Genomic DNA, 72,089 nt, shown 5'->3' with positions numbered 1-72,089 from the left:
TCCTAGGCGGGGGCCAACGGTTACACACATAAGCTATTTTCAAAGACCCTCACACGCATACATTTTCCAGCTTCCTTTGTGCATTTTTGCACTGTGACATTAAATGACTGCCACAAAAACTGAACTGGAAACCCCAAGAAGCCAGACCCCCCGTGCCATGCAGCACTAGGGAAACAGAAACAGACATGCATTTCCTCCCGTACTGTGCCAACTACCAAGATATCAGAGAAGGACAAGTCTCAAAGCTGAAAAAGAAAATCAAAGGCTTCCCACTAAAGAATGAGCAGGAAAGGCTTGGAAATATCATGGGGTAAGAGGAGAAACAGCGCTATAGGGACAGAATAAACTCTTATCTTGCCACCAGGCCAGAAATGTAATCTGAATAAGGACAATATGGACCAGCGCCAGAACTCAAGGATGCTCTCTGTTTTTGTCCCTTGTCTACTCTGTAATTTTATTTACTGTTAGTATTGCTGTTATGGGTTGCTGTTATTTTTTTGGGAGGAGGGAGTGTCATTATTTTTTCTCTTATTTTGACCACTTTATCTATTACTGTGGTAATTCATGTGCAAATGTCATGCCAATAAAGTTTCCTCAATCTGAGTCTGATTGCGGTTCCACAGGAAGTGTGCGTGCGCGTGTGGCGGGGGCGACTGCGGGAGAAAGGATTCAGTGAGGGCCTGTGTGTGGGGCAGGGAGGAGCGAAAGGGAGGGAGTGGAAGTCAGGAGAGGTGAGGGAGGCAGAAAAGCAGCTTGCAAAGGAGAGAAAGGGATTATATCAGAAATACGAGAGAGAGAAACCGAGAAGAAGGCCTGTTTGGGGGAATGAGAGGTGACTATTAAGGAGAAAGACAAGCATTTCAAAGGAAAAAAAGATGAACGAAAGGACCAGAAATACAGACAAACGGAAGGCTGAAGAGACCAAAGGGAAAAAGTGTCAGGCACACAAAAAGCTGGAAACAAATGTTTACTGCCTCGGTCTCTGGCGTTGCAGTTTGCTATGCACTTTAAAATTCTAACTATACAACCGTTACTGAGCTATTTTGGGAGAAGGCATTGCTTCGGCGTGATCGTTTGGGAGTAGTGCAAGTTATCAAGTTATCAATAAGCGAAATGCAAAAGGGTGTCCGCCTTACTGAGGGAATTTGCGTTATTATGCCTGCCTTGGAATATTTCTGCTAGGGCTAGGCATGTTCCCGGGGGGAGGGGGGGGGGTTGTGTGATCTTGCCGAGTTAATCCGGTGCAAAATTGTAATCCGCTTTGAATCCTGAAGAAACGGCGGGCAATAAGATGGAGAAATAGATAAACAGGGACGGGCAGCAGCATGTTGGGCCCGCTGTAACGCTGGCAGTCCAGCACATAAAGTGACTACAACAATCCAGGTGCTCTAGGCCCACAACGATTGTGCTACTGTCTGAAATATATCCAAGCGGAATAGAAAAGATTTTAATATCTTCAATAATAAGAACTGGTCAGAGGATGGCCAGATCGTAGCCATAAGGTTCTCACAGGACCGTGGAACAGAAATGACTCTAATATTTAGTCACGGAGTCGTTGAAGGTGATCCTACACAAGCATATGGGCGCTGGGTGACACAAGTGTTGGAACCATTTTCAGTAATTGGAAGCATACAAACCTCAAAGTATCGCACGAGGGATTAGCAAACCCTGTGTGCCTTTATAGAGAGGTAATGCAGTGGTGAATGCTTTTTTTTTTTTTTCTTTTCAGTATTGAGAGCATAAGGAACCTCAGCATATACTGGAGTGAAAAAAAGGGGAAATCCAGTACACAATATAAATCCCCTAAGAGAAGGCACAGATCTTTCCTTTGGAAAAATTTGCAAAGTGTAACAAAAACCCTAGAGGTGCGTGGTTTCCTCTGCAGAAGCGATGAGTCAGAGACCCAGACGGGCCCAGTACAAAGTGCTCATCATGGATAATAACTCTCCCTCAAGCAGACCCATGCTGCGGTGGAAAACATGCACCAGGTGGAATGTCATGCCACCTGGTGGCATGACATTCCACCTGGTGGAAGAGCCAAAGAAGGAAACGGGAATTTCCGTGCCTTGCGAGAGCTGTCAGGCTGCTTCTTTGACTTGGGTGGCATCTGGTCCTTACCCCAGGCAGAAGACGTGACTCTGCAAGAGAATGAGATAACTCCCTAACCAGGAGTGAGTTCCCGTAAGGACATTACTACTCCTTGATAGCCTTCCAGAAAGGTAAGCCTGTGACATCTGTTTGCAGCCTAGAACTTCAGTCCAGCAGAGATCGAAAAAGAGAGCGGAAAGTGAAGACAAGCTTCACGGTGCAGGATGTCCTCAGGTTCATTCTGGGACAGTATTACAAGCTCAGCCTAACCCCAAGCATCACGGTAAATTCAGTTTCCAGAGTTCAGTGGAAGCTTAGCTGGCTTCCCACTGCTTTTCCAATAATTATAAATGAGATTTTTTTTTTTTTTCTGTTTCAGCCTTCAAGGTTCTTTTCATTTGTGTATTTTTTCAGTCTCTTCTGACCTGTCGTTTCCTATGGAAAGTGCTGACAGCTCTGACTATGCAGCAGGCACCAAAAAAAATGCCAACCCACCACAGTTTTACAGCTTGATGTCTTTGAAAATTCCTTCAACAGGTGCTACAAAACATTTTCCCACACATTGTACATGAAGGGCCTTATTCAAAAGTGACTTTTCCCCAGCGACTATGGAAACGAATTTTGGAAAACTAAGGGTGCTTCAAAACAAAAAAATGGTGCGTGGGGGGAGGGTTTGGGGGTCAGCATTGAATTAGCTTTCAATTTCAACCCTGTTATTGATGTTATTTTTTTTTCTTTGAAGGCCCCACCACATCCATCTATTCCAAATATGGGAGGAAATAATTGGTAGGAAGAGAAACAAGATAACATAATAGGTTATTTTTTATAGTTATACCCAGATAGGCCTGATTTTGACTGAAATGATTTCAGTTTTACTTTTTGTAAAGGAAGTAAACTATCTCAAACATATCTCCAAAGGAGAGAGACAAAGAAATCTCTCTATTACCAATCTCTCTCTCTATAGATCTAGATATAATTATGTAATTATGTATATGCATTAACCAGAATAAAGGTGTAGGCCTACACGTGTCTACATTTCTCCAAGCAGAGTAAATAGATATTTATTAAATAATATTACACCACCCCTAGCTATCTTTTTATTGCAAAAAAAAAAAGAAAATATGCTCTGTCCCATGAAGATTTACATTTTTGGAAAGCCTTGGCAAATTTATCTTCCCACTCAACTATTTTTGTCTTTTTATGGCAGGCAGTGTGTGTGTGAGGGAAGGGGGGGGGGGGGTGTGTGAAGAGAAGAAACTAGCATGACATGACCTGCTAGGGTCTGTGCCATGTCTGCTTTGTGAAAAGACTTGGAAATAGGGAGTCAGGGAAAAGAAGGGTGAAGGAGATAGTTTGGATTATAATGTTGGTGGGACGAGTTGGAAGTTTGGGTTGGGATGTGTCTGAAATATTAACTACCATAATACAGGTTTCAAATATTCTATATAATAGTGAGTGAATATAAAAACCTAAAAGAAGCACTGGGGAAGGGAAAAGAGCTTGGTGGAATGAAGGAGATTTCTACACTAATGCTACAATGAAATGAACCTATAAAATCTCATTTTGATACTGCTATGTCATGTCTTTGTACTTCCCCTGATACCCACCAGGGCTTGAACCTGTAGCTACCTAGGGGTCTATAGGTCTTGCTTGCATCTGTGTGTATGCCCTTTCCTGGCAACCACCCACCCACCAACTGGGTTCAGCTTGATTTCAGACAATTACTCTACCACAAAACTATTCCCTGAGGGTTTTTCTGGGGACATTGTGATTCCACAAACTTGGGGTCCCATAGTTCCCAGAGAAGTCCTCAAAGACTACATATTCGAAACACTAGGAATGTTGAGCTTCTCACTTAACTGGGATTTCAAATCAGTCTCAAGCACAGAGGTAATAAACTAATGAGTTTATTATTAATAAGGAGGAATAGTGAACAAAAATGGTAACACAAAGTCTGCATTGCAGCAAGCAAATTAACCCCTAGATTCATCATTCTGCTATAATTATAATTATATTTATAGCAGAATGATGAGGCATGAAAAAAAAAGTGGCAGCCACACCGCACACCTTCGCCCCCATAGCGCCACGGGAAAAGGTGTAGTTATTTCCCGCAGTGCTGCCAATGATAACGTGAAAAACATTATTGCTCGCAGTGCTACCGGGAGATAACTTCGCCCAAACCCCACCCACACTCCTCTCCTTCCCCTAATTAGAATAATACCGCCTCGATGCGGCCGGTATCGCGTGCAGTAGGGCCTTATCTCGTGCAATAATGCTGTACCGCACACGATACCGACACATCACAGAATAAAGAATGACCCTGTAAGTTCCTATTGAACTTAACTGTAGACTAAGCACTACTCTAACTTAAACAGTAGTAAATTTGGCAGTCTGATTCCAGCTCTATTTCTCTTTCTATCTTGCTTCCAGCTGCTGACAGTCAACTGTCGCTACAGACAGTTTCTGACACTTCTTATAGACTACACTGCAGCAGCAGTGACATCACCAGCTGGCTCTGGCTTAGGTTAACCCCTTCAGTGCCTGTCTCTGGTGACTGTGGAAAACTGTCACGCATGATGCAATAGAAGTTTTAAATGACAAACAAAAACATTTACAGTGAAACTTCTGTTTCACTACAGATACATTAAGATTAATAATAATATGGAAATATCAATGAATCTAGCACAAAAGTCTAGGACATTATTTTGCTTCACTGAGTGTTTACACTAACCCCCTTTACTGAGTGTTTACACTAACCCCCTTTAATATATGAAATTCGTCTTAAGTTACCAAAATCAGTTAAGACTTAAAGTTAGAAATCCAGTCATCTATTTTAGGAATGCTTTTGGATTTCCAATATTGAAAAACTAAACAAAAAAATTCCCTTAAACTTTTTCAACGTGTTCCGGCAAATGCAATTTTGGATCATGACCAAGATTCTTCAAGGCTGCTTAATGGTGAGGCTCAAGCTGGTACTGACTTCATACTCGCAGGGCTAAAATTCAACATCTCAACACCAGACTAAAATGTAAATCTTCAGTGAAAATTTACAGATATCAGAAGGGCTTCAAACTTTAGTGCCCTGTTACCTCTCACTGGCTGCACTCTTTATTGCATTTCAACAGTAGAATCCATTTCACTTTCACACCTAGAGGATAACTTTCAAACAAATGCACACGATAGCATATATGTGTGTGTATGGACATGAGTAGATCTATGCCAGTATTTTATAACCCACACATATGATTATAAGCGCGTTTTACAAAATACCCATATCTCTACCCCACAGCATATACGCGATTGTAGGCTCACGTGCGAATATATGTAATGCATGAAAGAGTATGTATCAATGCATATATTTTACACACAAAACTAAAGTAGGACTTGCATAAATCAGTGTGTTTTAAGATATGTGAAGGAAATCACCAGTTTAACCGATTATTCCAGCAGTTCACCCAGTCTTTCTCCAGGCCATCAAGTCCCTCCTGGTCCTTCAGCCAGATCTTCCCCCACACCTCCCATGCAGTCAGTCAATACTACACAATAAGCACATTTAATATCACTTACGCCAGATAATTAGCAGGTATAAAATTACACGAGAAAACCGGCAAATACATACCTTTTAAAATAGCAGCTTACACGTGTAAATGTTGGCGTCACCCCAGAATGCCCCTTTTTTATGTGCATATATGTGCACGCAAAAGTGAAAACACGTGTGTGTTTTTGCACTTTTATATATACAGAATACATGAGTAGAGGATACTTATGTGTGTATCTGCTAATTTTTCCCCGCATATCATTTTGAAAATTTACCCCTTAGGGATTTGCTAATTGCTATACTCTAGAGCACATCTTTGAAACAGCTAATTATTCCAATGGTGTCCTGCGTGCATCCATCTAGCATGTTCGCTCAGATTTCTAAAAAGTTAAGACTGATTTATTTTTCAGCTGCTTTGAATGAAGTTTGCAGGGAATTACCCATTGGCAGAAACCACTCAGCAAACTGATGTCTCGTGCTCTTTACAACACTGTAAAATGTTTCTTCAGGGACTTGAGTCATTTGGGATTACTTACAGCTAATTATGCTGAACAACTCATATTTAATCTTGGCTCTCAGTATCTTTTTTCACTGCAGATTGTTTCTTAAAGTAAAATTAGGTAAACTTTCACCTCTGTACCAATTACAGAACTTTTCTGGGAAATAAAGATCCTGTTTTGACCTGATGAAGATAATACAGCTCTTGAAATGTACTTAAGAAATGTGTTAAATTAGTCCAATTACAAGGTATCACCTAATATTTTTATAAAGCTGCAAAAAATGCGTTTGCACATCTGCTGCTACTCTTGTGCTGTAAACTGCTTTGGGTGAATTTTGTTTTCAAAAAAGGGGATTATAATTCCAAAGAAATGAAGAAAAGAATGTATTTGTTGACCTTTATTTTTGTGCAGTCACATGGATTAATGTGGCAACTGCACCATTTTATCCAGAATTTTTCTTCTTGATTTTAGTCCAGAATAACCTTTTTGTGTTTCAGTTTGCTATCTTCCTTTGACTTTATCTAAAACAGCCTTGGAGCAGAATTCTCCACAACTGGCAATGTATGGACACGAGGCCAAGCACCGAGCAGTACAGAGCTGTTTGTTATTGTATTAAGTTTGTATTCACGCGGTATCTGTGTCGAGCACAGACCCGGAGACCGAAAAGCTTCGTGCACCTGTGAAGGTTAATTAGACAACAATTCACGCACTGGAGTCTTTTTGAATTCCAATTTCAAGACAGATCTGTGTTTCCACAAATTTTTTTATATGCATTTCAGCAGCTCTGTGCTTTACAAATATTTTTGAAGGCTGTGTTCAGTTGTTGCACAAAGAAATCTGTGGATGAGCACTGTTGTAAAGTACTGTAACCAGTTTTCAGTAACGTGCATATATACTGTATATATGGATCACATAAAAGGAGTTGAATTACCACAAACTTGAAACTTGTCAGCAGTTGTAAAGGCTAGGGATGTGCAGAGCAAAATTTTATGTTCATATTTTTTATGTCCGAAAGGGGGTCCCACTTGCGGCCAATATGGACATAAAAAAAATCCAATGAGTTGGGTATATGTACATATGTGCAAAAAAAAAAATTAAACCCCCTCACCCTCCTTAATCCCCCCCCCCAGACTTACCACAACTCCCTGGTGATCGAGCGAGGAGTGAGGACGTCATTTCTGCAATCCTTGGCGAGAAGCATGTGACGTCGGTGGCACGTCGAGTGCCACCGACGTCACATGCTGCTTTTGGCCAGCTTGGGGGGGTCAGGAGGCCCCCCCAAGCTGGCCAAAAGTTCTTTTTGGGCCGAACGAGCCGTCCGGCGCGAACGAGCCGGGAATCACGTGACGCCGGCGTCACTCGACGTGCCGCCGACGTCTCATGCTTCTCGCCAAGGATTGCAGAAATGGCGTCCTCACTCCTCGCTCCATCACCAGGGAGTTGTGGTAAGTCGGGGGGGGGGATTAAGGAGGGTGAGGGGGTTTATATTTTTATTTTGGCTCAACAATCGCGATTTCCCACATATCGAACATATCTATGTTCGATATGTGGGAAATCCGATCGTTTATGTCGAATCAATTTTTTAAGTAAAAAAAAAATATGAGTTGCGTTTTACTAATGCGGTCAATCCGAATGCACACCCCTAGTAAAGGCTTCAACCCTACTTTGAAGAACTAATGCAACTTATGGCTACGCTCTCTGGGTGAGTTAAATGTGTGGCTTACTACTTTATTCACAGGCTGGAAATATCAGTTACTCTTTTGTAAGGCCGGGATTTTCCATGATATCCTCTTCCCCAAAACTAGGAAGACATGGAAAACAAGTGTGTGTTTTAAAAAAATCAGGAGATGGGTGCACAAGTTGGGCTTGCACATGCCCACCGAATTTTAAAAGCCACCCAGATGATTTCAAAAAGGGGTGCGGTGCAAATGTGGTCTGGGAGAGACTTGGGCTTTTCAGGGTGTGGCCAAGATATGGGCGCGTAAATACTTACGTGGCCTGGCATGCATCCGAGTCCACGGGCATGTAACTTTACTTCTGCTACAGAGGAGTGTAACTTAAAAATATAAAAGAAAGTAGCCATTTCTGCCAGGTCTGGGGTCATTGGGGGGTTTGGAGGACCTAGCTCTTAACTGGATGTAGTGGTGGATGAACTGGTGAAACTGGCAATGGCATTATAAAATGGTAGAGTCCGAATTATAAAATGGTAGAATCCGAATTTTTGCACCTTCATAAGAACATAAGACTTGCCATACTGGGTCAGACCAAGGGTCCATCAAGCCCAGTATCCTGTTTCCAACAGTGGCCAGTCCAAGCCGCAAGTACCCAAACATTAAATAGATCTCAAGCTATTATTTGCTACTAATTAATAGCAGTTTATGGATTTTTCCTCTAGGAACATATCAAACTTTTTTTAAACCCAGTTACACTAAATGCTGTAACCACATCCTCTGGCAATGAATTCCAGAGCTTAACTATGCACTGAATAAAAAATAATTTTCTTCAATTTGTTTTAAATGAGCTACTTGCTAACTTCATGGAGTGTCCCCTAGTCCTTCTATTATCTGAGAGAGTAAATAACCAATTTACATTAAACTGTTCAAATCCTTTCATGATTTTGTAGATCTCTATCATATCCCCCCTTAGTTGTCTCCTCTCCAAATTGAACAGCCCTAACCTCTTTAGCCTTTCCTCATAGGGTAGCCATTCCATGTCCCTTATCATTTTGGTTGTCCTTCTCTGTACCTTCTCCATCACAACTATATCTTTTTTGAGATGCGGTGACCAGAATTGCACACAGTATTCAAGGTGTGGTCTCACCATGGAGCGATACAGAGGCATTATGACATTTTCCGTTTTATTAACTATTCCCTTCCTAATAATTCCTAACATTATGTTTGCTTTTTTGACCGCCACAGTACACTGAGCCGACGACTTCAATGTATTATCCACTATTGTTATAATTAGTGAGGTTTGGGTGGACCCTTGGACACTGTGGCAGCTGGCCAAGTCCACGGGGGGAAGTCCCGTGAGGGGCCACAGGTCAAGCTCAGCTCTGGACACACAAACACAGATAGTTCTTTATTTAGACAGTTTGAGAAACCACCAGAGGTGGCAGTAGTGAGTAGATGTTGTAACCCACCTGGGCTAGTATTCCTCAGGGCGCTGGAACAGCAGTTTCTTTGGTAGCCATGCTGTAGTGGAGAGAACTGAAAAAGTGAGTACAAAAGAACATTCACAGAGTCCCAGATATGGAGAAGCCCTGAGACAGGGAGAGCTGGCCCTCGAGGAGCGAGTACCAGATCCCTGGAGGTAGAGAGACTCGTTGGCAAAGTACTCACACAGCAGTTCCACGTAGGAGATGGCACTGGCGCTGGAACGGAGGCAGACCCTCAAGGAGCGAGTACCTGGTTCCAGGGAGACAGCTCTGAGGCGTGGATGGTAGTAGTACTCACTGATGGTGTCTGTAGTGAATTCTTCCAAGTAGAAGAGGAGATAGATGCAGGCAGTAAGTCAGGGAACATGGGCCCTCGAGGAGCGAGTACCAGTTACCTGATAGCGACCTGAAAGAAGCAAAGAGGCCCCCGAGGAGCAGGTACCCCATTAGCAGAAAGAGTCCAATAGGAGTTGGAAGGCAGAGTAGTTGGGTACGGAGAGCGAATCCCATCCGTAAGAACACCCTTGCTACCTCAATGGCTAGCAATAAACAGTAGGCTTAAATATCCGGGCAGCGTGACGTCATCACAGGGGGACGCCCCTGAGGAATGTGCCAATGAGGAAATAAGAATGAGGGCCACGCGGCGCGGCGCGCGCGCCCTAAGGTACCTGAAGAGCATGGCGGGAGGCAGCGCCCAAGCCGGTCCGGGGACACCAGAGAGGACGGCAGATGGACGCCGCGGCAGCCAGACGTCCACAGGGAGCAGGAGGAGTCGCAAGAAAGGAAAGGTAGGCGGAGTGAAGCCGTCGGGCAGCAACGGTCGCAACAACTATGACCCCTAGATCTCTTTCCCGTGTGGTAGCTTCTAATATGGAACCTGATATCGTGTAACTACAGCAAGGGTTATTGTTCCCTGTATGCATCACCTTGCATTTGTCGTCATTACATTTCATCTGCCATTTATCATGAAGTACCCCCACCCAATTCAACTAGTTTCTCAGCAACTCGTGAGCATGCTTTCACCATCGCTGGCCCCATAATATGGAATTCCATACACACATATGCGTGTGGCCAGGCTATTATATAACATGCGCACATATGTCTGCGCATGTTATAAAATGACCGTGTATCTGGGCATGTGTGGACACACACGTGCCAATGTGCACCCGCACGCCAGGTTGAAAGCTACCATCCTCGTGTATTCTAGAGGAGAGAAGAATAAGGCGGAGGGTCGTGATGGGAGACGACAAAGACATTCAGCTACGTTAAAGGAATAAATAAGGCATAGGATGCAGGGCATTTTTCAGTGGATAGGAAGTATTAGACAGAGCAAGAGATAATGGCATGAACCTGAGAAGGAGTAAATATTTCTTTGAAGGAAAGGTAGAGAAAGCATGCAAAGGCTTCTATCTGACAGTGGCAGAGGCAAAAACAAGAAAGCATGGAATAAGCACAGAAGATCCTCCATGGTCCAAAAATGAGGGGAAAGAGAGCCATAGCTCAGATAGAACCTGCACTATGCATGACAGCATGAAAGCAAATGAAGCGACTAATTGAGCCCTTGTCGTCTTTATCTGTTGTCATAGTTTCTGTTTCTCTATGTAACTATTTTAAAGATGATCCCTAAGCCTGAAACAGCATGTGCACAGACTAGTTCTATTCATCTATTTATTTCTCGTGGGCAGACTGGTCTAGAATATTTTTATTCTTTGTGAGTCTGCAGCCAGGATACAATCACGTTGAGGTGGGCTGCCACTGCCCATGCAGGACAAGAGGGATGCAGCGGTGGCAGCGGCAATATCACTGGCCTGCGTGGGGCCAGATCAGACTCTCGGTGGAGGCATAATGATTATGCGGAGGGTGAAATCCTGATAGTCCCCTTCCCCCTAATCATTGTGCCTTTCCTGAGTCCGTTCTGGAAGAACGAGACACGTTGGCCAGCATTCTGCCAGTGGGAGAGGATCGCACGGAGGGGGTGGGAGGGAGGATGATATTGAGGGTGGAGAGGATCATACTGCTGGTGGGGGAGGGTGCTTCACACTAGCCGATTTGCCCCAGGCCCCGCTCTCCCCAAGGATGAGCCCTGAATCTGCTCCTCAGGATGTTTATTCTTGGATCACGTTCCATGTTAAAATTGGGACTTGGAGGTCAAACCTGAAGCAAAGAAATAATAGGATGCTTTATTTGCAGCAAAAAGCTGAGCTTCTGGGCCAAAGCATGCACAATACAGCCACATGCACAGCTCTACATTGCTTTATTTGATAAGTTCCAGGGTCTTTTGCAGGCGTTCTGGGGATGAGTGGATGTTTGCAGGTGGGGGGGGGGGGGGGGGGGGGGGGGGGGGGGAAGGGCTGAATGTCAAAAGGATTTAGTTTTCCCTTTGAGTATTATTATGTAGCATATGACAGAGAAGACTGATGAAAAGTCTGGAAAGAACAAAGTCTCACTCTGTTCCTCCAGGCTGACTATGCCACAAAGAAACTAACAGCACTGCAATGCTTGCAGGGTTAAATACGTTACCAGCAAACATTTCAAAGGCTTCTAGTTCTATTACCTCCATATTTCATACACGGGAATTTAGGAAGCAAGATGGGAGGCCGCAGAGATTCATTTACTCACCAACAAGCAAAGTGTGTTGTGGCTTGTGCACTTCTTTCTGTAACTGAATCAAAATTTCGAGAGGAAATAAGAATATCTTTCGGTGCAATGTCCATTTGTTAACGTCTTATTGCCATAAACCCTTGTTGTATCTCATTGGGTACATGAGTACAGTAACTCCTTGAATTAAGGCATTTCAAATTACAATGATTCACAATTATGTTTCTAAATTGACACCCATTATCCAACTTACAGCACTTCTTTTGACTTTAAGACCCTCCCCCCCCCCCCAGCCTCTTCCAACAGGCACACATTGGGTTGCAAGGTGACGTCAGAAGGAAGACTACCAGGGACTTCTCCTTAGAGCAGTGTCATGCTTGGCACGTTCCTCTTCAGACAAAAGAAATGCTTTTCACACTACTATATATTACTAAATTCTGGGTGATTCTTGATGAAACCAGAGCCCATTTATAACCCTTTCCTCATGGGACAATTGGTTTCAGCTTACAATGTTTCCACTTAAGACACGGTTTTGGGGAACCATTCTTGCCTTAAGCCTGAGGACTTTCTATGCTTTATTTGTGGCCAGAAAGGTATATTAGAGATTGGACCTGCAACCATCCCCAAGGACCAGACAGCATTCGGGAAAGTGTATATATGTTTAGAGAAATGTTGGCTTCAGCTAACCTGTCAGTACCCCCTTTAATCTTTTGGAGCTCAAAGAATGTTTCCTGCAGGTCAATCACATTTGAATGTTTCATTTTCTCATCTGCCTTTCCAGACCAGATCTGTCCCAGAATCTCTTCGTTTCTCATGTCTTTTGCTCCTTTCTCATTTTTCCCTCTTTTCTTTATTTTGTGTTTTTAATTTTATCTGAGACTATCTGATTAAGTTGTTTTTTTTTAATTTTTATTATTATGATGATGTCTATTTTATTTTGCATTTTAATTATTTAATATTATTTATTATGCATGTCATTGTAAATGTTGCGATCCTGCTCGCGGCAGGGCCTCAAGCAGGCTCTTACCTTGGCCCGGAGGCTGCACTTCAAGCCGGGACTTTGCCTGGGGCTGCTGATGCTGGGTGCTCCAGCGGTCTGGACGCCATCTTGCCGGCACAGCATGAGCCATGCCGGGCCTTCCCGATGCAGCAGGAAACCGCTGTCTGGCTCCACAGCCTGGAGGCCACATCCCCAGACTGTCCTTCACGGCTGGAGCTGCTCTCCCTCCTCCTTCAAGCGGTAGGAGAGCCGCCTTGTACGTTGGGGCCTGTTTCCTCGGCCCAGCCCTACTCCTTCTGCTCAGCGGCAGCATGGCCGCTGTCCAGGGTCCTGCCCCTTTCTCCTTAGGGGCGGGCCTGTGGCTTCTCCTCTGATTTAAAGAGCCAGCACAGGTGCGGCCCTTATGGAGCTCCTCCCAGGGAGTTGCCTCTTCAGCCTACAAAAGGACTCTTCACTGAGGCTGTCTTCACCTTGGCAAGGGATCAGTCCTCCCTAGGACTTTTCTGGCTTGTTCCTCCCTGGCTTCCTTGATGTCTTCGTATCCTGATCCTGATGATATCTGCAGTATCCTGATGTTCCACTCCTGATGACCCAGGTTCCGAGTACCCTTGCCTCTGGAGGTTCCTGTTTTTATTGTTGAGGCTCCGTCCCTCAAGTTCTCCTGTTCAGAGGATCCTGGGGGTTGCTAAACCCTTCCTTGTGTCTCATCCTGAGCATGCCTGCTCCCCTTGTGGTCTGTGACCAGCCTCCGGGCTGTGTAAGGCGCCTGAGGGACTGTGCTCACCTGTTCCAAGTTCCAAGACCCGTCTCGTCTGTTCCAAGCTCCAAGACCTCGTTTCGTCTGTCCTAAGTTCCAAGGTCTTGTCTGTTCCAAGGTCTTCAGCTAATCCTGACCTCTGTCCAGCCTGCCACCTCTGCTGCTCCCTGCGGCAGGTCCAAAAGGGCTGGGAAAGGTCGGAGGACCATTCAGGGACCACCATAGCGTTGGTGGTCTTTCCAGGGCATGCAGGTCCGGCGGAGGCTCCGGACCTCCAGATTCCTCGTCTCTACCCAGAGGGACTAGTCTCACTACAGGGGCACACATCTTGTCCCACGCTTAGGAGCGCCCCCTGGCGCTCCCGTGCACTGAGTGCAACATTAAACTGCCCTGAACTATGGAGGGTGTGGTATATAAGAACTTTTAAATAAATAAATACATAAATAAATAAATAAATAAATAAATCATGCTAATGAGAATCAACAAATGTATTAGCATTTATTGTCCGCATTTGTAACAAAAGAGAATTTGGAGTTGTAGGTGAAACTTTTTTATTGGCTTAACTTAATAGATATGTCACCACTGATTAATAGGGATGCACTTTCATTGGAAATGAAATTTCCTGTTTGATTTCCTTTCATTTTGAATACAAAATAAAAGACAAAATGAACACAAATTTATTCATAATTTTTGTTTCATTTAAAAAAAAACAAAAAACGACCCCCTCCACCTCTCCTCCACTCCCTTTGGCCCCCTCCAGTTTCCATCCCCAGCGTCTCGCTCCATCCATTGGCTCCAAATGGGGCAGGAGCGAGCCCCGGTCGCTCCAGTTCTGCCAATACCGTTTTTCAAAATGGCACCGACAGTGAGGCAGAAGCGACCGGGGCTCGCTCCTGCCCCATCTGGAGCTGACGGACAGGATGGGATGAGAAACTGGGGAGGGGGGTTGGAAGGGTGGGAAGAATTGGAGAGGAGCCTGAGATTTTTAAAAACTATTTTTGTTGGTGGGGGAAGGGAATAGAACTGTAGACACGACACCATTTTTTTATTTTGTTTTAGATTTTTTTTTTTTTGTTCCTTTCATTTTAAATAAATGAAATAAAAAAAAATGCACTTTTGACTATTTTAGCTGGTGGCAGTGGTAGAAAATGCCTCTGCCATCACCAGTGCATGCTGGATTGAGCTCCTTCTGCCATCGCTGCCAAGGGATGGATCAAATTTCATTTGTCTTCGCCGCTGGGGGCCAGATGAAATTCAGTCAAGAGCAACATCTGGCTCAACAGCCATAGTTTGGGGGACCTCTGACCTACAACTATTAGTTCATCTTTATTTCTGTTTATCCAAGTGGAGTAACACAGAATCTATCTACAGTACTTCATTCATTACACTAATCAATGATGAAAAAGAATAGCTCTATGTTCATGAGTTAGAACTGGACGTATATGTTGGTGTTTCAGATGCGTTAACCCTTTCATGGGACAATTTAGAACAATTTTCCTGCTAGATGTGGAACAAACTAAACATCATGGGATTGATTTTAGGATTTGAAAGTGTGGCCAGTCAGCAGCAGTTTCCACGTCACATGATGAAGAGTCCTGTAGGTGCCCAGCATAGATTGCTCAGGGGAATCTGTTCTGTGCTGTTTTCTTACTTCCCCTGGCGTGTGCTAAGAGAGGCAAAAAGATCCCAGGATGCTGAGCTCTATCAGAAAAAAAAAGAGAGAAAAAAATCTTATTCTTCAGTTTCCTCTATATGCTTAGAGATCTTTATGAGGACAGTTTTCAAAGACTCTATTTATTTATTATTACATTTCTATTCTACTATTACAGTGTAATTAGAAAGATAAACAGAAGTTACCATTGTAAACATTAACACACAACAATGCAAAATTAAATAACACCAAAATAGAAATAATGTGAAAGAAATAAATAAACACAATCGTTCTATAAGCAAACAGCTTATAATCAAATTTTAAAATACATAACAAAAATATGAGAAAGAATATCCACAAAAAGTCCAATAAAGGGCCAGAAATAATAAAATTGGCTCTGCCTCATGTAAAAATGACTTTTCAGAATTGCTTTCCTCCCCCAGTACGGGTAACAAAAATTCACATTGTTTCATGACCTGTTTACTTTTACCTGCAGGGCAAAATGTGGTGGGTGGGGTTAGGTTGGGGGCAGGAAAGTGCATGTGAAATCATTGCGTATACATTGCAGTATGCATGATGCACCTGCTGCAAAGCAGGTTCAAAGTCTTCTGGTCATTTTGTAGCCACGGTGGATGCAGGTGGATTTTCAAATGGAAACTCCTCGTTCCCTGGGAAAGGGAGCTTGCAGGTAAATGTGGACCTACAAGCAGCCCAATAAGTGTAAAAACTGTCCCATTAGAGGTATAAAATAAGAGGTGGAGTATGCGGAACAGCACACAGCATGAAACATGATGAGAATAGCACGTGTTAAATCTTTGTTCATTGCTATGTATGTTTATGTACATTTTATTTATTTTAATTATGAATGCAAACTATAGAATTCTCATTGAACAATGAGTTGGAAGGGGCAGAATATATATAAAAAATGAATAGAATATTGTAGTACAAAAAATTTATTTTAAAAATTGGTTATATATAATAAAGATATAAAGGTTCTGGTAAGACACTTGAATGAATGTGTGTGTGTGTGTGTGTATATCTTTGAAAACCATATACATTAAGAGTTTTGAAAGATTTACTATATCTCTAATTTTGCTAACATGATTTTCAGAAATACTTTTACATCACATTAGGATGTGTCGTTTTCAAAAACATTTTGCAGTGTCCGGTGACTGAGGATAACCTGCAAACTCTGTTCTTTCCTTACAGTCCCACCATGCTGCATGCACAGACTGTTTTGCTACTGTACCTGCAATCTGCACAGTTTAAGCTGTCATTCTACCTGCAGATGGCACATTGTCTGCACGGCCCGCTCCACTACCTGAGTTACGCATGGCATTCGTGAGCTCTTTTACCCTGCCCAGGCAGACTATGTTTTCTACAGGGCCCATTGTTTTACTCTCTAGGCATGCTGCCTTTGTGAACTGTCACTGAACTTTCACTGTGCAATGTTTTACCACGCTCGTATTCTGATTGCATGGCCATTTACTGACTAACACTGGTATTATGCAGAAATTGTTTTCAAATTCTATTACAAGAAAAAGGGAGAAAACATATCATATCGTATACCAGAAAATCAATTAAGAATGAATAATGCAGATATAAAACAGCCGATATGATCTAAAGTCTACCACCCAGTGAGGAGAACCAATCATACAGGAAAATGTAATGAAAATAGAATGAAATAGTGCCATATATATACCATACTGTAGTAACCTTAGCCATCTGTATAAGTGTTTATAAATTTTTGTTTTTTTTTAATTTCATTTCATTTTTTTCTTTTAAAATGGACTAAATTGTTTTAGTGTGTGCCAAATGGATTTAATGCATGCTAAAATTGTCATAGCCGATACTAAAACCATTTAGGGAATGCTGAAATGACAAAAATGAAATCAAACAAGCGCCTCCAATCATTGGACATCAGCAGTTCGGCAATTGTAAATTTTGCACACAAACAGTAGTAGGGTAGCGTGATGGTAACCATGTACCCCGGGAGGGATTGGGTGAGGAAAGCAGTAGGAGAATCTGGGCAAGAAGGAAAACCTGGGTGGAGCCATCAGAGCCAAGGAATCCACAGGTTTGGAGAAAACCTCCCTCACCTGGAAGACCTGGAGGTTTTGAGAGCAAAGAGGGAGTGACTTTCACAGTCGTCACATCATCAGGGAAGAGGAGACCACCAGGTGTACTGGGAGGAGGTGGCCTGAGAAAGGGACTGGACAGAAACAAGAAGGAGCCCTACAAGAGGCAGAAAGAGACATAGGGGAGATGGAGGTGGAGGTGTCGGAGGATCCTGAGCCAGCCCCAGAGCCAATGGATGTGGGAGAAGAATGGTGGAAACCCCTGCAAGGAGACCTGGACGCTAAAGCCGTACAGGTTAGAGTCTGGTAGGCGAAACTGTGGTGGGTGGAAGTAGCAAACGATAGGCAAATGGTACACGTTTCCCTCTACAAGCTACGGTGGGAGGTGGCAGTGGGCCTTGGTTTCCTCAAACCAAGCCCAAGGCACTAGAAACAGTGCTTGAAAAGGCATTTTGGTCTTGGCTAGAAAGAGAAGTAAGCCCTGTGGCGGAAGCCAGAGACTGTATCGGTGCTGGACAGGTGAAAGTTATTGGATAAGTCCTGCCAGGATCTGGAACATTAAAGCAGAAGGAAGGGCTTTATTCCCTGACGTTGAGCTTCCTGCAGGGATAAACCGTCTGCTAAAGCACGGGCAGGGTTTGGAGTTTACCTCGCTATATTGAAGAATCCTGCCGAGAAAAACCGTTTACTCAAGCATAGGCTGTGTTGGGGAACAATACAATTTCATTTCCACCGTTGGAAGGGCTGGGATCAGCACAGTAGTCAGTGAACAGAACCAACTTCGGCAAAACTAATTAAATTGTACAGTAAGACCAATTGTTTATCCACGCATGTGATTTATTTTCTACAATGTCCATGCCAGAAAATCTACGTTAGATGTACAAAATGCACCATTAAAGTTCGTCTCACAGAGTACAAGAATTGTGTCAGTACCGGTAAAGTGCAAGCTCCAATAGAAGTCCATTGTATAGAATCTAATCATCAAATCCAGGTCTTTAAATGGGGTATTTTGGAGCATATTAAGGAGTCTTTCAGAAGAGGCAATCGTGTTAAATGCCTTAATTTAAGGGAACAATTCTGGATTCATTATTTGGACTCTATAACCTCTCGAGGACTGAATCTTAAAATAGAATGGGTCTGCTTTGATTTTTAATTTGAGTATGCGCCATTTACTTTTAGTATAAAAGTTGTTACCGGATATTGGAGTCAGCTTCCGGTTTTCACGTTGGCGCCAAACTGATTCTGTGGCAAAAGAAGGTAACACCGAAAATTTCTGCCGTATGTTTATGTTGACAACATCAAATAGCTGTCACATTAAAAACTTCCTGGCGCAGCATCGTTATAAAAGCAAAGGTATCTCTACCACAAATGTCTAGAATTAAGAATTGTTGATTTCGTTTTTAGTACAGTTTCAACATTGAAATAATCCATCAGAAGAAGAAGTGGTTTTGAGCAGAGTGCATCGCCCTAATGCAGGATTTCAAAGCATGGATCCATGTCGGGGAAACTCCACTTCACTCATTCATTTTTAAGTGCATAAATATAAAAAGGAGAAAAAAAGATTTATCACTGGCCTATGATTACATGTAAGGCAAAGAAGGTATTATGCTTGCTGGGAGTGCCTATTATGATGGCCACAATAGATGGATGAAAACACTTGGGCGTGAAAGATTTGTGGTGCTTATTTGGTACATTCAGTGTTTTTCTTGGTAAGCACCAATTATTGTAAAAGATGGGTGGGTTTTGTGTCATTTCTGACTGGAAAGAAAACAGAAAGAAACAAATTTTGTTGTTTTCCTGTTCTTTTAAAGCAACAGCACATCCCTAGTAGAGTACATAACAACGGCGCGTGCTACACTGCAGTCACACTGTCTGCTTAGCCGTTTTACCTTCCCGTGCTTCGGTTATGCTCGGGTTCCTTGACTGAATAATGTTCTTTATTTCTGCTATCTAGATAGCTTTTGACCGCACTGCCCCTTGAAATCCTGTGTGATTTGTGACTCTACTAACCTTCGATTCTTCAGGTTGAATAAACTGGACTGAGTATTGCTCCACATCAGGGATGCATCACGTAGGGCTCAATGTGCACCTCTGGTGTTTTTTGGGTTATGGAAGGTTTTGATGAACAGTGACTGCCATGAAAGGGGACTTATTCATGAGATATTCTGGATGATTAAAAAGATATTTGGCCTGGCTGCACAGGAGGCAGAGTTCCCATAGACCCTCCAGTGGGCAAGCTTATAGGGAGCTAGTCAACCAAAGACTCTCATGGAAGAGGTGGTGTAATGTGAGCTGTCGGTCTGGGAATGCCGCTGCCAGGATGAAAAGGCCATCAGACCTCGCCCCTATTGTGAAGGTAATCGCATCCCAGCATTAGGGGTGTAAGCGTAAGCCTACCAGCGGTGCTGACATAACAACTCTGAAAGTGCCGGCCAGGGTCGCAGGTACAGCACTCCCTGATCCCGGCTGAAGACAGGCAGTGGAAAAGGTACCAGGAGGGGAGGGGGAGGGAGGAAAGCACAAGAGGGATTATTCCAGAACAAGTTTTGCAGGTGGGGGCAGGGGGAGGCCCTTCATACTTTGCTTTGAAATTTCTTAGAGGGGTTTTGGAGCTGGGGGAGCTCAGTGGCAGGGCACTATTTTGCCTCTGAGTGGGGAAGGAGAGTTTGGAATAGGGCTGTGAGATCCTCCATACTCCGAATTTCCTTTTAAAGCTCCTCGTCATTTAACCAGCTATATTCTTTCAGGTCGATTTTAAAAGCGTATGTGGGCCACACGTGAACAACGCGGATTTTTAAAAGCTGCAAAATGCATAAGTATGTACTCGTGTGTGCATGAGGAATAAGGGGGCGGAAAAGGGGCAGGGGATGGGCGTTCCGGGGGAGGGGCCAATACTTACGCGCATAACTCTGAATTTTAAAATCGAAACCCGCAGCATGTGCACGCCAGATTTCTGCGTAACTTTACTGCTGCTCCTGATGAGGAGCAGGTCTTTAGATCTCAGGTTTTAGGGCTCATAGGGCAGGGTGAGGAGTCCGGGTCAACTGGGCAGTGTGCAGGATGAAGAACCAGAGGGGTCTTAAAGTCCTCGCTATTATCTGGACAAACTGGTGGCCTAATTTCATAACTGGGAATGTGCCTTGTTTTAAAATTTGCTGGTATAAGCGCGAAAAAGCCGACATGATCCTATGGAAGACACAGGCGCGCTAGCTGTGCCTGAGTAACCTCTTAAAATTAGGAGCATATTCAGTTGGTGCATTTTAAGCGATACACGCATATGTACGCGCACGATTAAAAATTCCAACGTATCCTCACTCGTGCGCTGATGCACTCGTGTATGGGTGCACGCCTACTCGTTTTAAAATTGACCTCCATGAGTATAGTCGGTTAAGTCTAACGTTATCCAGCCACAGAAGCCGGATAACTTTTAAACCTAACCAATGATATTCAAAAGATAGCCAGTTATGTTTAAAGTTATCCTGCTAGATATCTGGGATAACGTATCCGGCTAACTTTAGCTGGATAAATGATCCATTGGAGGTTTTTTCGAATATTGGCCTATTTATTTCTGCACCTTTTCATGCCCCAAAATAAGAGATGCAAAATATCTACTAACCCAACTCAACATAACTGATGATCACTCTCCCAACCTATAAACAAGTGGTTTCAATCTGGCTTACCCGACATCTGTATAGACAGCAAAACTTTCACAGTTTGGGCTTACAAGTGTGTTAACCCCTCTAGGGCCAAGGAATTTGGTGGGGTTTATTGCAATAAAATCTTAAAGCCTAAACAGCATATTCTTCCTTCATGGAGTCCAGGCAAAACCCTGTATCATTTATATCTAGCGCAGCAAGCCCTTTGATTACAACCAATGTGGCGATGTTGTCATGCATGGCCTTACTCCCTCCATAACAGAAGCACAGGTGTGAAATTGCAGCCTATTTCAGTAATGATACTCTAGTTTGAGGGAAGGGAAGTTTACAGTAATGTACCACTGCAGAAGAAAGAATTGCCGTTTATTCTTTAAATCTTCAGTATTTCTAGTTTCAGAAAATATAACTTGCGGCAGAGAGCTTCATTATGCAAACACTGTTTTCACAGACGTAATAGATGGTGGGAAATGGACAGTCTTGGCAGAAGCTATTACCCACCATCTCTTTTCTCTGTCAGGTCGGTATCTGAATAATAAGTTAGCTATGCACAACTTAGATTTTCAGGATGCCTTGCTGTACCCAGTCTTGTTTTCAAACAGGGAATAGACTAGAAATAGGAAGCTGGTCTCAGCTGACTCAAGGCTCCCTCTATAACCTCCCTAAGTTAGCCGACCAGGTTTGAACTGGCTGGGTTAAGCACATTTTCAGCTGAACCTAGGCATGAAGTGGCAGCACAAGTAGGAGAGAGACTGTGTCCTCCTGCCAGCTCAGCTTGGGGATTCTGGGCTGGAGGTGCCTGGGAAGTGGGGGGAAGTGGGGGCACTTTTTCTCTGTCGGAGGGGGGAATCGGGCCAGCCGTGAACTTATCTTTGAATGGATGGAAGAGAGGAGTAGGAGGGGGCTTGGGCAGGCTGCGTATTATTGTTAATGTGGGTGGGAGGTAGATTGGGCCGCTGGGAGATTGTTTAAGATTTCAGGATTCAGGTGGGAGGTGGGGGGAAGGACTGGGGACCAGGGTTGCTGCAGAACGTTTGCAGAATCTGAAAGAGGAGAGCTGCAGTTCTGGGCAGCAGGGAAGAAGAAAGGCCAAAATCAAGCAGCTAGGTGGGCACCACTAGGCTTAGCTGGTGAAACTTAGCCAGCCAGGGCTGAAAGTTTATGCTAGGCAACTAAACTTTCTTCCTGCCCCAATCACACCCCCAGACATGCCCATTTCTGGCCAGCTAGAGAAACTAGACAGCTAAGTTTAGCCACTCATGAAAGTAAATTTCCAAAGCTTTTGGACTAGACACTTGTTTAGTCAGCTGGATGGCTTTGAAAGTTGAGCAGATAGTGTTGAAGCAATAAGATATCCTGGCAGCATCTACCTGTGCTGAAACTGTACAAATGAAGTATTTCAGAAAAGAGTGCGGTATCCCTTTCCCTGGTGCTGGATCATGAAGCCTGCCACTGACCATGAGTAAAGTCATCTTATCTTCCCATGCCATCATTTGAAAACAAGGCATTCATTCTAAATCGGCACGCCTGATAAAAAGAATGACATTTTTTTTTCTGTTTCATTTGATACTGATGGCGTAGAGGAGCAAAAATAGCTGTCTGAAATATATACGTGCCACATCCCCTATGGTTTCTTGCTGTCAAGAATTTCCTCCTGTTCATTTATGGGTTTCTGCCATCGGTCTTCATTGGTGTGGTGAGGACCTGCCGAAGAGCCTGTTGCAGTTGGAGCAATGGTTAATACAGTGGGGTACATGTTCTGTTATTAAGCAGCCGGATACCCATATCCGGCTACCTTAACTGGGAAATTCAGCGGCGGCATAGCCATGAATAGCCGTGCTGCTGAATATACCTGGATAAGTTACAATGTTAGCCAGATATGTGGTATTCGGCTAACTTTACACCTGCCCTATGGCACTTCTAGAGTTAGCCGGTTAAGTTAACCAGTTAACTCCGCTCCTCCCTGGAATGCCTACTTCCCACCCCAGGAACGTCCCGAACTTAACCGGCTACATTCTAGCCGGATAACCCTTTTAAATATTCGGCTAAGCTATTTAGATGGTTAACTTTCCTGTTACGTCTGAATGGCTTTTGAATATGCACCCCAGTGTCTCTAAACCCTTGGGTTGCATTCGGAATCAGATCTGTCTTTTTATGATTTTTTTACAAATGTTTTCAGATCACATATTTATCTGTTTGTGTTTTGCAGCTCTTTCAAGCATGCTTGTTTTGGAATTAGGAAAGGATGCACTAGGGAGATGTTCTGATTTTTTAACTGTGCTTATTAGTATTGGAGCCGTGTCTGGGAGCTGACGTCCAGACATCATTTGGATGATGTCACCCAATGTGGTCATTGCAAGAGCGCACATCCTTTGGAAGACTGTACAAAGAAAGACTGCTGAGGTGTTTTTTAAGTGATCCTGTCCATGCATCTGACAACAGAAATTTTAAGTCTTGCATTATGTTTCCCCCCTGCCAAAGGTTTAACTGACTACGTTTTGGGCATGAATTCATTTCTATGACTAAGAGAAGTAGTGCACTTTAAAAAAAAAATAATTTGTGAAATGCTTTAAAAAATCCTCAAAAAAATTGGACCTATGATTAAAACTGTACCCCTGTGAGCTATCGATGGAGCACAATTAATGCTCTAAAAGATATCAACAGTTGGGGTTTATATGATGATCCCATAGAAAAATATTCACTTATGTGTTATTTTTGATGAATACGTGTTTTTTGTAGTTTATTCTTTCGTATCATCTATTAAGGCTTTTTCTATATTATTAAAGGTTTAACTGAAGCATTGGCCGACGTCAGGGACTGTGTTTTGTTCAGCATTGTTTGAGATGGGTTGGAATTATCAGCTGACTACGCCACTTTTGCCAATTCTTCAAGAAATTTTTACCTGTAATTCATAAAAAATGTACATTAGAAATGCTTGTTACTCTGCAGTGGAGTAAACAAGTGCTGATTGGGATAAATGATTGAGATTGTCAGGTCTGACAGGCTTCCATAGAGCCAAGTCTCATGACAGTCTGATATCTTGTATTTGTTATAATTTGTGTTGGTGCACACATAATGGAAGGATGTGGGTATTTCGACATGTTTACGATCCTCGTTTTTTGTTTATTATTTACATGATGTTGAGGTTTGTGTCTTTTTTTTTTAATTGTATCATTGTTTTTAAAAATGGCAATAGGCACCTGGAAAATGGCACCAAAGTGACATCACTTCATTGCCTATCTCAGATGTGGCCAGTATGGCCATATGTCTGTATAACCATACAACATAATGGCACCAGCCTCACCTCAGACAGTCGCCAAAGTGATGCCTCTTGCTCCTGCCCCTTTCTGGGTGTATCCCCCTGAATGGAAGTGGTCAGTTCTTCGGGGGTTTGGAGGGGCCCTTAGGAGCATCGATTGGGCATGGCTCAGCAAGCTGGGTAAGCCCAGGCTTCAAAGCTGCTTATTCTGGCAGGAAGGGGGTTGGAGGAGTTTGGGCAGGCCCTAGCTGGACTCAGCCTGGGCCCCAAGATTTTGTTGAGGTGTGGGAGGGAGTGAAACGCCTTGGGGAGGACTATTTCACTTTTTGAGTTTTTAATAAATCTACATGACTTTAAGTTGGAGACCTTCCTGAAGTCTAATGTGATGATGTCAAGAAGCATTAAGCAGCTTTTTTGTGAAATTCTACAATTTGTGCTATTTAGATCTCTCAAGCTTGTTTCTATCTAGTTAGTGTATTTGTTTTTCTTTGATTATATTCACTATGATCCTGCCAGAAATTGCTCTTGAGCCTACTGGTCTGTAATTTCATCCGACTCCCATAGTTCCTCTTTTGATTATTTTCATAACATTACCTCTTTGGAATCTCTCCATTGCTGGATGACTCAATGCTTATTTTATATTTTTGACAGTGAGGCTTTTAATTCTCCTGCCAACTGTTTTAGCATCATGGGGGGAAGCCCATCTGAAAAAGGGACTCTGGACACCTTTAATGATCCAAGGTGATTCTGAACTTAGTTCCATAGCAGCAGTACCAACTCCTTCATTCCCTGTGCCTCTACCCATTTGAATAAATGTGCTGCATAGATACTTGCCATCATGGTCCATGAATTAAGTCTGGCATTTTTTTTTTTCTGAGGACACAAGGCTTGAGTTAAATGATGATTGATTTTAAAAGACTGAAGCCAGTAATAACAGATGTGGATCCAGTATAATGGGGAAGAGTTAACATGGCTTAATACATAGACTCCAATGAGTGCTTCCTTGTAGTCGGTTATAAATGTATTCTACATTTCCATCTTCTATGCTCAGAGTAGACTCGGCACCTGCTGAGCCAGACAGAGTCTTTCATATGCAAGGCAAGATGGAGGACAGAAGACTTCTCTAAATAATTAATTTTGGGTTACCGTGCAATTCAGGAACCCTGTTGATTCTAAAGTCATTGATTGCTTGTTATGCACTATAAAGTCCCTGTAGAAGTGGAAAGGCTGCAGACAATAAAGGCAAGTCTTTGTTTTCACCGCATCTGTTCTACACCATAAAAATTACCCAAAGGAACAGGAAAGAAGATGGGAAAAGAATTCATCAGATACCCCAAGTGAATTCTGCTTTCACCAGTGAATTTCAATCTGAACAATATCATTGCATTTAAATCTCCTCCTCCTCTTGTCTTACTGTGATACCAAAACATATCCCTCAAGCACCTATCCTACAGGGTCATTCATCAAATCGCATTAGGGCCCTAACACACGATAACGCTATAATGCATGCGTTATTTATTGCATCAAGTACTGCGTATGCTGTGTGTGATAGCCCAACACATGTGTTATACGTGCTATTGTGGGCAATGGTGCAGGGAGTGGAGGGAGAGAGAGAGGTGACCCGCATATTAGTCAACTATTTATATCACTGTAGGAGGATCAGCCAGTAACTCAAGGTGAAGTTTTGGTGTTGGTGGATCTACCGCGTAAGTGTGGGGGGGGGGGGCGGATTTTATAAGGGACACGTGCTGACGCCATACCTAGTTTTCCCAGTTCATTCCCAGTTCGCCCAGTTTAGGGATAGGACTTCCAAACCCCCCCTAATTTAATAGCCTCCCTCTCCCTCTGTTAGCCCCCAACCCTTAAAACCCCACCGACTAGCCTAGAATGTTTTGTTTTTTTACTTACCCGCCCTCGGTAGCAGTAATAAAGTTATGCGGCAGGGGACCCCAGCGCGTACTTGCGTGCGTAAGTATTTATGTGCTCATCTCTTGGCCTTCCGCCGACACGCCCACATCCCGCCCCTTTTTTTTAAACTTTTGATGCGCGTAGCGGGAGATATGCACATACATGGGTGGCTTATAAAATGCAATGGGCTCACGCTGGACCGACTCATGTGCGTATCTGTCGGCTTTCGCTTGCCTAGGGCTTTTTAAATTTGCCTCTCCGTGAATAGCATGCACTATTTGCAGAAAATGAAAAAAACTCAACAATTTATGTGTTTTCTAGTCCTTTTCTTTCCATCTCCTTTTCAGCATTCATTTCAAACAAATGCGCAGCTATTCCTTAATGTATGAAGGCTGCATTAGGAAAAACTCTTCTCTGCCTCCAATTGGACTATTTGTCCAGGTGTAAGATAGTAGTATGCTGCTGTTTAATTTATTTTCTGCCATGAAGGACGGCACATCAGACATTGACATATTTTTAATGGGGGAGGGAAGGAAGAGAAGGTAGGACAGAGGAAGAGAGCTTTCTTAACTACGAGGAACCTAACGTTTCCTTACATACATACCCTCTTGATGAGCACTAACCATTGTCTTGGCAGTTCCCTGTCACTCTGTGCTTTATTTGTTAGGGGAAAATATTCCCCTGCCGACGTTTTAAGATTCTTCACCATAAAAGCCCCAAGCCCTTTACAGATACAGTACAGTCTACCTCACTTTCTTTCCCTCTCATTTAAACACTCTGGACTGGCAACAATAAATAGTACATGAGTTCCCATTCAATTCAAGGAAAGGTTAGTGTTATATTGATAGAAAGTTGCACCCTTTGCATGGTGTGTGTATTTGAAAAAGGCAAGTGCATGCAGCAGAACTGCTATATTGGGTATGTTGGCAGAGTGGCTGAGGCTTCAAGAAAGCAGGAACGGCAAATCTAGAAAGCAAAATGTTTGTTTCTGTGCCAATGGGCTTGCATTGAATGAGGCATAAGATATGTCACTATCACTGTTCACAATGGCTTTTCCCATGTAGGATGGAGGTAAATGGGAGGTCATTTTCAAAGAAGTTTTGCACGTAAATGTAACATACGATCGTAGCAATTTTCAAAATCCATTTCTGCACGTAAAGTGCACGTACACATGCATATCCTATGAGCAATTCAATGGCATATGTTGTAGCAATTTTCAAAATGTATAAGTGCATTTACAAATGTAAAACCCAGTGTTATGCCTCTAAATACTTATGAAAATTACCCCAAGGCAGAAAATTTTCAAAACAGAGCTGTTTTAACACTTGATCACACTGTTATGTTGCTTTTGCCTTTCACGACACACACAACTGCAGCATTAGCTCACAGCGGGCATTTCTCTTTGTTTCCCTGCACTTCCTTTCTCTGACAGAGAGCTACCATGTTGCCTGCATGCTACTGCATCTGCTTCATTGGAAACATCAAGGGTTCCTTTAATTTTATTCTCTAGCTCGAAAGAATGGTTAATTGCTGCTTGCCTGCAAGCAGTCAGGAAATCAATATATGGTTTTCACCTTGCACTTCTAATAATAGCTCAGAAGCCATGCTGACCAACATAAAATGCCCTTTGTCTTCATTCCTAATCAGCTCTCACCAAAAGTCTTTGTAAACTACACTCCCTGTACCATCAAATACTGCATGTTCCCCCAAAAAGTCTGATGTTTGAAGCTGCATCCTGCATCTTCCAGCCTGCTGTAGGTTTCAGTTCTCCGTTTTCTTCAGAAATGGTTCATTAACCAAACATTTTGGCTAGATGCAACGGCTTCCATAAACAAACATGTTTTCTTGCTTTCCTCATCAGCTATGGTTGGTTTGTGCTTTTTAAGCTACTGCACGGCTCCTGTGTTTCAAGAAAACATGGTTTCCTCTCTGAGTTACCCTGAAAGAGGCAGGCTACAGGTTCAAAGATGAGTTTTTAAGACTAAGCATGCGGTATTTAATGCTCCAGTGAGTGCCATTGCAGACTGATTAATTAACATGATAATAGCAATAGAGGAAGATTTCAATAAACCCTGGTTGTGAGCTTCAATATCTTATTGGCAGTATTGGATGGCTTAATAGTCTCATTGGAAGGACTTGTATGCAACCCAAACACTTTTTATCTGATATGAATGGTAGGCAATATTGTAAATCAGTGGTATCTGAAAAGAAACACTTTGTAGAGAAAATTCATTACAGTGATGAATGGCAAGACCTAAAGAGGAGGGATTTTATTAATATTTGTCTTCAGTAGTAACAAACCTAACAAAGCCTACATTTAAATGGGAACATTGAGAGGTGTCATGCTTGCAAAGGACTCCAGTACTGGTTTAAAGAATAGAGAGAAAGTCTTAAAGCAAATCAGTGCTCCTCAGCTCCAACAAAGTCACGCACACCACAGCTTAACGATTAAAAGCAATGAGATGGCCTTCTAGAATGCGCCCCACAAGTAATGGCAGTTCAGGATTTTATTTTATATCTGCACCTAGAATTCTACCAATGATTAGAAAAAAGAGAAACTGCGCAGAATAGGAAAGGGCAAAGGAGTTGTGACTGTATGCCAACCCCAGACCATGCCCATGTCCCAAACCAGAGAGGTGCATTTGGTTTGACTCGGGGGGGTGAAGAGAATTAAAACTCATTGGTTCCCAACTTCTTTGGAAGTTTTCAGAATTTTTTATTTGTTTTATAAATTGTTTATTCAAAATATTCCAGTACCTAACATATCTGTAAAACCAAATCTTGGATGTGGACTAGTACAGGAAATGTTACAGTTGTTGGGGAAGAAAAAAGTGATGATAGTTACAAAAAACAAAAAAAAGGGAAAGGACTTTAACGCATGCAGACTTTATCCCCGATAGTCTGAAGTGCCCAAGCCTCCAGATGGCTCCTCCATGCCTTGCATTTACAGGTTTTTGTATTCAAAGGGGTTGCCCTAATAATTTCTTAGTTACCTGGATCAAAAGCTTTAAGTGGACATTTCCCCCTCTCAGGATACATTTGTATCTCGGTAACATGTAGCTGGGTATAAGGAGGGAGGGTAGAGGTGTTCAGACAAGGGGCTTAATTTTAGGTGATCAGCGCTGTGCTGTGTATTTCTAGCTAAACTTATGTAAGTCTGGTCAAAAAAATCCCCCCAAAAAACCTATGGCTTAAAATCGCCAGGGTAAATCCCACTGAATTTCTAGCCTAAAGCTATTTGAGAAATGTACGGGGTAAATTGCTGCTGCTGAATAGGAACCTGTTCTGTAGGACTGTCAGAGGATCTCCAAGGTTGGGAGATCATTAAGCATGCAAAGAGCAGAGAATCATGTTCCATTGTATCCTTTCCAACAGCTGCACACCCTATTCAATGCATACACATCCAACCCATACCCTCACTCACCTGCCACCTAAACACACCACCCACACACATCTACGGTATATTCTTATCCCCACGCACAGCCATCCCACCCCAATCCTCACCCAAACCTATAAACCACACACCATCCATTGTACCTGAAGACTGGAGGATAGCAAATGTAACCCCAATATTTAAAAAGGGCTCCAGGGGCAATCCGGGAAACTACAGACCGGTTAGCCTGACTTCAGTGCCAGGAAAAATAGTGGAAAGTGTTCTAAACATCAAAATCACAGAACATATAGAAAGACATGGTTTAATGGAACAAAGTCAGCATGGCTTTACCCAGGGCAAGTCTTGCCTCACAAATCTGCTTCACTTTTTTGAAGGAGTTAATAAACATGTGGACAAAGGTGAACCGGTAGATATAGTATACTTGGATTTTCAGAAGGCGTTTGACAAAGTTCCTCATGAGAGGCTTCTAGGAAAAGTAAAAAGTCATGGGATAGGTGGCAATGTCCTTTCATGGATTGCAAACTGGCTAAAAGACAGGAAACAGAGAGTAGGATTAAATGGCCAATTTTCTCAGTGGAAGCGAGTGGACAGTGGAGTGCCTCAGGGATCTGTATTGGGACCCTTACTGTTCAATATATTTATAAATGATCTGGAAAGAAATACGACGAGTGAGATAATCAAATTTGCAGATGACACAAAATTGTTCAGAGTAGTTAAATCACAAGCAGATTGTGATAAATTGCAGGAAGACCTTGTGAGACTGGAAAATTGGGCATCCAAATGGCAGATGAAATTTAATGTGGATAAGTGCAAGGTGATGCATATAGGGAAAAATAACCCATGCTATAATTACACAATGTTGGGTTCCATATTAGGTGCTACAACCCAAGAAAGAGATCTAGGTGTCATAGTGGATAACACATTTAAATCGTCGGTTCAGTGTGCTGCGGCAGTCAAAAAAGCAAACAGAATGTTGGGAATTATTAGAAAAGGAATGATGAATAAAACGGAAAATGTCATAATGCCTCTGTATCGCTCCATGGTGAGACCGCACCTTGAATACTGTGTACAATTCTGGTCGCCGCATCTCAAAAAAGATATAATTGCGATGGAGAAGGTACAGAGAAGGGCTACCAAAATGATAAGGGGAATGGAACAACTCCCCTATGAGGAAAGACTAAAGAGGTTAGGACTTTTCAGCTTGGAGAAGAGACGACTGAGGGGGGATATGATAGAGGTGTTTAAAATCATGAGAGGTCTAGAACGGGTAGATGTGAATCGGTTATTTACTCTTTCGGATAGTAGAAAGACTAGGGGGCACTCCATGAAGTTAGCATGGGGCACATTTAAAACTAATCGGAGAAAGTTCTTTTTTACTCAACGTACAATTAAACTCTGGAATTTGTTGCCAGAGAATGTGGTTCGTGCAGTTAGTATAGCTGTGTTTAAAAAAGGATTGGATAAGTTCTTGGAGGAGAAGTCCATTACCTGCTATTAAGTTCACTTAGAGAATAGCCACTGCCATTAGCAATGGTTACATGGAATACACTTAGTTTTTGGGTACTTGCCAGGTTCTTATGGCCTGGATCGGCCACTGTTGGAAACAGGATGCTGGGCTTGATGGACCCTTGGTCTGACCCAGTATGGGATTTTCTTATGTTCTTATGCACCCCCGCACGTACACCTCCACACATGCAGCCACCTGATGCTCCACCATTTACCTGCCACCCACTGACACATTCACACCCTTACCCCAACACATGCTCTCACACCTCACACACAGCCCCATCCAAACCCACAACTCATTCACTCCTACATCCACCCCATATATGCTTTTATACCCCCACAAATGCCCACGTACAAACCCCTCTCATATACACACCAACAAAACATCCCAACTCCCCATCGATTTACACATACTCCTACATACCTCCGCCCACCTTTCTCCCTACTCCCCACACATTTTTATACACACACACACACACACAAACCTGCAATCTGCACACTCCTGCACTAACATCCCCACAATCAACACACTCCTACAACCACACACACTCCAAACCCATTCCACACACTTTTACTCCACCACCCATACATCCCCCACATGCCTACATGCACACACAAACATACACATTACACACAACCATACATACCCTCATCTAAACACCAACAAACCATCCCAACTTACCATACACCTTTACTCAACAGCAACCCACCACACGCTCACTCTTCTTTATCTCCACTCATATGTTCCCCAACACTCCACACCCATACTGCAAATATTTTTACCCACACACACTCTACACTACCTGCACACAAAACCATAATCAACACATGCCTATATCCAGACACCCACCATAGACAGAACCTGACGCACTCCGTCCATCCTCAAACACACACACATATCCTCTCAACATACAACTCCATCCACCCCTACAAATAATACAGTCCTCCATACACCGCACCCATACCCAACATCTACAGTTCCCAAAACCTCAAGCCCTGCACCCACATCTCCCCTTCTACAAATCTCTGTTGGAAAGCATTCTCATAGCCATGTCTCTGCATGCTTTCCCTGCTTTGTTTAGAGAAAGTTATGTCACATCTAAAGAGTTTCTGGAAGTAAAAGTCCAAAATGTGGCCTTGCCCTATGGAATACATCAGAACTGGGTTGCAATCCAGTCACCTTCTGATTCTGTTATGTGATATGTTTCTGGCTGTGACTTAAGTGATCCCAGGTCAGTCATATCTGGCTTGGTCCGTCAGGATCTTGGAACACCCAAGCTGCTGTATAAAGAGCTGATGATCTGCTGAAGAGCTGATTAGTGAGTGGGCTTAGAGAATTACCACAAGGAGGATCTTTTAAAGCTCCATTACTTTCACTCAATGGAATTTGTATGACTGAGCAATCGAGGAAGGAGCTGCTCTAAAATTAAGAAAATGGAGAATTGTTAGAAAAAGCAAGATGCCACATAAAGTGAGGATGGAATAATTAGGCCTTCTTTCATGCATTCTTAACAGGCGATATCTTAAACTTGATGCATCATTAAGAAGAGAGCAGATTTATTTATTTTTCTTATTTATTGAAAACAATTTATAGCCCACATCAGTTTACAATCCTAGGTGGGTAACATTTACAGACAGAGTCAAATGGCAGGAATTCGTACAAAAGCTATGTTTAGCACAACCGAAAGAGAGATTGAACTTCATGGTACCCACACTGGGTTTTTTCCCTTGCCTTGTTTCCTTTTCTTCTTTCTCCTTTAGTTTTTACCAAACAAACAAAAGGAAACAACACGAGGAAGTCTCTTCAAATAATACGATAGGCCACGGTGCAGGCACCCCTTACTGTGCTATAGTAATTCAGTCAATAGACATATCGTCTGCAAAATCCATATCAACCAGGCAAAGAAAAGCCTTTAGCAGAGATAGTGAACAACTCAACGTATCATTTAATTTCAAACAACGGAGAATTTTTGTGTTACCTTTTGATGCTGATGAGCAAAATGCCAGTGAGGTTCTATTGAAAAGTGACTCCTGCCTTAGAAGAAATCAGGATGACTTCCTTAAGCATGAATGAGATGCCATGTTTCTTTCAGTGTATGCCTTCTCCCCTCTTTCACTCATGGTCAGACAGCTGACCTCCCATGGATGCAGCTTTTGTGCAAAGCTCAGAGTCAGAACGGCTGGCAAAGCTAAGTGGGCCCCGGGGAAAAGTTCTGGGGAAAAAAAATGGCCTTTAAAGATTATTAGCCAGAGTTCATCAGGTATAGTTTTGTAAGCAAACTAGAAATATAAAACAATGCTTTGAAGCCTTGTCTGCTCTAGTAAGGAGAGCTGAGATTTTACAGTAAGACAACATGCACTAGAACAGTTTATATTGTTGACAGTATTATTAATAGTATTTGGAAAGCTCTGTGTATCTCTTTCACAACCAGATGAGCTTCTAATGTCTGTATCTGACATCATCACAGCTGAAGTACAAAAGAGGCTTAAAAATACATAATTCAGTTGACAGACAGAACAGTTCTTTCAATAAAGGGGGAAAAAAATGGTACTCATCCTTTTTTTTTTTTTTTTTTTTAAATTAAAAAAAGCTTTGTTTGGAAAACACTTAATTTCAGGCCAGACAATAAATCACTAAATAATATTTAGAGGACTTCACGGGAGCAGGCCATAAGCTTTGGAGCAATAAACTGCTTACTGTGACGTCCTTTAAATATTATTGTCAGTCATAGAATGATTAGTCAGACAGAGGAAATATATTATATATACAATGTGAAAAGTAGAAGCCAGTGACTAGTGTGTGCCATAGGCATCAGTCTTGGATAACAGCATGGGGCGGAGCAATAGGCAAAAATAGATACAAGTCAGCAGGGAGCCAGGCGCAAATCCTTACTCACCCTCAAAAGCATCCAGGAGAAAAAAACTACTCGGATGCAAAGTTAATCTGTGCAATCAATAGCTGGAGCTAATTTACTAGTAGAGTAGTGTTGGCAGTTCGCTGGATGAGTTTGAGCACTTGGGATAAAAAACTGAGGCTGTTTGGATCCTTAGTTCTGACCTCACAGGGCTTAAGGTGTAAGGTTGACAGGGAATAGGACTGAGCAGTAATTGAAGAAAATATTTCCACGTAGAGATGGTGGTGAAAAACATGGAACAGCCTCCCAGTGGAGGACATGGAGGCTAAAACAGTGTCAGAATTGAGTGAAGCTCCAGTTAAACAGCACAGAGGAATCTTAGTGATGGGGAGGGAGTGTAAAGCTGAAGATCAAGTACAGTCTGCAGTATTGCAACAAACAAGGGAAAATGGGCAGACTGGCTGGGCCTTGCTGTTATTTATCTGTTGATTTATATTAAATTCCTATAACAATAATCTAGTGGGGGAGACAATATCCATTTCGTTTTACAGTGCTTTTTCACTTTAAGTTATTCCTAAAATCAAATAGCCTGTCAATATAACACCACTACATTTTTTTTCTTCTATAACATACCATTGGTTGGATTGTTTCTTTCTAATGTAGCTCTAGGATAGCTAAAGAAAAATAACTTTAGTTTCTCTGTCTTCAAAAAGATTTTTCAACATTTTATTACCATAGGAAAATAGCCACTGCTATTACTAGCAATGGTAACATGGAATAGACTTAGTTTTTGGGTACTTGCCAGGTTCTTATGGCCTGGCTTGGCCACTGTTGGAAACAGGATGCTGGGCTTGATGGACCCTTGGTCTGACCCAGTATGGCATGTTCTTATGTTCTTATGTTGATGAATTGTGTTAGAACAACATTTTCAACACAGCCAGTTTGAAAGCTGCTGACATGCAACTCATAGGAAAATAGCACTATACAATAGCAATATACACTCTTAAGAGGAAAAGAATATATAATTATGAGGCAACCTCTTGTTTCTTCCTCAGTGGCACAGCAAGGCCCCTGCTGGATCCTTTCAGGGATTCTCCTGTACTGCCGTGGTTGATGGGGAGATCCTGCTGGAAGTCAGACAGCAATTAGCAGCAGCACGATCCCAAGAGGAAGCCCTGCAATTACACAAAAAACTAATTTATCTAGGCAGCATTTCAACATGGACCTCTTTTGAATGGACAGTGGGCCTAATCCGAAAAAAGATTTTTCAACATTTTATTACCACAGGAAGCATTTGTTATTAAGTGAGGCCCTGTAAGAACTTAAGAAGTGTCCATCGAGCTCAGCATCCTGACTCTAAAGTGGCTATTATGGGTCACTTGGAAGTACCCAGCAGATCCTAAAGGGCAGACCCATTCCTTCTTGACTGCTCCCAGAAGTAAGAGGTGGCAGTTGGCTAATCATTGTTAATGGATCCTGTCTCCAGAAACTTGTCAAACCTTTTTTTTTAAACCTGGCTGTTCTGCTAGCCTCGACCACATCCTCCGGCAACAAAGTCCACAGCTTAATTGTGCATTGACTGAAGGAAGGCACGCTTAAATCTGCCACCTGACAGGGAGAGATTATTCACTGGAAATGAAAAGAGGACGTTTAATAACATTTCCTGTTTCTTTTAGTTTGGGATTTTAAACAAAAGAATAATGAACAAGTTTCATTTGTTTTTGTTTTGTTTTTAATAAACCTCATTTTCAAAAGCATTTACACTCTTAAAACTTGGTTTTACACATGTAAATTCACTTTACTGGTGTAAGTGGGCTTTAGAAAATTGCTACAATATATACCATTAAAATATCCATAGGATTAAGTGCACTTTACATACATAAATGGCTTTTGAAAATTGCTATGATAGTACGTTACATTACATTTACACACATAACTCCTTTGAAAATTCACCTGTATGGCCACAAGAAATGAAACAGAAGAACCTCCACCAAAAAACTCTCCTTCACATCAATCGACCACACGCCACAAGTAAGAGATCTTGGTGTACTTCTGGACAACCAACTCAACTTCACCAAGTTCATAAACAATACTACCAAAGACTACTTCTTCAAATTGCAAGTCTTAAAAAAATTAAAACCTCTTCTACACTTCCGAGACTTCCGCTTGGTACTACAATCTATCATCCTCCCTAAACTGGACTATTGCAACTCACTCCTCCTGGGCCTGCCAGCCAACACCATCAAACCACTTCAGATGGTCCAGAACGCGACGGCCAGAATTCTCACTAACACCAAAAAATGGGATCACATCACCCCTATCCTCCAAAATCTTCACTGGCTGCCTATAAAATTTAGGATACAATTTAAATCCCTCATGATGATTCACAAGGCTCTTCACAACATCTCCCCCCTCAACCTATCCTTCCAACTACAGCAACACATCTCCAATAGACCAATCAGAAGTGCATACCAGAACATGCTTCACACCCAGCCAACAAAAACCTCATTGAGGAAACGAGCTCTGTCCACTGCAGGTCCCCATCTTTGGAACCTGCTCCCACCGGACCTCCGCCAAGAACCATGCCTTCCGACATTCAAAAAGAAGCTAAAGACTTGGCTATTCACTCAAGCTTTCCCTGACAGCTAAAATCTGGTGAAGCGACAGACGATATACCTACCTCTGTACATATGTTCCTGATTTATGGTTCCCAGTTACATTTAATTGAGTTTATGAAAGTTCTCTTTAATAGTTTTCCTGTATACTTGTGTTAATGTATTCTGCCTTGAGGCGACTGTTTTAATGTATTTCCGCCCTGGAGGCGACTGTTCAGTTCCTTGTAAACCGGTGCGATATGTATTCTTACAGGAACATCGGTATATAAAAATTATAAATAAATAAATAAATAAAAAACAAATGAAAACCAAAACATAATGCTAAAATTGTCTGTCTATGCCACTACTACGCTGTCGTTTCATGGAGTGACCCCCTAGTCCCAGAACTGTTTGACATGGGGTAATACTGCATACCAGGGAGTAAATGATATATCAAATATTGTGTTCACAAAAAACTGTACAGATACAGACATCCAAATGGTAAACTGTAAAAAAAAAATAGACATACAGTTAATTGCATCTCGTCTAGATGATCTCTGTTCAAGTAAACACAGCCAAAGCTCATGTCAAAGTTTAAATATAATAATACATCTATATAAATGTGGTTTCAATCAGTTTTACTAGCGTCTAGCTCCTTGGCCAGCTGGCGAGCTTCCTATCATTTCCTATGCCTTGCCTGTTTTACTAGTACAGTTAGCTTGTTCCAGATTCCAGATGTTATTCTGGAGTTCCTGCAATGCCTATAGTGCCCACTAGGTTGGGGGATTTACTAAACAGTTTTGCAAAAGTCAGCACAATACAGAAGTCACTCAAGTGTATCTGGCCTTCTGGGTCCCTATCGTCTTTTCTGTGCAGTCAATCACTCAGAAGAAGAGAAGAGAGAGAGAGAGAGAGAGAGCAGAAGTTGCTTATCAAACAATATTTTCACAACAGTTTTCACGTCCAATTTTATCTTATGTGGAAAAATTGGTTACCAATAGGGGTTTTTTTTCTGTTTCTTTCTATTATTAAATTGGGGTAAGAAGGTTTCCAATCTCCTCTGAATAAACCTTCCTGTTTTTAGCACAAGAATACAGTTCTGTCTACACGTCAGATATGCCGAGGGGCATGAATGCTGAAATTACTCTTACACATGCCTTTTAGCAAGGTGAAATCCAAGTCAATAAATAGGAATTCAGCCTTGAACTAACATACTGAGCCCATAAATTATGTTTTTATGAAACCATCACATACACAGAAACAGCAATATAGATTTGTGCTTACATGAACAATAGAGAACACTTAAAAGCTGTTGCCTAGTTTAGTGAAAATAATTTTAATTGACTCCAGGGTATATCTTAATGGCCCTGAAATTGTTAGGAAAATGGATTGCAAAATGATAATGCTCCTCAGCAGTAGACTGCAGAGTCAATGGGTTCTAATAGAGCTCTGCACTCCAACTGTTTGATGCATTTTTTTGGCTGAATGTGATTGCATCTATGTAGGTAGACCAGGAAAATGTAGGCTTTCATCTTCTCGTTAGCATAATTGCAGTCGGTTTTTTTGTTTTTTTTTCCTTCTGCTTCCATCTGCAAGACTGTTTATGAAGGTTTGAAAAGAAAGAATCAGACCGAGCAAGCAGATTTATCAACAGATTTCTTGATGCTAATTTGCATGCACTACAAGGTTGACACCTTCTGATTTTTCAGAAAGCTGCAGAACCTGCCATTGGCTCTTTTCCCCTTTTGCGTTTAAATCGGACAAATCATTGAATGAAAAACAGTTAAAAAAAAAAAAGAAGAAGCTGCAAAACAGAATTTCTCAGAAGGAAGTCATGGGTGTATTTTAGTACCACATATGGTCGGGATGTGCTTGACGCTGCTTCTGGGGGCAGTGTTACTGAGGCACCAAAACTCACATGCAGGAGAGTTATAGAAAAGGCAAAACATCAAACTATTGGATAGTCTGAAGTTGCAACTATTGAGCTGGAAGCCAGGTTAAAATGAGCCCCAAACTGGAAGTGCCCTGGCCCTGATTTAGTGCCAGATTTCTGACTAAAATATTTAATCTCTCTCCACCAAGACATGGCAAACTACGAGAAGCAATTCATTAGGCAGCCTGAATTCACTCCAGAATGGCTAACCACAGGAAGAACATTCCTCCTACCGAAGAGAGCTACAAATAATGCGCCCCCAAATTATAGAACAATAATGCCCCTGCCTACGATCTATAAGCTGTTCGCTGCAAAAGATGCAGGTAGAATGTATGATCACATTGACTCCAATAGCCTCTTGGCAACAGAGCAGAAAGGTAAGAAAAGAGCAGCATATGCAACCAAAAACCAGTTGATACTGAATAAAGCCATTATGGGCACCTGTATAAATAGTTGAAATCTAGGTATAGCGTGGTTTGACTATAAGAAAGCTTTTAATAGTATTCCACATTCATGGGTAATATATTGCTTTGATATTTTTAAGGAGCACCCTGCATTGAACAAGTATATCAAGCTCACCATGCAAATGTTGCAGACTACACACCATCTGAATTATGAGGATGGACTATGGACAAGGGGAGAGGTGTTTTGCTTGGCATTAAATCCACAGTGTTCTAATTAACTCCTTGCACTATGGAATTAGCCTTAATCCTAGAGCTACAACCCCCAACCAATGAAATCTCACCTACTGTTTGCAAATGACTTGAAACTTTACACCTCCTGTGATGGTCATTTAGGAGAACAATTCTTGAGTAGTGAAGAGTTTCTCAGATGACTTTTGGTTTGGACAAATGTGCAAAGGTGACCTTCTTAGAGGAAAATTAAGCAAAACTGAAAACATTTTCCTGACTGAAGATTGTAATTTAAAGGAACTGGAATAGGAAGGAGTAAATGAAGATGGAAAAATTCAGCATAAAGTGCTGAGCGAGAAGATCAGAAGGCTGAAATTGATAATGGAAAGTGCTTTATTTGGATGGAATAAAATACAAGCTAGTAGACTGATCCCAGAGAGATTTTGAAACACTGCAGGTAAAAACATGAAAGCTCCTTCATGCCCATGAAGTAATATATAAGAACCAGTGTACGCCAAGTTTGCATATCCATTGAGCTGAGGGATCTTGTTGAAATAGACTGCATCTACAGAGTTACCGTCATAGGCCTTCAGGCATATTTAATGGCATCAACAGACCCAAATGCCCAAAAAGTGCTGAAGTATGAAGACGATCAAGCAACATTGGTTTCAAACCTTAAGCATGGACAAACATTCAAGCGAGTAGAAGGAATGACTGAGAATCCACCAATGCACAGGGGGAAACAAGCAAGAGAAAGTGCAAAAAAGAGAAAAAAAACTCCTTAAAGAATCAGACTGGCAAACAAGGAGAGAGAATTTGCAGAAGCACAGTTACAATGGAAGTACAAAGAGTTACTTTAACTATCCTACATAGATCAAAATTTGACACAGAAGTCGCTAAGGAGATGTGAACTCAAACCTAGAGCTGAGAGATTGATAATTGCAGCATAGGAATCTGGACTATGGACAATTGGTTCACTGCTAGCATAGAGAAAAAAAATGGTATAATTGACAAATGCAGATCCTGTGGAAAAAGAATGGGAAATGGTGACACATCTCATCACTGAATGTAATGGGCTGATGTCAGAGAACCTGATGGCACGGTTTATTCATTGGAGACTGTGTAAACACTATCACATTGTTAGACCAAAACATCACTGGGAGCAGTGATCACCTGGGACATTCGACAGACTGATGCTAGAAAACTGGATATTGTGGTACAACAGAAAAACAAGAACAGCATTGCTGATGGAGGTGTCGTTCTGTGGATCATATGGAACAAGCGAAGATCCTTAAATACAGAGAAATGCATTCCGAGATCAAGAAAATGTGGCAGAAAGACAAAATTGTATTGGCTGCCCCTGGCCTGATTTAGAAGAATTACACTCTCTGAACTCCAGAAGGAGGCCATCTTTGCCACAATGCAAATACTAAGAAGGGCATTAGCAGTAAATCTGCGAGACTGAGATTTTTCCCAACTTGCCCTAGCTAATGAATGAGGTTTATTCCTGTCAAAGAATACCCAAAATAAACTCATCTGCCCCCGAGAGTGCAGATAGATAGATACATAGAGAACTATAGGCCTTCAAGCATACCTAACAGCATCAACAGATTTTAATAATGAACTCACGAATGCTGAAGTATGAAAGCAAGCAACCAAACTTGGTCTCCATCTTTAAGCTTGGATGATCATTTTAGCAAGCAGAAGGAATGAGTGAGAATCTACTGGCACATGATGAGAAAGAGGCAACAAAATTTGCAAAACAAAAGCTCTTTTTAAGGAATCTGATCCACAGACAAGGAAAATCAATTGGTAAAGACATCAATGTAGTGGGAAATATAGCGAGAGCTCCTTCAGAAACCCCATGTGCAGCAAAACCTGACACAGGAATGGTAAAGGAGAGGTGAGCTTAGACCTGAAGGATGAGAGATTGTTAATTACAGCACAGGAAAGTGGATTATTGAGAAAGTGATTCTCGGCTAGTATCGAAAAATAGGGTAAAACAGATAAATGAAGACTCTACAAAAACAGAAATAGAAGCAGTTGCGTACCTTGATGTCCGAAGGTCTGCATACAGAACATGGATGTGCAGCCCCTAAATTTTTAGTTTGATTCATTTTTTTTATTTTGGGGGAAAAGGGTTGTTTAAATTTGGTTCATTAAATATTTACTTCCAGTTCGGTTCATTTGCAATAAAAGGGCCTCCGATGGCCCTGGCTGGCTCCAGGTCTAAGGCCTAGCCCCAGGCAAGTTCAGTGCTGAGTCTCTCTCAGACTCACCCACACACTGAGAGCGAGAGAGTGTGTGTGTGTCTCTTACTGAGACTTGCGTTTGACACTGCAAATATTACACCAGGTCCTAACACACCAATACACCTGCTATTAGAAAAACAGAACAAATCTAGCTATTAGAGATCCTTACTCAGAAATTACAGGCTAGCAGAATACCTCACCTCAGTCACACCTGCAGAACACAGACAGACCCTCACCAAATACAGAATAAAGAGATAATAAAGTAAAAATAGGAACAAGCAGACAAAAACCGTAACAATCCAGACTCCGCATGCAGCACAACAATGGAAAAACAGAAACACATTTCCTTTTTAAATGGCAAATAAAATCAAGAAATGTAAAACAATCATAATAGTAAAACTATATTCATATAAAGAAGAAATATTTCAAAGCAGCTGATGAATAGAACATCTATTGATTAAAAATATATAACATTGTTTTATAAATTTTCCCATCAATAAAAATGTTAAAAACAGCAGACACATCAAATAACCCCCGATAATTAAAACTAAGGCTAAAGAAAATCCCCTGCTCTCCATACCTGGGAACTTTAGGATTCCAATCACTCTGTGATTATCATGGATTAGGCAGGGATGGGAGGAATTCATAAACTTTCTCCTCTCTCTCATATATACACATGTTCATTCTCACATAAACTCCCTTATATTCTCTCACATACATGCTCACTGGCTCACTCAGTCTCACCCACACTCACCGTGACATACACTCTCTCTCATTCTCTCTCACACACATGCCCAACTCTGGCTCTAACAAATATTAAATGACTCACTCTTGCTCACATACACCTGCTCACTTACACTAATACACATGCCCACTGACTTAAATAGACCTCTTGCTCACACTTATGCTCATTGGCTTACTTGATCTCTTTTGCTCACACACATGCTCACTGGCTCACTCACTCACACACATGCTTTGGAAACTTGAAGAAGTCCAACTGTGTTATGCAGCGCAACAATGGAAAAACAGCATCACAATTCTCACAAAACATCAAGCAATAATAACAACTGACAAACATCCAATAATGAGAAAAATTCAGATATATGTTTTTCTAATATTTCACAAACACCAAGTATTTCAGGACAGCAAACACCCACCAAATATTATTTATTGTGAAATTATGTTACCGTATTTTAATGGCACCTGTTTAAGAGTTAGAATTCCAGACACTTTATACAACATATAGTTTTTGTGCCCTATTTGATCCGTTGTGATGGCACCCGCTTAATGACGGTATAGAAAAGATTTTAAATAAATAAAATAAAAAATTTCCACTCTCCATACCTGGAATCTTTTGATTTACAGTCATCCAGAGATTGTTGTGTATTGGCGGAAAGGGGGCCACACAAACTTGAGCCTCTCTCTCTCCCACTCACACACATACATAGTCACATATACTGGCTCTCTCTCATACTCACATATATGCTGTCACATACACAGTCTTGCTCACTTTCTCTCTTACAGGCTCTCATACTCACATAAATATGCAGGCTCTCTCTCTCTCTCACATGCATACAGGCTCTCTCATACGTACTCAGGCTCTCTTTCTCTCTCACATGCAGGCGCTCTCTCTCACACACTCACATGCAGATGCTCTCACTCTCGCATGCACATGCAAGCTCTCTCATACACATGCAGGCTCTTCTAAGTACATACAGACTCTCTCTCAAATACACATACGCAATCTCTCATTCATACCCCCCTTTCTTCTGGGCCTTGTCTAAGGCCCCACTGGATGGCCAGCTGCTGCTCACTTCCAGAGGGGAGACCACAATAGCAGCACTGTTCCGGGGTGGGGGGAGCGCATGCCCACCAGACCTTTCTTCCTGCCACAGTGAGATGGGCACTAATGCAGCCTTGCTGAGCCATTCATTGGGCCGCAATTGGGGGGAGGGGTTCCATTGTGGCCCCACAGGCCTCTCTTCTGGCAGCAGTGAGATTGGCTCAGCAAGGCCGTGATGGAGCCCTTCTTTGGGCTGCGACTGATGGGCTCCTTTGCAGCTCCAGAGGCCTCTGTTCTGGCCGTGGTGAGATGGGCTCTACCTTGGTCCAGGCTCATCTTTTTTCTGGGCTGCGGCAACCTCTCTTCTTTGGCTGCACCTGGAAAGCTGAGGAATCATGTGACTAGAGAGACTGGCCCACTGGGGGATGCCTGATCCCCCGATAGGCCAATCCACCCCTGGCTGTGGTGCTGGGCCAATAGAAGCCTATTATTTAAAATTAAAAATGCAATGAATACAAAATATCCGAGAATTTTGGAATATTTTCATCAAACTGAAAATGGCCTTATTTGTTGCATACCCCTAATACGGAAAGGCAGTGTAAAGTGGCAGATCTTATCCTCTGGAAATTGTGTACACATTGTAACATTACTGTGCCATAAAAGCATAATGAACACAACACAGAGAATTGTAGATAATGAAGAAGTTGTGATCACCTAGGATATTCCCATTCCAATGGATAAAAAGCTCGATATAAAAAAAAACCAGATATAGTGGTAAAGGAGAAAAGCACAGGAATAGCACTGCTGCTAGAAGCATCAATACAAAGCAACTATTCCGTGATTGTATGGAGAGAGATTAAGTAACAAATGATGTAATCAGAGACCTCGAAAATGTGGCAGAAAGACAGAGAAATAGTTCCAATTGTATTCCGTGCCACCAGCTTACTTACATGCAGAGAGCCCAACTTTCAAACCTATCCTTGAGAGTGGACACAGCCGGAGCATGTGTTTCAATATGAGTGAATGGAAGAAAATGTATACTTTATCTGTTTCATAAACATGTGTGTGTATATTTTGTGCATGAAATAATCATGACACTGAATGAATAAACACCCACAATTAAACGTGTAACAGGTATTTAATAAAGTATGCATGTACACACCGCTTTTGAAAATACTTGCACATGCACTTGGACTCACCAGTCCCTCGATACCGCCACCAATTCAACCACTACTTCTCCAGTTCACCTGGTCCCTCTAACATTTCACCCTGAATCTCCACCACCTTTCCCAGATCTCCCACCCAAAAACTGCAGACAACAGACAGGTCGGATTTCGTCTGCGCGAGTCAATTAATGGGTGTAAAAAGTGTACAAACAGATTTGGTAATGTGTATGTATACTGTGTATCTCTTCAAAATAACATCCCCCGCTGCATTTCTGAACCCTGCCCCAGAATGTCCATTTCCTCCCACCCTCCCCCAGTAACGCTCAATACTTATAAAGGGCATGCTATTTACACACATCTGCTATTTTTATCTGCGGAACCCCTTTGAAAATTCACTTTATACCTTATACATCTTCTAAATAAAAAAAAAAAAAAGTTTGCAAGTAAGTGAAATCTCTGCCCGAACCCTGCCCCCAGGAAGGCCACTGCACAGCCTGGGTGAACTTACGTGCACATGGGTTAGGCAATTTTATGAAACCCAGTTTGTGTCATAAATCATAGTACGAAAGTCAATAATGCATGCTTTACTGCAGGCAGCAAATAAATACCCCATAAATGTTCTTTTCTGCTTTCTTCTCATAAGGACACATTGATTTTCAGGAACCAATGCCATTGCAGTTTAAAATTATTTGGATACTACCAGTCAGCTCAATTTGTTTTCCTTCTGGACACTTGAATTTAGAGGATAAGTCTGAGTGTGTGTCTTGTTAACAGATGGTATAATTTTTCAGACATGTTTGCTTTGAGACCAGTCAGTACTGAGTTCTGAGCATTTTTCCAAAAATGTTTAGGCTGAATATGGCCATTAGGAATTTCCCTAAAGCACAGGAGGGGGGGGGGGGGGGCTCTATATTAATGAAATAGAATTAAGAAATCCATATTAATCAAGCAGGGTGGGCTATCTTTTATTAATGCAGAAGGCAATTTTGTAACAGCCTGCATATAGAAGACGGCAAATCCATGCATGAGTTACCCCAATTTTCAGAAGAAATGCACATGCACATTACATATGCATTCGCATACACACACACGTTCCTCCTTTTAAATATTATCCGCACAGAATTACACCAGCTAAATTGCGCATAAAAATACATGCACGAATGCAAACTCCCTTCTGAACTCTATCCCCCGGCATTGTCTTCGCTCAATCTGGGTAAATGTATGCATGACCATGATATATGCATGACGTTTACCTGCATATTGGGTGGGCTATGTTATAAAAGGCCATTTATGCAGCAAAGGCGTAGTCAGTACTAAATTATTTTTTTTGGGAGGGATTTCCAAGATTAACATGGGTGGGTCCCGTAGCCGGGTCCCCATCCCGTCCCCCATCCCTCACCCTATCCTATGTGGATCTTCACAGCAGTGGCTACAATACCCTTTTCATGTCTGGCAACCCTCTGAATTTCCCTTAGAAAATTAGCTTGCCTATATGGAATGCAAACAGTAAAATATTTTAACCGTGAAGTACTTTGGATAAAAGCATATGGAAAGAATTCACAATGGCAATAATAATTCTTATCTCTAGGGTCCAGTGAAAAATATGGATTACATTTACAGTATGAGGAGCAGTTTGCTAAGTATTTTCTGAAGCTTGTTAAAGCACTGAAATTGTAACCCAAAATTTACTTCTCAAGGTTTTATTAGTCAGGACGCACCCATGGAGGCCACAAGATTTGTTTAAAGAGGGTGCTCTGTGATAGAAAAAGCTGTTTATTATGAACATGCATTCATTCGAAACAAAATGGCAAATTTTAACCATATTTCTCAATTCATTTCAATTAGTTTTTAAAACAAAAGGAAAGACAAACAAAATTTGTTCATTTGTGTTCATTATGGGCCGGATTTTAAGAGGTACGTGCGGGCGTAGATTTGTGTGCGCAACCCCGGCGCACACAGATCTATGCCCGGTTTTATAACATGCGAGCGCAGCCGCGCGCATGTTATAAAATCCAGGGTCGGCGCGCGCAAGGGGGTGCACACTTGTAGAACTTGCGTGCGCTGAGCCCTGGGGGAGCCCCGATGACTTTCCGTGTTTCCTCCGAGGCCGAAATCGGAGCGGCCTCAGAGGGAACTTTCCTTCCGCAGACCCAGGCAAGGCACAAATCCATGTGCAGACCCCGGCTTGTACCATTTTGAATGGAAGAGATTAACAATGGCTTCAGCCTTGGTCTGCCTGCGCCATTTCTAAATCTACCTCCAGTGGAACAGGCACAACTGGGTATCAGAAAATGAAAAATATGGAAAGGGTCGAGGATGGGATTTTATTTTCCCCAGTGAAACCCAACACTTTTTGTTTTGTTTTTATGTATGTTCTTCCACTTTTTCTTTGTTTTTTTGTTTGCTGTTTTTGTTTCTTTTCTTTTTTTTTTTTTTTAAATAAATGAAAAGAAACAAAACACCAAATGAAATGAAAAAACAAACAAAATGATAATCATGTCTATGCCTACCGCTGCTTCATAAGGAGGGTAACTTTTATATCTCCCTGTGTACACGCAGACTTTACTAGAGAATTTCAAAGCAAACGGATGCATGTAAATGTGTTTAATTGGCTGAGTACACATGGAATTGTCCATACACAAAGTTACACCTGCTCCAAGCTGGGTATAATGTGTGCAGGGTAACTTCTATGCATAACTTTTGAAAATATAAATGTATACCCTTAAATCTTATCCCCACCCCTGCCCTCCGCAATGCTTACTCTCACGTGCAAGTGAAACAGGTTTGTGCACTGGTTCCCAGTTAATTTTTAAAGCATTGCTAATGTGCAAAGTGGACTTATGCATGCAAGTCCACTTTGAAACTGGTATAAGTTAGTAAAGAAGGTTGCATAAGGAAAATTGAAATCTGGGAGACTGGGCAAGGCCCTCCCTTTTTTGCTGATCTGCAAGTGTAACCCCCTCTCTCCCATTTCAATTGAAACTCTGAAAGGTAAAGAGAGAGGTAGTTAACAGAGAAGAGGGGGAAAAATCATAACCCCAAACAGCAGAATCTGCACTTTTAAACAGGAAAACAAATCCAAGATATATGTATTGTACATCTCCTGGGTGCTTGCTTGCTATTTCTGAGCGTGCAATGATTAGGGCATTTGGTAAAAAAAAATAAATAAATTCAGCATACTCAAAGGATTACAATCAGATAAGAAAATTAATCCTTATATTAGTATAAGTATGCATGGATTAACACAACAATTATCATAAAATATAATGTGGAACTTTCTGCTAGCATTGGATTATTTACACTTGCAATCCTATAAAGTTGCTGAACTCACTTCCTTGGTTCAGTAGGTGAATGAGTTCTTCAATTTGGTTTTGTGTGTGTGCCAAGTTTTGCAAATGCATCCTACTGTCTCCACCTGGAATTATATCCTGCAGGGCTAAAACTTCAAACAGCAAGGGAGATGGGTAGTTGATCAGTCTTGCAGTGATTTCAGCATACTAGAGATATGCATGCATTTGAAATGAATGAGTAAAATATGACGAATGTGTTCATATTTGTTTCATTTGTTGCCCCACCCCCCATAACAAATGGAGTAGTCCAATGAATGAAATGAATAATCTTCATCTCATTTGTTTATCATTCTCATTTATTTCTGTGGCCCATTGACGTCTATGGCTTTGTATTGCTAAGAAAAAATAGCTGGTACTATGGCAACCAGCTCTTGCCTGTGTAACCTCACCAACTTGTCAGATCTGTGTCAGAGCCAAGGCAGGAAATATTGGCAAGGGAACCACACAGCAGACAAATTGCAGTGAAACATCTTTCTAAACTAACCTATAGCTGATATCTGCATCAAATGATACTGATGTCCTTCCACTGTAAACTCTGAGCATGTGCAAAAAGCTCTGTGTTTCCTCTAGAAAAAGCTCTCTGAGAGTTTAAAAAAAGCTTTGAAAGTTTTGGAATTGGCACTACATCTAGCATTCTCCCTGGTCTAAAACATTGGTCTCCCAGTCAAAGATATTGATTAGATTCATCTGACAAGCCCTTCCTCTGGTAAACCCAAGTTGTTTTGGATCCTGTAGTCCATTGGATTCCAGAAACTGCTCTATCCTCTGTCCTAGCAGTGATAACATTAATTTACTGGCAGATTTAATGCCAGATCAACCTTCTACTTCTACTTTAAAAAATCTCAGTAGCCTCTTTTTCCATTTGCTTTTATTTGCTTTTCTAAGAAAATAAATAGTATGGGCCAATGTATCCAACAGTGTTTCCATAAACACAACATGAGGAGAAACTTCTTTAGATATCTGACTCAAATATTCCAAGATCCTTTATTTCTTTGATATTGTAAGAAGTTTAAAATGTTACCTAATTAATAGTAGAGTGTCAGGGCATTAATTCTAGAACATTAAAAAAATAATTAATAATGTAATTTCTGACTTGGAATGCCAGATATCTTGAAGTCAATATTCAGCAGTGCAGTGAGTGGACAATTTATCCAGTTAAAATTAGCCTTATAACTTGACATGGATATTAGTAAATATGATGCATATAGCTAGTTAAAATCCTAATTAGCCAGATAAATGAATCTAACTTTGGGATTATTCTCCTGCATGACCAGACTTACTCAAATAAGTTATCTGGCTAACTCTGACTATTAGAGTTGAACAGATAAGTTATCCAGCTAACTTAATTCCACTCCAGAATGCTTCCAACTTATCTGGCCAACTTTTATCTGGCTAAACAGTTAGCCAAATAAATCAGAAGTGAATGGAGCAGCAGGAAATTTAAACCTTGTGGTGTGTCCAAGACCCAAACTTAGCTGAACAAATCATAGATAGAGAGTCAGTGGCAGAGTGAGTCTTGAATCCATGTCCTAGAGTGCTCTGACCTCTACACCACTCTATGTGGGCGCATTATGAAAAATATCAACACTACTGAAACAAAATGCTCACTAATACGCTGACAGTTAGTTGATCTTTTGTGGACAAAGTTAATCGTTCAGTTCACTTTGTTCAGATATTCAGCCTGAAGATGGCCCACCTACTGTTTTGGCCAACTAGAGTTTTGCCCAGGTAGCACTGGCCAACCAGCGCTAATCGTCAGCACTGACTGGCCAAATTATATTGTGCCCCAGGAATGCCCCAAGCACTGCCTCTTTTTGGTCAGTTAAATTTTGTATAGGCAAAGATTTGGATAAAGTTTTACTGGTGAGCAGGATGAGGGTGGGGGAATTTGAAACATCAGGCGTTGTCTGACAAACTCCAAACCCTTTGAAAATTGACCCCCATAGCTGATGCTTGAGATTGGAGGACTGTGCGCCGTAATTTTAAGGAGAACTGGAGACAAGGCCTCTTCTCATGATGATCTATGAGTATGTTTTGTGTGTGAGTGAAGTAGATCCGTACGTCCGCTTACGCATGTAAATGCTCTTCTGCAGATAGGCTCCTGGATCGCTTTTATCAATAAAAGGTAATAGGGCCACATTAGAACAAACCCTTTTGTTTTGCAATTTTCTCTTCTGAACTCACTCAAGCTCCTGTAAAAAACTGAACATGCTTTGGGTATCCAACTGAAAGGTCCACGGTAAAATCATAATTACATTAATTATAGGACATACCAATGAAAAGTGCTTTTCCTCTAATTGTTTCACAAGAGACTTTTATATCAGAACAGCTGTTCCACTGAAGGTTTACTACATTTATAGAGTCATAAGTGGAAAAGCAATTCAAAGAGCCGTATGAGTAATTTGTAATGTGAAATTGCTACTATACTTTTTTTTTTTGTCTGTTTTGGATTCAGTTTATGGTCTGCCTGCCCCACATTTTGCCAACTTCCATGACATTACCCTGAAAGTATGCATTTCCTCTAACGTTGTTTATCTTATAAAAAGCATGCTCTACGCTTTGGTCATCTCTATGGAATATGTGATGTAATCTCGCCACTCTCGTAGCAATGCAATCAAGCCGTAGTCCTTAAGGAACCTCCCTTTCTAGTTTTTAGCTTCATCAGCAGTTTTTGTTTGTCTTGGTGTAATGTAATCCACCTCCCTTACTTAGAAGCTTAGTAGAACATAGATGTATAAACTGAAGGTTTGGTGACTACGAGGATGCAGAAGAACTGGAGAGAAAAAGCACAAACTGATTGTGGCCTCGGTGTTCCCTTTTTTCCATAGAAGCATAAAATTGAAAAGCTGTTAAGTGCAAAGGAAGTTCAAATTTAGCTACACAAGATTGTCAGTTAAACAGAATAATAAACACTTGCTTTTTTGGCGTGTAACTATACATCTTTCATTCGGAAAACAATGTTCAAAGCCATTTATGTGGGTAAATCGTGATTTAAGCATGTAAATGGAGCATCTGAAAAATTGCCCCCTCTTCACGTGGCTAAACGTATGTGGGTTGCTTCACAAACCTACGAACATACAACATGGCACCAGCCGCACCTAAGACAGGCAACAAGGAGATGGGCCAATGCTGCCATTTATAAAAAAAAACAAACTGCGACCTCCACAGAAAGAGCCTGAGTGGTCCATGGTCCCCAGACCCTGGCTCTATGACTGGATAGTCCCTGGCCCCCAGCCCTGGTCTCAGGAGGAGTGTCAGAGAGGCCTGGTTAAGAGACTGGGCCTCAGAAATTATGTGACAGGAGAGTGAAGGTTTGGAGGGGCCAGGGGAGGCCCCAGCCAGGTGCAACCTGGAACCCAAGATGGGAAGAGGGTCTGAGGGCCTCCAGGTGTTGCGACCATCGCTGCCCGACGTCTCCACCACGCCCCCCTTACCGCTTTGGCGACTCCCTCTTTGCCTGTTAGAGGTTGGCTGCCGCGGTGTCACCGTGCCGTTCTCCTCCGGCGTCCCCTGACCGGCTGGACGCTGCACTCCGCCATGTTCCCAGCGGCCTAGGGGCGCGCACAGCCCTGACTCAAGTACCAGCAGTGGCGTGAACCTCAGGGGCGTTCCCCTGAGGTAACTTCATCCTCACCGGATATATAAAGTCTCTGAAATCGCTAACGAATCAAGTTAGCAAGGATAGGGACGGGTTACTCTATCTAAGCTACTCTGCCTCCTCGGGCTTACCAGGGGTACCCGCTCCTCGGGGGCCTCGCTTCTCTTTTGCTTTTCAGATCGCAGTCTGGAACCGGTACTCGCTCCTCGAGGGCCCTCGTTCCCGGACTTGCTACTGAATACCACTTCTGCCAGGAAGTCATCGCTGCCTACAACATCAGTGAGTTACCATCTCTCTCTCAGAGCGTTCCCTGGAACCAGGTACTCGCTCAAGGGCCTACTTCATTCCAGCTCCTGGGCTGCTTCCAAGAAACCATTGTGTGAGTGTTACCATCAAGGTTCTGTTCCTGAACTCTGCATACCCTGCCCACTCACTATGTCCAGTTTCTCTACAGCTCAGCTAACCAGGATCACTGTTCCAGTATCTGAGGGACTACAGCCCAGCCGAGCACTTCCAGCTCACTGCTGCCACCTCTGGTGGTTCAATATACTGTTTAATAAAAGAACTAGTGTGTGTCTGTCTCCATACTCTGAGCCTGACCGGTGGTCCCTCTCGGGATCTTCCCCGGGGGCGTGGTCATCTGCCACAGGCCCAAGGTTCCACCCACAACTACCTCAAACACTAACACCAGGAGGCTTTTGTTTTACTTTTTCCCCCCACATGAAAACAAAAATACCTAAACATTTTCAGGGATTTTCATGAGAGGCCATTTTCAGTTTGTTGCGTTCAGAACAAACTGAAAATGGCCTAATTTGTCCCATTTTTAGTATTCATTTGAACAGGGGGAACAGAAATAAAATGAATTGTCAACGTTCTCAAATCCAAACATGAAAAGGTCTTCGTCAATTATCGGCACTTCCGGAGCTAAGCCTATCTTCAGGAGAAGAGTCTTCCAGTGATAAATAATCCCATTCGATGTCCTACACGTCAAGTTCTGCCACACTGTTTTTATCCAGCAGTTGGAATCGGGACAATCCCCACAAAGGGTTGATGTTTCCTCCATTGAAGGATCCTGTGCCACTGAGAATTACTCTGTCACAGACCAGCAACAATGAACGATTTTAAATTTGTCTTCAGTGGCTCGGACACTGTTACATTTATCCATTTTGTCTAAAGAGCTTCCACTTTGCTGCCATTCTGCCTTGCTGCTACACCTTGGGGGGGGGACGGGACTTTCTGACACTCAGCCTTCCAGCCGTACCTCAGACTCTACACCTTGGGGTGTTCTTGCCACTGTAGGTTGCTGTTTTACACTTCTCATGGTGCTTTGGAGTCTTTATGTCATTTTGTCCCTCTGTCAGTGCCTGGGATTTTATTCTGCATCTTTGCTGCTTTGTTCCCCCTTCATGGTGTCTTAGGATATTGATTTTATTTATTTATTTTATTTAAAAGCATTTATATACCGTTTTTTTAAAAATAAATTTTTGTCAAAAACGGTTCACAAAAATAAAAATAAAACATAAAATAATCAAAATAAAATGGAATTTTTTAAATTTTACATAAAATAGTCAATGGCTAGTCAGAGTGCTAGCATTAAGGCTTTTATAAATAAAAAGGGTTTTTTGGGGCCGTGGGACTTATTATTTTGGGGGAATGGATAGGTAGAGAATGTGAAATATAGAGGTTGTATGATATTATAAGGGGAGGGAAGGATGTATTGATTAAAGAAAGTATGGGGTGAGAGTTTATGGAGGGTGGAAGTAACTTTGTAAATGTAGATTGGGTATTGGTAACAGTTTAGTTAGATGAGGTATTAAATGCAAGTTGGAAGAGGTAGGTTTTGAGAGATTTTTTTAAATGAGAAGGATTGGATACTGAACGGAGATGGTTTGGAAAAGAATTCCAGAGTATTGGTCCGGCTATTGAAAAGGCTCTCTTTCTGGTGAGATCTAGTCTGGCTTGTTTGGGAGAAGGGATATCTAGTAGATTTGATTAAGTGATCTTAAATGCCGCGTTGGTTTGTAGATGCGTAGTAGTGAGCAGAGCCAGGTGGATGTATGATTATGAATTAAGCTATGAATAATGGAAAGAATTTTATATTTTATTCTGAACTTTATGGGTAGCCAATGTAAAGATTGTAAAATAGGAGTAATATGGTGGCGTGGGGAGGTTCTGGTTAATATCCGGGCTGCAGCATTTTGGGGTCTCTTTTAAGGCCTTGGGGTGTTCTTGACACTTCTTCTGCTGCTTTGCTCCTTTGACAGTGCCTTGGAGAACTTCAGCTACTGCTGGTACCTTTTTGCCCCTTTACGGTGCTGCTCTTGGTGCCAGTTTGCCACAGTCTTGGTAACTTGCAGTTTTCCTCCCTCCTTCTTATGTTGTCTACTCCATGTTTCATTATAATTAATTAGAAAACCCCAGTTTTGAAGCTCAAAATAGGCTGCATTGCTTCCTCCATTGACTTTAATGGAAAACAAATAAAATGAATGAAACAAGTAAACGAAAAATATTTTTTTCATTTGAAACTAATGAAATGAATGGAAATGACCTACAAAATCAGTGAATCAACTAAAATGAAAATTTTGCTTCTTCACATTCCTAGGAGCCATCAACAAAGAATAGGCAAAGGGCCAGATTTTTAAACTTATGCGCGGTCGTAGATTTGTTCGTGCAACCCGGCGTGAACAAATCTACGCCCGATTTTATAACATGTGCGCGCGCAGCCGCGCACATGTTATAAAATCCGAGGTTGCCACGCGCAAGGGGGTGCACACTTGTGCACCTTGCGCACGCCGAGCCCAAGGGGAGCCCCGATGGCTTTCCCCGTTCCCTCCAAGGCCACTGTGAAATCAGAGCGGCCTTGGAGGGAACTTTTTTTGCGATCCCCCCCCACCTTCCCCTATCTAGCCCACCCCCCAGCCCTAACTAAATCCCCCTCATCTTTTATTTCCGAGGGCAAGCGTAACTTGTGTGTGCCGGCTCGCCATCCCCCGGCACAGGCTGCTGTGCCGGAGGACTCGGGACCGCCCCCGAACCTCTGCCCCCTTCCTGTCCTGGGGCTTGGGCTCGGCGCGCGCAGGGGCAGGCAGTGGCAGCTTTTCGGGGGTTATGCACGTAACCCTTTGAAAATCTGCCCCAAAATGTTTAGTACATATGATCCCTAATTAGCACAAGTTTTTAATTTATAAGAAACAATAAAAAGAAAATTAGAAAACGATGGCAGATAAAACCATAAGGTCAATCTAGTTTGCCTAGTTTCATTCCTCTAACAGTTCCATATATCCCAGTTGATCTCTGGTTTTCCCTTCACGTCTTTGTTGGCCAAACTTATCCAACTGAGGCTTAGATTCATCAAATTGGTAAGTATGTATCCTTGCAGGAAGAGTCCCACCATCGCAGGGGGTGTCGCTGAAATAGTGGGGCCCTACCCCCGAAAATGCATCATGGCTCTATGGCGCATTGTTTTGTGTCATGGCCAAAACACCATGACATCATCGTCTTAAAGGGATGCTGGCCACCCAAAAATTATCCACGGCCAAGCGGGGAGGTTGAGCAGGGGTCACTGCTGACCCCCGTTTCAACCTGGGGCTGCCAGTCAAGGCTGCCTCAACTCCTCCAAAATACAAATAAAGTTAAAAGCATGCATGCAGCAGCGGTGGCAGCAGACCTCCAATACACAATCCCCCCTGCCCCCAACTGCCATCACCCAGCCAGCCCCCTCACCCTGATTACATCAGCCAAAGATGCTCCCTTCCTGATCCCTGGACCTTACCCTAGTCTTATGGCTGGGGTAAGGTGAGGTTGGAGCCATTTTGTAAAATGGCGCTGACCAGGACGGGTGCAACCCTCCCCACCATGGGATCATGGAGAAGGTAAGGGGGGGGGGGGTCTATGGAGGGGAACTAGGGCAGGGGGAGTGGGCTATGGCTCTCAGGGAAGGGGAGGGGATATCTTTGGGTGAGGCAATTGTGGGGTCAGGGGGAATGGAGGAGGATCTTTGGCTGATGGCAATTGGAGGGTCAAGGGGAAAGGGGATCTTTGGCTATGACTCTCGGGGGTATCTTGAGTGATGGCAATCGGGGGGTCAAATTGTATGCAAAGAAGGTCATTGTAATGGGGAGGGTATCTGGGCAGGGACATGCAAAATATCACAAATATCTCACGATATATGTGATACAACATGCATTAGAGCCTTTATCGTGCGTTACAGCTCTAACACATTTTGATAAATTAATCTTTAACTTAGCTGGAGTATTTAGCGGCGCTGATGTACCACAAAATGTATTTGGCCATGTAAAAGTTGGCTGTATAAGTGTATCCTAACGTTAGGACTACCAGCACTTTTCAGTAGTCCTAAAGTTAATGTTAGCTGGATAATGTAGAAAATCAGTGTTGTCTGGCTATTTAGCCAGATAAAAAATTACCTGACTAACGCTAGAGGGGTCAGATGAGTCGGATTTTGAATCACGTGATCTGTCCAGCTAACTCTGGGACTTAGCCTGACAAACCCCTTTCAATATTGACCTCTCTGTGCTTATTCAATGCTTTCTTGAACTCCTTTACTATTTCTGACTCCACTACCTCCCTCGGGAGGTCATTCCATTTATCCACCACCCTTTCTCTGAAAATCATTTTCTGATGTTGCTTCTGAGTCTGTCTCTTTGGAGCATCATACCATGACCTCTCGCTTTTCTTCTCAAAAAGATATGTGCTTCTTGTGCATTCCTAGAAACAAGGGCCTTTGCTGTTCCAATGCTGCTTACACACCAGTGTTAAGGTATTGCAGATAATAATAGCCTAGACGCTAATGGAGCAAAATTATTGTACATAGAGACAGGTTTGGTCAAATAAATTCTATTTTCTTTTCACAATGCCAAAAAAACATAATACAGAGATTCTGTGAAACATAAAACCCATTTGCTGCTCAGTTTCTTCGGTGTAGCCTCATGAGTATTGTGTAAACCTTGTCACCTGCTGCTTCCATCAGCCCAGCAAGCTGCACAATGGATCCAAACTAGTTTTGTATTAGCAAGCATCAATAGTTCACATACAGTTTTTTCCATTGCATACTTCAACTTCTCTCATTTCTATAAACATATTACTAGATAACATAAATAACATAAATAGTAAATACTGTGCTGCACATTTTGCCTTGTTAAACTCATATCAATGAGATACATTTAGTGACATACATGTTGGCAAATAAGGATCATTTGGCCATCTCATTCTGCCTATGTCAGTTCATTTCCTCTTTTTTTTTTTTTTGCTACATTGATGGCTAGTTTCATTGGCCAGAGCCAAAGATTCACTGGGCTGGGTCCCAGCACAGGATTAAAAACTCTTGCTTATTTCCAGTAGTTTGCTTATTCCATGAATAAGTACAATTTAATGGAGTGGACACATTGCTCTATCTTTTTAGCGAGAAAGCAGGGGACGCATTCTCAGATCCCATATATTGGTCAAATAATGTCTGTTCTAGGGATCTTGAATTAAATCTGTATGTCCAAAGAGACCAAGTCCTATGGAAAAATGCGGGCAACAATTCAAATCCTTCTCTTTTCCTGCAATGTAATGGTCCCTTGTCAGTATTTTAATATTTCTTCGCTTAGCAAAACGACAAGATATAGTAAACGTTCTGTGCTTTGTCACAAGTAGATCAGTGTTATTACAATACTTCTTTTACAGTCTGAGATTCACAACCCTGGCTACTATGATATGGGTATGCTTCCTGGGATATCAAATAAACAAGCAATTTAAGCCACGAGATACAAAAAGGTCTCCAAATTGATTTTTCTCATATTGTCTTTTGAGTCTGAGCCTATTGCCTGCAATGTAATGGAGGTCAGACCTGTCGAAAAGAATTGTTTGGAGCTCAAAAGAAAAAAAAAGCATCTCCTGACCTCTCTAATTTGATCTACTTTTGCCCCCAATTAGGTAGAATTCACCCTATGGTAAAATCACAGCTGAGCTTCAAGCACCAGGCAACAATGTCACTGCTATGATATTGTGAATTGATTCTGCAGCATAATAATTAAGAATTTAACCCAGAAAGATGTTGGAACTTTATGAGTATAATAATGTATGGCATGAACGAAAGTGCAAATGAATACATTTCACCTACATTAGTCTTCTGTTACAGTTATAGATAAACTCACTTGGCATTTTCCAAGATCATAAGTTCTTCACGTAAATTCCATTAGGTAGCAATGAACATATCAGAAATGAGCATTATTTGCTTTCAGCAGGGTCCAGTATCTAAAACAGGTAATTTGTAACATCACAGAATACATTTTTAGAATTTGGTGAGTGTGTGCTGGCTGCAGGGGCTATGCCTAATCAATGCTGCTAGCATCTGGTGCCCTGCTGGTCAGTAGCTGGTCTAGTGCTTCTTCAAAGGGGGGGGGGGGTACAATCACAGCTGACTGTGCCCTCAGATAGGGATGTTGATTATACTTTTTGTTCTCATTTGTAGCGCGCATTCATTATTTTAGTACTTGCTAATATGATTTAGTGCGCACTAACTCGATTTAGTGAGCACTGAAATGAAAACAAAATGAATAACAAAAATGGAAATGAACGGAAAAAATGTATACAAGTTTTCCAGCTGTGCATCCCTACCATCGGAGGTCATGTTCACTGATGTCTGTGGCAAGGGGAGAAGTCTTGGAGGTGAGAATGGCTCCTGAGAGCTTCTAGGCTGGCAGCCGCGAAGTGAGGGACCACAGCAGGGGGCATGGATGATGAGGACAAAACAGGGCCAGCAGACTAATATACACACTTGTGGGCTAACAGGGGAGGTGCCAAGCTTGAGTTGGTGGATCTGCAGGGGGAGGGGGCATCCATGCTGGTGGTGGACCTGCAGGGGGAGGATGTACTCAAGGGGCCTCTGGTTGCCAGGAATTCCCACAGCATATATCTAATTCCCTGCAGCTCCTCCTGCAGTACTTCTTTAATGCGCTTCATTTCTTGTTGTCCCACCTCTTGAAGGCTGTGCCCCCCCCCAAAGGAGAAGGCTGTGCCCCCAAGGAGATTGCAAGGCAATCATTTTGGACCAGCAAGCCAATCTCTGCAGATGTGAATGGCAACCTCTCATCCAGACATGGAAATTCGGTCAGCTATTCCTTTCTTGGACGTTCCTCCTCTTTGCCCTCCTCTAATGGGAACAGGAGTATATGGCTCATCATATGTGGGATGGTTCTCGTCCTCCAACTCTGACTGGTTCTCCTCATCATCGTCCTTCCTCTTCCATTTGCTCCTCCTGCCTGGCATCAGTGGACTCATTGAATCCAACTTCTTCAGACTCAAGTGGTGCTTCTGGACTGTCAGGCAGCACTGAAGGTCGGTACTCTGAGTGAGCCTAATGACTGGGGGTGGGGGGGGGTCCTGGTGCAACTGAGTCATGGTAGAGTTGACCACTAATTGTTGGTAGAGTCATGGCAATCGATAACCCAGGCATTGTGCCTTGGCCAACATTCTACAGAATGGAGGTGAAAAGGTTCTAGATGCATTGCCAATGTGTGGCTAGAGGGAATGTTCAAGCTGCAGGCTTGGAAAGAGTGGGGTTGGCAAGCTGGGGCAATAGTGGGGAGTTTTGTGTACTTATCCCTGGCCTGTTCCTGCTTCAGGCAGAGATGTGTCAGCCATTCCCCGTCCAAGCAGACAGTTCCCAGGCCTTCCTCATCAAGTCTTCAACCTGCTGAGATTAGAAGATTTGTTCTGGGCCATTCAGAATAATGTGTTCCTGTAGGTGCCAGCTTACTCTTGACTCTGCCCAACTGTGACTCCATCCCTTGGCTTTTAGACATTCTGTGCATGCTGTGAATTCCTCCCTCCAAATTGTCGCTATTTTCCTTTTATGCTTATAATTCTATCCTTGCCATCATCTTGCCTAGTGCCACTACCCCAGAGTTAGCCCTGGTGCCCTAAGGGTATTGGAAATGTCCTGCTATTTGAATAGCTGTACTGCTCCCAAGTGCTAGATATGGCACTGCAGAAGACTACAAGAGTGTGTCCATGTGGCAGGAAGCTCCATTGCACTGTTGACCTTTCCCCTGCCCTCTCTGTAGTTCAGCATGCTGAGTGCAAAATCCTCCAAATAGTACCTGTAGTTTAGTGCCAGCACCCAGACTGCCCTTTCCTACTCAGTTCCTTGCCCATGTACTTTCCTTTGGACACTTATCTCCTTGGGATATAAGGTTCTCCAATGGAACTTCAGCCAGGGGGCCTGCCATGCCTGGCTTATTTGTCTATATAATTCAAAGAAAAGACCCAAGTGTGTAGCATGTATTAGAGACACATATATATAACACTTGCTACATGAGGATTTCTCATTAGGTAACCAAGTCAACCTTCATACGATTCCAAAATATTGGTTATCGTGCTGATATAAGCCTTGACTGGCTTGATAAATCATTAGGTGACTTGATAATATTGTGTGGTTCTTCCGAGGAAGTTATCCATATATTTAGCACTTATCTTGATTTAAATCCACTCTTGTTAGTTGATACAGCCGCCGCCGACATTGCAATGTTTCGGAGCGTTTAAACTCCTTCTTCAAGGACACGGATTAATTGGTGGTGGATAGGTGATAAATCTACACAATATAAAAGTGAAAATATCCTTTAAATCTTGTATACACAATTAAATAATGTGGTTACTGTAAATCGGAACGGACACATACTTGCGTTGTTGATGTGCCGAGAGACACCCGACTACTGACAACGCGTTTAGGCAGTGCTCTTGGCTGATGCTCTTGCTGAAAACAAAGTTGAGGTTCAAAACAAAAAGGTCTAGTCTCACGTAGTGCTCTTAATGAGAAAGACATGTTTTTTGGAAGGTACTTACAGTTTTCAGCGTTTTCGTGCCAGCATAGAGTTCTGTGCCTTTCTCGCGCCGGTAGCCTTTGGCACCTTCAAACTGTAAGTAAGTTTGTAAGGCTGTATCAACTAAGAGTGGATTTAAATCAAGATAAGTGCTAAATATATGGATAACTTCCTCGGAAGAACCACACAATATTATCAAGTCACCTAATGATTTATCAAGCCAGTCAAGGCTTATCAGCACGATAACCAATATTTTGGTATCGTATGAAGGTTGACTTGGTTACCTAACGAGAAATCCTCATGTAGCAAGTGTTATATATATGTGGCTTATTTGTCTGGCATTTTTTCTGACCTTATGGATGGGGAACAGGAGGTCTTCATTGCAGACAATGAGGTCCACTAGCCTTGCCACACACAGGGCACTAACATTAGGCTTGTGGGCAGGGGGAGGGGGTCAACATTTTGGAATGAACCCGCCTCTGTGGAACCCGAAGTTAAAGCATGAACATGCTTTACCACACTACGTGCATACTTTTCATGTACAAAACGTATGTGCATGCTCTGATAGGGGTGGAGATAACTGTATTTTAAAACCTGTGTGGATGGCACTGCATAGGTTTTCAAATATTTAGACAAATCTACGCAGACCACTATATGTGGGTGTATATAGGGCCAAACAGACAGATTTGAAAGTTAGGCTCTTGCTCTCCCTCTCTGTAAAAAAATTCTGATGGGCCATTAATCTAATCTTTGCAAAAGATAAGAGGGAAAGAGAAGTTTGAAAATAAATATGATTTCAAGGGATTATTTATGAAAAATAATAAAGCAATTTATACAGCAAATCAATATTTCATTTAAGATGCATGTAATGCTAAAATGGATAATGCCACCTTAATGGATGGAAATGGATCACACCAGGGAGGTCAGAATCTAATGATGTCATACATAATAGATCATCTGTAATGTAATCAGGGAAAGCAGACGGGTGACTATTCAGGTCATTTGTGCATTCATTTGGTGTGATAAACCATAATTGCTACAAATTAGAACTGTACTTTTAATACAACAAAATACTTGTACACTTGGGCTCTGTACCTGTAAGTTTCTGGTCTCTGTCTTAGGAACTTCTCATAGTTACTTAACTGTTAATTGCAAAGGATTTTGGAGGCTGACAATCAGAGAAAGTGTTTATGATGGTTCCATCTTGTACAGATTTTGGTAACACTTTCTGTTCTTTCATGAATATTGTAAACATAGAATTTTCAATGTTTAGGGGCTAATACCTGGGATGACTGCAAAACAAAATGATTGGATGATTCGGCCATTTCCAGTGACTATCAGTAAAAAAAAAAAAAGTGAGTGTTTATCAAGCACGAACAGTAGGCGTGGGTATGGGGGAAAAAACATTGTTTTCGTGTTTCATTGTCTTTTTTTTTTGTTTGTTTGTTTTATGCCTTTTTTTCTGGGCTTAGCGCGTGCTAAAACCATATCACACATGGTAAACTCTGCAACTGACACTAACTGCAAAATAATAAAAAAAAAAGTGTTCATATGAAAACGACATGAAAGGACACAACATATGGCGGTGGTATTCTCGAATGGCAGCACAACCCTAACAAACTGTAGGAATCTGCTCTTCTGCAGTCAAGAGGAAACTCGAAGATGCACTCAGTGTAGAGGCAGGAGGGGCAATGGTGGAAAGGGAAAGGGAATGGAGGGGCGCGTGACAAGGATGGGCGGGGCAAGCCGCGTCAGAGAAAGAGGAAACGGAAGGAGATTGGTTGTAAGAAGGCAGGGTTAGGGCGGGAGGGAGAAGGGGCAAAAAGGAAATGGGAGCAAGGAGTGAAAAGTAAAAGACAACAGAGAATGTTTGGATATTCAGTGCTGCCTAGGTAGGGCCTTTCAACTTTGACCCTACTGAACGTCTTCATTCTTATCGGATCAAGAAAGAACGGATGTGGAGAAAGATAAAAAATGATGGGGGGAGGGGAAACGTTGAATTTTTTTTTTTTTTTTTTTTTAATAAAGTACTTACAGCTTAAAAGATTTTTTCCACAAAGCCTTCTTTTGTACACATTAGTGATCACACGTCGCCGCATGCCAATGTGCTGTGTAATTGCTGAGGAGTTTTGACGTGTGCCGTGCAAATCTCTGTGCTCTTCAGCCTGGCTGCAGAATCTGTTCAGGAGCTGCTGCAGGAATCGGGGCAGAGAGGAAGGAAGAGCCCTGCTTAAACATGCATTTTTTTTTCTTTTACCAGGCTCTTTCAACTTTGACCCTGTTGAATATCGGATCAAGGTTATTCTGGATAGGGTAGATGCCAGGAGCATGCTCCCTCCCCCCCCCCCCAAGTTTTGACCTACGGGGTGGGTTTTTGCAAACGATTACGGATTTCAGATTGAAGCAGTCCTAAAGCATTTTTTTTTTTTAATGTGGCTCGAACAGCACTAAAACCCAAGAAATATTATCTCACCTTCTTTTCTTTTGCCAAAAACAAAGCCATGTGATTCCATCCTTGTCGGGCAGTCCCTGCATACGTTCCAGGTCCCCTGAAATGATATTTAATACGAATTTTATTCCTTCCCCTTCCCCCACACCGATATTGGTTTTTACCTATTTTTAACCAAATGCTAACTCAAGAGCAGGGACAGCAGCAACTAGCCACAGGCACCTTAACCAGGTGGAGGGCGTATTTCAAAGGGATCTTGATGGAAAACTAAGGAGTAACAATGACCCCACACGGAGTGACTAAATTAGCTGCCTGGTCAGGGGTGCCTCAAGGAAATCTTCCTGAGGCCAGGACTGAGGTGGCATCCCCCACCCCCACGTATGATGAGGGACACTTAATATTTTGATGAGCAAGGGGTGGGGTTACCCCTGGGAGTTTTGATTTGAAATGCTGGAGAAAGGAGAGGAGGGGGGGGGGGGGCATGGACGAGGGGGGGTCAGGGTACCCCGAGGTGTGGCAGATAGAGTGTAAATAATAATATTTCTAGGAAGCTGGCAATCCTGCCATGCTCCCATAAACCCACCCACGCTCCCATAAACCCTACCACCTACCTCCCACCCTTCCTCACCATCTGCACCTGAGGGAGCGGGAATTGGGTGAGTGGTGGGTAAAGGGGGTGTGGCTTACTCTCTCCCACTCATGCTACCCCGAAACAGTCTTGTACCCTCTCTTATCTTCCTCGCTCTTCACCTACATACCACCCCCATACAACCTTGCTGCCTCTCTATTTCCCTTCCCTGTGCCCTCTTCTCTTACTTGCACTCTCTCCTCCCACCCCACTCCCCCCCCCCTTTTATTTTTCTTCCCTCCCTTCTCACTCACACTCCCCACCCTTCCCCTTTCCTGTCATCTCGCTCATGCCCCCTCTCTCCCCTCTCACTCATACTCTCTCCCCTTCAGTTTCCTCTCACCTCATGGATTTTCCTCCTGCTGGCTCCATTATGTTCTACACCAAAATCAATAAAATGAGACTAAATCCTAATTCGCATACATATAAGCCTTTGCCTCAGGTAGTTCACTTCTTTTGGAGAGCAAAACTTTATAATTAAATATAGCTCAAAGATTAAATTGCTGAATAATGAATGGTTTGCTTATGGAACTAATGTTTGACTGCAATCCTGTGACATAAATGTGCTAAATCTTATGAGAAAAGACATGCCGTATATCTTGTAGTGCAGTTGGATAAATATTTTAACAACCTTGGTTCTCGCCCAAGAACAATTTTAGCCATGAAATTCAATCAATCTGTACCAAACTGGGGTTAGGAAAGCAGCCCATGCCTGCAGTTGAAACCACTTCTGGCCGAGATTCAACTACATGCCAGCTCTGCTCCCTGCAGTCTGAGACGTGGTCTCTGCCGCATCAACCTGCAGCCATTCTGCACTTCTCATTGTGTACACTCACCTGATGAGGACAGTGTCACTTTCTACCTCATCCCAAGTGTAAAAGGGAAACAATATAAGAGTCGTCAACATATTCAAAGTGATTTTACTTTGCAACTAAACAATTTGTTCCATGCTAGGAGAAAGCCAAGAAACCCCCAAATGGCCCAAACAAATTAATTAAAGAGCAATTCAGAATGATGTAATATAATGGGGAGGGCAATTTTCAGAGGTCATGCATCCAGGTAAATAATGATTTATTATTCAAATAAATTGCTTGATTACAAATTGCCTGGCCCTTATTTGACGATCAATGACATATGTACTTTTACCTAGACAAAGAGTAGCCGGACTCCGGGGTGTCATTGGATAGGGGAAAGGAAACAGCGTTGTAGATTAGGGGAGCAATTTTCAAAACTCAGCTATCAGACAATTTAAAAATACACATCTTACACAACATCTCAGTAAAATACACAACATCTGAATGAAAGAATAGGTTGCAGCAGCAATTTATAACAGTCAGTCTAACTCTAGTGCATGGAGGTGTGCAATGTTCCATTGCTTTCCAGAATTGTACACTGTACTCCAAATGACATAGCCCCAGAAACTTATACAGAGGCATTATATTGCCTCCTTTTTTCCTGCTGGCTATTCTTTTCCCTATGGACCTATGGATTCTTTTGGATTTTGCTGTCACCTTCTACACCTGTTTGGCCACCTTAAGATCATCAAATATGATCACCCCTAGTAGATCCCACGCTTGTTTTGTATGCAGAGCTTCTCCTCCTATACTGCACTGCCCCATAATTTTTTGCAACCCAAATTCAACATAACCCAATAATGCTTTTCAATATCGTACATAGCCTAACCAAATCCTCCAATGACCAGATACCATCAACCTCCAAGATCACAAGCAATGATTTCGCAGACTTCTTTAACAAAAAAATTAAAAACCTCATAAATAACAACCTCAACAACAACATGCAAGACCCGAAAATACAAATCAATCAAACAACAAGCTGGCCAACTTTAATACAGCATCTTCACTGGAAATCCAAAAGATCATAAAAAAAATGAACCCAGTTAAACACCCGATATGCCACTTCCTCTCAAACCTCAAACTGACCCACTTCTTATATGCGGATGATATCCAAATATTAATCCCAATACAAAACACTCTGGAAGACACCTACAAAAGAACAGCCACTTACCTCACCAAAATAAAACAACTACTAACCAACATGAAACTCATCCTAAACTTCGAAAAGACAGAAATAATCATACTGGACAGAAAGAACAACACTCCTCAACTACCACCTCTCAACTTAATGAACCAAAAAGCTGCAATCTCACCTGTCACTCATGCCCGCAACCTAGGAGTCATAATTGACAATGAACTATCCTTCAAAAACCACATCACTTCTAAAATCAAAGATGAATATCACAAACTCCTAACACTACACCATCTAAAACCTTTCCTATCCCCCAATGACTTCAGAACAGTCCTTCAACTACTCATCTTCTCCAACCTGCACTATTGCAACTCCCTGCTATTCAATTTACCTCTCACCACCATCTGACCACTCCAAATACTCCAAAATACAGCCGCCAGAATACTCACAAGAACTAAAAAACACGATCACATTACTCCTATACTTATTTCACTACACTGGCTCCCAATAAAATTCAGGATAGAATACAAAATACTATCCATATTACACAAAATAATATACGAAAAACAAACAAACTGGCTAAGTACATCTATCAAACTACATTCCCCAAACAGAAACCTCCGCTCAGCTAACAAAGGTCTATTAAAGATTCCACCTACTCGTTCCAAACAACTTACCTCAACTTGGAAAAGAGCTATATCCCTAGGAAGTCCCAAACTCTGGAACACCCTCCCAACCGAACTTAGAACACAGCAAAATTTAAAAACCTTCAAAAAAGAACTAAAAACCTGGATGTTTACCAAAGCCTACCAAAACACCCAATGACTCTCAGATATTACTTCACTCCTACTGGTCCTATGCAAACTTATGGAACCAATGCATGCACGTTATACAAACTTAACTGAAACAACATAAGTTGAAATACAATCTACATTTATAAAGACTACAATATTTATGTTGACAATCACATGAATCTTTGGAAACTCTGTTAAACATCGAAACTTTGTAAACCATTGTGATGGCAAAACCGAACGATGGTATATAAAATGCGATAAATAAATAAATAAATAAATAAATAAATGATGTTGCATTTTTTTTAGCATTAAAGCTTAGCATCCAAACTTTAGATCAATTCTCAAGCTTTACCTCAAGCTCATGCCTCTTCATGTTTTGCACACCTTCGAGGATGTTTGCTCTGTTGTAGATTTTGTTATCATCCGCAAGAAGGCAAACATTTCCCAAAAGCTCTACACAATATTGTTCAAGAACTGGATTGCAAACCAATCCCTGCAGCTCTCCATTGGGAAGCCCCCTCCTTTCTTTGTTGTGAACTTCATTTACCACTATCCTTTGTCATCTCTCGCTCAACCAGTTTCTATCCCAGCCAGTCAGTTTGGGGTTCATCCTAGGGCATTTTGTCTATGAGTCACCTACATGGAACTGTGTCAAAGGCCCAGCTGAAATCCAAGTACACGACTTCTAGGATTCTCCCCTGATCTAACTCTCTGGTTATCCAGTCAAAGAAATTGATTAGATTTGTCCGACAAGACCTTCCTCTGCTGAAACTATGCTGCCTTGGATCTTCTAAGAAGAAAATGGATATTCTAAACTGGTTTTGATCTGAATGTATTGTATGCACAATATTGTTGTCTACGGGGAGAAATACTCAATTACAGTAAGATGAAATATGAAAGAAAAAAGGATTCGTTTGCTGCTGGAATGTTAAAAAGATGTAAACGAATGGGGAATTTAGGTATCTGGAACTACAGTATGGTAGACTTTGTTTTGGCAAAGTGAAGCAATAATCTGTAATGTATACAGATTTGTCTAACAAAAAGGATCTGCAAATTGAGACTCAGAGAATGAAACAGCATGGGAGTTAAAAGTCAGGATATTAAAGGAAAATGATATTACAGCAGGACATACCAAGCAAAGCACACAAGTGTATGATGGATGCTTGGGAACACGTGCAGAAATGGGTGAACTAGCACAAGTTTGAAACTTGTGAGCAGTTGTGCTCATGAGCAAAGCTTTCAACCTTAGCTACTGTCCAGTTGTGCATAATTTAGGGGGTCATGGGATGTCACAGCACTAGGAGGCAGCAACCTGAGTGAGGTCCCGCCGTCCCTGAGTACAAATACTAGTATTTGATCCTTTCAGTATATTTTTCTCACCTCCAAAATAGCCAAAGAAAAGGAGTAAGAAGTCCATCCCAATGCTGTGAGGGAAGCAGGCGATCCGGCCAAAGCGAACATGATGAAAATTGCTGATTGAAAAATCATAGACAGCTGAGGGACATGGCACTGGATGATGAGGCTTCCCTGGAAAACTCAGTGTCAACTGAGATGGTAGATGCAGTACGAGTGGTCATGTAGCAGCTGGGAGAAAATATCCCTCAGAGCCTAGATACTAAGGGGTAGATTTTCAAAGGGTTGCGTGCTAAGATATACGCGCAACCCCCAAAAACCTACCCCTGCCTCCCCCTGCGCGTGCTGAGCCTATCTTGCATAGACTCGGCGGCGTGCGCAAGCCCCAGGACGCGCATATGTCCCGGGGCTTCGAAAAATGGATGGTCCGGGGGTGGGGCCGCGGGCGTGGCCATGTCTGGGACATAGCTGCGGGCCGCGGGCGTGGCCGAGTGCCCCGACACAGCGGCCTGTGTTGGGGCCTGGCCAGCTGGCAGGCGTAACTTTCTCAACAAAGATAGGGGGGGATTTAGTTAGGGCTGGGGGGTGGGTTAGGTAGGGGAAGGGAGGGGAAGGTGGGGGGGGGGCCGGAAAAAAAGTTCCCTCTGAGGCTGCTCGGCTCGGCACGCGCAGGTCGCACAATTGTGCACCCTCCTGCGCGCGCTGACCCTGGATTTTATAACATGCGCGCGGCAGCGCACGCATGTTATAAAATCGGACGTCGATTTGTTTGCGCCGGGTTGCGAGAACAAATCTATGCCCGCGCATATGTTTTAAAATCTGCCCCTAAGTTGGCTACAGTAGCCGATAAACGTGGCCCATCTAGTTTCCATTGTTAACGAAACAAATGCCCATGTGGACAACATGGAGAGTGAATGGAAGAGCTGGTGATGCCCTTCATGTCCATGGGGCAATGCTTGGAAGCTCTTGAAAGAGCGCATTAAAAAATAGGGATGTGAATCATTTTTTGACGATTTAAAATATCGTCCGATATATTTTAAATCGTCAAAAATCGTTAGAGCCGCGATACAATAACAATTCCCCCGATTTATCGTCAAAAAATCGTAAATCGGGGGAAGGGGGAGGGGAAAGGGGAGGGCGGGAAAACCGGCACACTAAAACAACCCTAAAACCCACCCCGACCCTTTAAAATAAATCCCCCACCCTCCCGAACCCCCCCAAAATGCCTTAAATTACCTGGGGTCCAGAGGAAGGGTCCCGGTGTGATCTTTTACTCTCGGACCTCCGGTGCTTGTAGAAATGGCGCGGGCACTACCTTTGGTTTTTCCGTACGGAAAAATGATTCGCGGCAGGAGATCGCTCCCGGCCCCCCGCTGGACCCCCAGGGACTTTTGGCCAGCTTGGGGGGGCCTTCTGACCCCCACAAGACTTGCCAAAAGTCCAGCGGAGGTCCGGAACGACCTCCTGCAGTCGAATCGTGTTGTCTACGGCCGGCGCCATTTTGCGCCGCCATTTTGCGCCAAATGGCGCCGGCCATAGACAACACGATTCGACTGCAGGAGGTCGTTCCGGACCCCTGCTGGACTTTTGGCAAGTCTTGTGGGGGTCAGGAGGCCCCCCCAAGCTGGCCAAAAGTCCCTGGGGGTCCAGCGGGGGGCCGGGAGCGATCTCCTGCCGCGAATCATTTTTCCGTACGGAAAAACCAAAGGTAGCGCCCGCGCCATTTCTACAAGCACCAGAGGTCCGAGAGTAAAAGATCACACCGGGACCCTTCCTCTGGACCCCAGGTAATTTAAGGCATTTTGGGGGGGTTCGGGAGGGTGGGGGATTTATTTTAAAGGGTCGGGGTGGGTTTTAGGGTTGTTTTAGTGTGCCGGTTTTCCCGCCCTCCCCCCCACTGGACCCCAGGTAATTTAAGGCATTTGGGGGGGGGGTTTCGGGAGGGTGGGGGATTTATTTTAAAGGGTCGGGGTGGGTTTTAGGGATATTTTAGTGTGCCGGTTTTCGATTTACACGATTTTCACGATATTTAAAAAACCCAAATGGCGACGATCCAATTCCCTCCCCCTCCCAGCCAAAATCGATCGTTAAGACGATCGATCACACGATTCACATCTCTATTAAAAAACAGTGGAAAGACAAGAGGATCTTGAATACAGAAACAAAAAGAAGAGCCTCCAGATAAATGGGCTTCCCAAAAGACCCGACAGGGTTCCTTGGTAAGTGGATCCCAGAGATACTGCATCTTGATTGCAAGAGCGGGCGCCTGCAATTAGAAAGGGTGCATAGAGCATTTGTGTGTTTTCCAGCTGATCAAGGCTGGCCGCGCACACTAATCTTGAAAACAAGGGTAGGCATCAGGTAGTTAGGTATTTGGGTTCCTCGGAATACGTCTAATCGGTATAAACTAAATTGTGTGCCAGTAGTGGGTCAAATCCAGAAAGACTTGAGGAAACTGGGATGACCACTTTTTATCCTGGGCAAGGTGTATAGGAAAAATGAATGTGCTACCAGGTTGATGTACTTGTTCCAGCATTGCCCCTTATTATCTGTCAGATGGGTTCTTTGCCACATTAAATGGGATGCTATCAAAAAATATTTGGCATCATAAGCCCCACACATATTAAATTATGGACATTATAGAGACCGAAGGAGGCTGGGAGCATGGGTCTACCAAATCTGCAAAATTATTATTGGTGGCAGGGCTTCTGGGTGCCTTGGTGTAGCTCACAAGGAATATGGGACCTCCCTGGTATTCAATAGAAGTTACATTAGTGGAAGGGTTGGACCCCTGCATGATACTGTTGCAGTCTACGGTGGCTTGGCAGGGGCAGGGAGTTTATGGACTGAGCCTCTCGATGTTACTTACACTAAGGATATGAAAAGCTGTGCAAAGAGGGTTGAGTTTCTCTACACAATCGTTGATGGGTGTTATCTCCAATTTGAAGAAACTTGCCCTTATCAGCTCACAATTATTTATTTTATTTATTTAAAAAGAACTTATTGCCTACGCCCTCCAATGTTCGGGGTGGATTACAAATCGTACAATTATATTAAAAAAGTGTAAATCAAAAACATATAAAAATATTTATAATCAATACAAAGCCAGAATAAGAAATCAAATTAGGGAAAAGATATAGTGAGAGGAAAAGAAAAAAAGAGAAATAACTTAGGATTCACATAGATCTTTGAATGCTAGATTAAATAACGCTTTCCTGAAATCCTTAGTATTAGATAATGATCTCGGGATGGATGAAATGGAGTTCCAGATTATTGGACCTGCAATAGAAAAAGCCATTCATGGGTAACTGCGATCCTGGTAGTTCTGGAAGAAGGTACTTGGAGAAGGTACTTGCTATAGAGAGGCAGCTTATTGGTGGAAACAGGATCTGAAATTTCTAGCTCAACTCTGGAAGAGGACAGTCTAAATAACGAATCATTGTAAAACCTATGTGCTGAGTTTGGGATATAGGAAGGTATAGCGAGGGTGGCAGGGAGGCCCAGATACCTACTATGTTTGGTAAGATGTTTTCGTAGGAGGATATTCCATGGAAGGGTATTTCTAAATTACATTGGGCACTTTTTGGGTCATCAAATAGCGAAGGAGCCCCAATGGGATAGGTCCCTCACTGAAATACTGATCTACCACTTAGATTTGTATGATGAGGCATGGAAGAACATATGGAAGGAGAACTCATTAGATTTTCATCTGTAATCACAGGGTAGAATTAATAGTAAATTACTCCATTGAATATATCCCCTTTTTTTCTGTAAGCTCACCTGAAGCTTCCAGACCGTATGGCACTGGTGCAAAGGAGAAGGATCTTTCCTACATATGTGTTACGCTCTCCTCCTCCAGAGGGAAGGAGTTAGCAATCTGTCATCGCTCACCCCACCAGGAGGGTGGAGCTAGCAATCTGTTCTACTGTTCTCCTGAAAGGGGGAGGAGTAGCAATCTGACATGACCTGCTCCTCCAGAGGGGAGGAGTTATCTATCTGTAGATCTGTTAGCGAACTGCTGTTAGATGCTCCTGTAAGGAAGGTGGTAGTAATCTGTTATGGTTCAACTCTCTCAGGAAAGAGGAGTTGGAAATCTTGTTCAATGATATTCTACTGACGAGAGGCGCTAACAATAGGTATATTGAACTTCGCTACTGAGATAGCAATCTATCATGCCTGTTATATATAGGCTGCTAGCAAGTCCCATAGAAAGAGAGGTTAGCTATCTATATAATACTTCCATAAGCAGTGATAGTGGTCTGTAGTGGTTGGCTCCCAAAGAGTGACACTAGTGTAAGGAATGACCATTTGGAGGAAATAGTGAATCCCTGGGCCGATGGCAGATGACAGCGCCCCCAGGAGGAGATCCTGAGAGGAACCACCGGCTAGGCTAGAATATGAAATAACACAAATAATTAGACTGGAAGCTGGACCACCATTGGTGGCAGTAGTGAGTCGATGTGTTCAGCAAGGCTGAAGTCCTTCTGATACTGGAATATAATCTCTGGGTTGCTGAGCTGTAGAGAGAGACTAGAAGTAGTGAGAAGACAGAGTATACTGGATACAAAATGGTACACTCACAATAGTAGATGTCTGCAATGGTCTCTATGCCACAGAGAGTCTTCAGTACATTCAGGAACAGGAGCTGTAGGCGAGCACTGGTTCCAAACAGTCTGTAATAAGAACTAGGGATGTGAATCGTTTTTCAACGATTAAAATTATCGTCCGATAATGTTTATATCGTCTTAAATCGTTATAGAACACGATACAATAGAAATTCTAACGATTTATCGTTAAAAATCGTTAA

The 72,089-nt window shown here is 42.5% G+C and overlaps 1 long non-coding RNA gene across 1 annotated transcript; it reads right to left on the bottom strand.

The window, feature by feature from the left end:
- Positions 1-14,815: 14,815 nt before the first annotated feature.
- LOC115075175 lies at positions 14,816-62,260 on the bottom strand. The gene is made up of 4 exons (XR_003852452.1): positions 62,108-62,260; positions 34,980-35,117; positions 33,067-33,300; positions 14,816-15,339 (listed from the first exon to the last, which is right to left on the bottom strand). It is a non-coding gene; the product is annotated as an uncharacterized LOC115075175 (long non-coding RNA).
- Between the last annotated feature and the right edge of the window lie 9,829 nt (positions 62,261-72,089).

Source organism: Rhinatrema bivittatum, chromosome 13 (genome assembly GCF_901001135.1).
Source record: "Rhinatrema bivittatum chromosome 13, aRhiBiv1.1, whole genome shotgun sequence".
In the NCBI taxonomy this organism is placed as follows: domain Eukaryota; kingdom Metazoa; phylum Chordata; class Amphibia; order Gymnophiona; family Rhinatrematidae; genus Rhinatrema; species Rhinatrema bivittatum.
The sequence above is the reverse complement of the archived record's forward strand: the minus strand, read 5'-3'. Positions and strand labels throughout refer to the sequence as shown.